The sequence below is a fragment of the Diprion similis genome, chromosome 3 (assembly GCF_021155765.1).
Source record: "Diprion similis isolate iyDipSimi1 chromosome 3, iyDipSimi1.1, whole genome shotgun sequence".
NCBI lineage: Eukaryota > Metazoa > Arthropoda > Insecta > Hymenoptera > Diprionidae > Diprion > Diprion similis.
In genome coordinates this window covers 14052817-14124051 of record NC_060107.1, presented here as the reverse complement: position 1 = coordinate 14124051, position 71235 = coordinate 14052817, and the positions used below count along the sequence as shown (strand labels likewise).

Genomic DNA, 71235 nt, shown 5'->3' with positions numbered 1-71235 from the left:
CTTCTCGTTTATCCTTAAGAATTTCAGTACATGCTTTATGAAAAGAAAATACGATGCGTGCGTCCAGAGAGCAAAGCCATCACAGTCTGGAGTTGAATTATTAAATTACGATTTGCGCTTTCTTTTAAGCCAAGAACAGCCGCGTGTGCCGCGGTTATTGAAGCGTCACCATATTTTTTAGTCCTCCAAATTTACGCCTATTAATATTCGGAGTCTATATTTCAGTATTCAGCAAATACCTTTGTATAAACGCGAGCATGTTTGCGGTGTTTTTTATGTGTGTTTCCCGTGCGCAAAGTACCCGTTTCTATCATGGTTGAATGAGTCTGCGAATACGCATGCGTGGAGTACGGAAAATACCACTTTCAACTACTGCGACTTAAGATGCTTATAAAGACCCGTCGTACCTACACCTCGAAAACGCGGGGATGCATAACTCCTATACCGCTCAAGCGATCAGAGTGAAACTTGGGCAGTTAATGCCTTATTTTGGCAAAAAGTGGAGCGACTTTTTACTTTTTTGAAATTTGGAAAAAAAATTTAAAGTTTGGTTACCATCCACAAAAATTGGCCAAATTTTCACAGTTGCACGGAATGGATCGAACTATCCGGTATGATGCCACTCGGCGGTGATAAAACACACATTTTGAGCGCAGTCCCATGAGATTCGATAGTAAAGTGACGAAATGGCAACTGATCTGGTTTTCGATTACGAAAAACACCAAAATCTCATTTCGGTGACATTTGTCGGTAATTTCTTACCGACATCACACGCATACATTACCGGCATGCGCGTAATGTCGGTAACAAATGTCGCCAAAATGAGATCAGCTGCCATTTCGTCATTGCACCATCATATCTCATGGGACTGGGCTCAAAATGTGTGTTTTATCACCGCCGAGTGGCGTCATACCGGATAGTTCGATCCATTCAGTGCAACTGCAAAAATTTGGCCAATTTCTGTGAGTGGTAACCAATCTGTAAAATTTTTTTTCAAAATTTTGAAAAAGTAAAAAAACGCTCCACTTTTTGCCAAAATAAGGCATTAACTGTCCAAGTTTCACTCTGATCGCTTGAGCGGTATAGGAATTTTGTATCCCCGCGTTTTCGAGGTGTGCAACGCGTCTTTATAAGCACCTTAAGAGTGGTCTTTTTTGTACTGCGCGCATGCGCTGTTGCAAACAAATCTGACGTTACGCGAGCATAACCTCAATTTCGTGCTTCGTGAACAAAACGCGTAACATACTCTTGTGTATCTAGTATCTAGTATTCTAGTATCTCGAAGACTCTAGCCAAGGGGTTTGAATCCTTGAGCTTCCCTCGAGAGAATTCGAGGCCCTGATAATAATCCCGAATAACAGAAATTGCTGGAAATTGAATAATATTATGCTTGGTGTACGAGAGACGGAGGCTTGGCTAAACTCTGTATAAACCCTCGAGTTCGGCTGAGCGCAGCTTACCACCAACCAACTGACAATATTGAGTAGAAGATTGCTCCAAACTCGGGCATAATGATGACCGTCCGGAATAATTTTTAGGCAGTGCGGCGTCTTTGACTGTCACGCTATCGGCCCAGCAGCATCACGATGCGCAAGAATATATATCCTGGACCATCTCGGCCGCGCAGGATCCACCGGGATGATCCTTGGAGAAATAAACCCCCTGGGCTTGTAGTCATCTCGCACTCTTTGAACGCTGTTGGGACGTAATTGAAGAGCCTAATGCCAAGTTCAACCGAGAAACATCTTCTGTTTTCGGGAAATAACGATTCTGTAATTTTCACTAGCCACGAGAAGAAGATAATATCAAAGAGAAGAGAAAAATAAGACAAACGCTGCAAGCGCTTCTTCTTTTCCATTCTCCACCGTAAAACCGATCACGATATCACTACACATCCGCTCCGAGGGGGTTCGACGCCTTCATAAAAGATGGCTAATTTTACTCGGGGAAAAGACAGTTTGTCGAAAATATGCCGTTCACACGTATCGCATCTTTACCACTGACTCTCGTCTTTCACGCTGCCGCGTACCTACTTAAACAGTATAATAACGGCTTTTCCTTGATTACACTTCAAAAGAGTGATAAACTTCAGTCATAAGTCGAGCCCCTCAAAGGTTCCACCATTTAAGTTGTGTGTATCCTGGCTTGATAATAAATAACCAGTCGTTGAGGAGCAGCCCGAAGCCAGAGGCCTGGTCGATCTGATAGCGAAACAGCGGCGGCGGGGCGATGTGCCACCCAGCCTAGAAGGTGACAGTGATAACTCGAAATTACTTCCGCTTTGTCGCATTAAACGACTCTGTTATCAGATCGTAGCAGGTGGTTGGCCGTTGTTTCGGGTAGGGCGATACAGGAGACAATTTCGACGATTAATTAACCACTTCTTTGTTGATTAGTCAAACGTGATACCGGGCTGCGGGGACAACGGACTTTCGAAAGAAATCACTGTTCGAATTCAAGTAGGCGAAAGTCTTGCAGTTTCTGACGGTTTCGATATACATATATATATATAAACTCGAACACCTCGAGTAGAGACTTGAAGTAGATCCTAATTCCTGACTTGATCCTACCTGCGCTATCTCGAACAACAACTTATTATTCTATGATATGTAAGTATCTGTGACGTCTCTTAGATATTCAACGATGATAAAGTGCTCAAGCACTTGATGAAACGGCGTCTGATTTTCAGTGCCCCAATGTAAAGATGAGTCAATACAGAACCTAATTGTCTTTGAAGGAATAATCACAGTTTCCATCTTCTCTGCTTGATGAGAAACGTTGTTACGCGTTCTGTAAAACCGAATGACTGTATGAAATGTGTATCAATAAGTAATCGTAACTAAATTAGATGTTCCACTTTTGGTCAACTTAGTGTTATTACTTGTCACCATAGTTTGATCTCGTAATTGCGACCATGGTGAACTACTGCCTTATAGATCATTTTGTTTTATAAAGTCTTCCAATTTCCTTTTTCTGATTTTTTTTTACTATTTCCTAGAGTTTTCAGTTTTAGAATTAATTCAGTGAAGACCTTAGAAGTAATTATTGTACTAGTTATTTGTGTAAAAGTTTTTTTATTTAACGACAAAGCTATTTTATTACATGTCTAACTAGTAGACGTTCCAAACTCATAACTTCAAACTGTACAATTATCAAAAAGTGTTTCTAAAACATAACATTGTTTATTTGTTAAAAGAAATGCAATGGTTTCTACCTTTCTGCTTACAATTTTCAATAACCTATCTTGATTTTTTTTACTACAGCACAGTGTGTTATCGTTATCAAACATCATATGTGAAAAAGTCAGTTTATAACAAATATCGGTTAAAAAATGATCCCGAAATAATTTCTCAGAGTGTACTTCCTGACTGTCGATGATGGGTGATCGGTAATTCTTACTTTCGCCGAGGCTGTGATCGAGTCACGTCGTATCGGAAGGTTATCTGAGTCCGATCGCCCCCACATGACGTCGTGCCGGAATCTCTATCGTGTGGAGACGCACAAACCCCGAGTAAATCCGGGCGTTTTCGGTTCGCGCGCCTTGTCCCAGCTCCTGTTTACTGTGTGCGGGTCGGTTGATACGACGGGACTTGTAAATTCATATGCATATACATATATATATATATATATATATATATATATATATATATACATGTTATGTAAGTTTGCGTCTCCACTTACCATCTGAATGACCGTTCTTGCTTCTCTGAATCCGAGCTGATAACCTTTATTGTAATTACAATGAGCCATTATACTCCTGCGGGACGAGAGGTCACGGGTCATCCGGCGGTGAGGTCTTACTCTGCTCGAAGTTATGTGTAGTATATACGCATCGTATATCTATATACAGTGTGTATCATCGCAGCATCCTCTATGCTCCTTCGTCGTCTCCGCGTTTCGTTCTCATCTTTTCACTCTTTCTCTGTCTCTCTACATCTCTCTCTCTCTCTCTGATTGTGAGTTAGTCGTGGACTGTTCTAGTCCGTCTGTTCTATATACTTGTTATACTGACGACGATGAACAATAAGCAATAACTATTGTCTTTTTAAAAACTTGAATATTAACGATTTGATTAGAAATAGTCACTTTAATCCTTCTTTGCCTGATCAATGATAATCCTAAATCGGGTTCGTAAGAAATTCGAATTTAACGATCTTTAAAGCAATTCTGGGACATTAGGATTGTTTATGCATGCTGTAATAATTTTTATTGTTATCTGAGGAATAAGGACCAGAATCTTTTTCTTTGCTTGTTTATTATACAAAAGTTGTATCAATTAGGTACATTTCAATGAGACATATTAACACAGTTTTTGGTCCAAGGGTCAAACGTAGCTAAATTAAAAGGGAAAAGGTATATTTCAATGAGATTCTGTGGAGGTGAAAATTTAATGGGTTCCTTTGGTTTCTCCTTGTTTTCGTGCGGTTGGTTTGCTTCGAATTGATGAGTAATTAACTTGGTAACTTCGTGCCGAGCCAAGTATGGCAATTTTTCAGAACTCCAGTCACGAACTTGCGTACGCAGAGGGTGGAGCAGCCGCTGCCCACTATAGCAATAAGAAAGCATTCGATTGTATTTCAAAGTGGTATAATCACGGAAAAATTTATAATTTTATAATTTATGATTAACAGGTGGTGCGCACGCGGCGTGGCTACGTTCGCGTGGGTTGGAGGCGGTTTGGTCCTCGACCACCCAAGGCGCCGCTAATAATTACGCCTCTGGACTCTGATGGGATCCGATAAGAAGCTGCGCGCGCATACACTGGTTCAAAAACAAAGAAGTAAGTAATACAGATGTACAAATTTGCGATAAACATTTCAGACCATATTTAAAAAAACTGATTGCAATTCGCTTGTCACGAGTTAGCGTTCTTCCGACAGCAACTCTTAGGTTAATAATCTAGGTTAACGGAAGTTATTCATTCATCAACGTTAATCGGTCAGCAAGTTAAGAATAAACTTACAGATAAAATGAACAAATGATTCCGTACGAAACATCGTGGAATAAATGATTCGAATTATAATTGGCATCCAAAGGGTGGGCGTGGCTAATCAATATGACGACGGAACTGGCGATCAGCTGATGGTATTTAATAAATCTTTTGTTTTCTTAGATCTAGAAACGACCTTTGTAGTTAAATACTGTTATTGGGGCGTAGTGCTTGCTGTGCATCCACGTGGCAAGAATGGAAATCACACCGAGAATGAGATTTACTTTCGCGTCGATGATTCGCTTGAATCAATCCTTCGTTCGACTGCCCCGTCATATTAATAATTTATAACCAATCATCACGTCTGCGAGGAACTCGAAGGGCTAAAAGACTTTTGTGACGCGCTGGAATAAATGAAGACATTCTGGTACAAATCGATTGCGCAAAGGCCACCCGTTAGCCTGCCCCTCGATGTATTGGCTGTGATTTACGTGTCCCCTGATTTACACTGATTACGGGCCCCGCTACGCCGCGGCCGCAAAGCAAACACACACCCTTTGGGCCCGAGGCTCCCCTTTGGGTCCGGGCGTTCCGTTTCCTCGGACGCTATTCCCCTCGGTGCTTTACGAGCTTGCAGCTAGGCAGCGTTAATTTCTAGTGATTGATTTTACTCAGGTATTAAATTAATCTACTGCCATGGCTTATGGAGATTGGCGTCAAAGGATCCGAAGCCTGCACAACTCCTCGCTTATTAACCCTCATTACGAATAATTGTAATTCGTGTTTCCTTGTTGCTTTCAGTATGGTCATGCTGTGCATACTCCACCTGTGCTTACGTTAAACGATTCTCCTGCACCATGTTTACCTAGTAAACTGTTCAGAAATATGAATTACATATTAGTTATACAGGTCATGAACGATCTGAAAATACTGAGAAGTTAAGAAAAAATGATTGAAGGTCTATTGAAACCGAACGATCGAGGGGTAGAGGAAATGAAATAAGTGCGAGATTATTAGAAACCAAACGAAAGTCCAGAAACTTATCTTTTATTTTCCTTCCAACATGGTGATCCTTGTGTGACTGATCTAACGATCCGTAAATCCTATCAAATTTCAAAATACCAACAGATCAGTTCCTAGACTCAATTCGTGGGTATGTCGACTTCACTTCTGACTAATTGAACACTCGAAGGACGTTGAAGAGGCTCTTCACAGCAATCCAGTGGCGATTGGCCAAGACATTAGACAGGGATAGCCAAGGACCATTTACGAGATATTTATCACCTAACGAAGGGAGCGTGGCAAATTGGCCCGCGTGCCGTTTTAGTAGGCCTGGATCGAGCCCCATCGTCTGCCGTGTTTCTACTCGTCAGAGAAGAACGGCCCTCGGGCGTGCAGACTGAGCCAAGGAACGTAACACAAATTCCAGGCATAAATTCAACGCCCGATGCGGACATTTAACGATACTTACATCGCACAACCTTACTCTGGAGAGAATCGATGCTTCAGTTTATTATTGGTTTCATCCAACGAATTCTTTCCCTGGAATTACTCTTATCGTTTAATCCAATTTGACACTAACATAATTATGATTTCGTGCAAAATGGTTGCAAAAAAAAACCTGCCTCTCGCAGGATTAAAGCAGAGAAAATCAAGAGTGTTTCTTGGTCCAAATTCGGTCTGTGTAAAATCTTTTCGCTGCTAATTACGCTGGGTTAGAGTAAATGGTAGCTTTGACAATGGATATGGTTTTGAATGTCGGGGCAGCAGCGCGATCTGCGGGACTTCTGACGCTGCCTGCAGGACCTCCTTTCGGTTCGTTGTTAGGAATAAGATGGTGGGGAACTGCTCAAATTCCGTAATAATTTACTAGCATTGAGAATAGAAAGAAGAAACTTAGGGGCGCCACCGCCAATGACGTCGCAACAGGCAACTTTCTCGCCAAGTAATGCAATAATTACTCATCCGGATGTAATGAAATTAATTTCTTCCTCCCCCCGGCGGTTTCTTCTTCCGTTCGAGCGAGACCCCTGCCGTCAGAGAGCGGCCAGGTTGGCGCTGCTCTCTTATATAAATCAAACACAGTTTAGCTTTTAATAATTTTCGGGCTTGCTTCGCGCAGTAATTTACGCCTCAACTTCATCTTTTATGTTCCAGGAGAACTGCCTAATAATGATAACAACTTCCAAGAGGATCCCCCCTCCATACCCAGATCTAAGGAGGTGCGCTGGGTCTCCTGCTGGATTTTCCCACTGCTTCCTTCCGCCTCTCATTTCCGCGATAATTCAACCGCCAACCGAGTAATTTCTGATTCGCAAGAGCCCCTTAGAGTCTCTGCGCTCCGGTATTATAATAATAACATAGGAAAGTCGCGCAAGTATTGAGAGAGAAAAAGAATTTACTCGGCACGATCGCGGTAAACTGTGCGTACACAATTAAATTAATGTGAAGGAGCCTCACGCGGGTGAGTATTTTTACATTTTTTTTTTCTTACTCCTCCTCCTCCTCCTCCTCCTCAAACTCGCAGGATCTTTTCACAATCAACGAGATCAGCTGCACTCGCGGAATGTTACAGGGCATGACAAGAGGGCGACCCATGATGAAAAGGTAAGGGATGTTACATGCACCACGTGGTGAAGAATCTCGACGCTGTAGGGCCCACCAGGGGGAGGAACGAGCGAAGACTCTCTTGCGATTAATGAGCGGTGTTTGTTGTTAATTGCTGGCACCATTAGGTTGGCATCTCTGCGACCGCGTGCAGAGGCACCCAGGTACCCCTGCACACATTTCCACTCTTCTCTCTTTCCACGAGTCCTCTCCAAAGCGGAGCGCGCATGTTAATGATCGCTCGGTATGGCCTTTATCTTTTCCACCTCATTTGCGCGCCGCGAGACGCGACGTCGTTGCATGGCTTTCCAGGGGGAAACTCAATCCCACCCATCCAGCTGTCGTGAGATATATATTATGACATCATAACCGGAAATCATTCCGACAATTCTCCTACACAACCTCCATCCTCAGGAAGGACTCGCCAGGACAGGACATCCCTGGATCGTGAATTCGACTGAAACTTCTATAAGGCTGTTTCCTTGCCCAAATTATGGGGCTTCTGATATGTACTTTCATACATTTGGGCCCGTTATTTACTACGGTTGAAAGTGATTGTACTAGCAGTTTATTCAATGGAATGGTACCTAATGAACTAAACTTCTTGAGTGTTTTTACCTGAAATATTAATTCTTATTGTTTTCTCTTAAAGTTTCGATTACAGGTGCTTATATATTCTAATGTTAAGATATCTGGTATTATTTCAGAGCAAAGGCAGATACAATGGCTGAAACTACATGTCAGAAGCGCCATATTTCTCTCCGTGTCAGAGAGACGCTGCAGATCAAGACGTTTCGGAGTGACGAGAGAGTCTCACTGATGTTCGTATACCTAATGGCGGATTCTTCGAATTAAGCAACCTTTGCGAGATCACCTCGTGTTGGGCCTCGTAAGTAACGATCTACAGGACTAGCTCGGAGACTGATTCGGAATGGATTTTTAATCAGCAATGACAGTCCGAAGATACAAGACTCATCGTTAAGCGGAAAGGCGGAGTGCCTTTTGCTTCACCGCCAGTTTTATATTGCAAATCGTAAATTTTTTTCGCTGTATAACGTAGTTCGGTAACAGGGAAAAGGTTTCACTCGGTCGACCCTGATTGTGAGTGCCACAGAGAGGTCGCAGTGCTCTGCAACATCCTCCTCGACGAACTCATTAGAGAACGTTGCATCGTGACATCCTCAACGCAGTCAGCCGTCTTTCACGCTCGTGGCTTGGTGAATGTTCTAACTTTTCAATGTTTCAGAAGTTACAGCTCTGAAGCGAGAAAACGGTCCCAGGTTCCTTTACACACTTTCGCATAATTCAACCGCGAGTCCAACTGTCCTATACTCACTTCATTCGGACGTGCCATTAGGTCTAACCACATTTTATCACGGAAATTTGTTTCACGGAAATGCTGTACCACCTAGTGCTGGAATCTGTGGATGAACATTCACAGCTTTTAATCCAAGGGAGGTGTAGAGTAAGTTAAAACACATTTCTTGTTTTGAGGTGTAGTGCAACGAAAGGAACAAACATGGTAAGGTGTCACTGGATTATAGTTGTCGTGTATGATGAACTATGGACTTAGATTTAGTTCATTTACTCGTTGCAAATCAACGTTGATCTTAATCTTAAGGTTCAGCGTCCCGAAGTAATTGCTTTAGGATTTCGTTCTCAATTTTTCACCAACTAATGAACGATTTTTTTTTTTTGTCAATTTATTTATGGCATGAATAGATATAATGTACATACAAACTTAGTAAGTATATACCATAAAATTTATTTGAGATATCAACATAACGTCTTAATACGTACATCTTGATTTTGATAAATTATATCTACTCTCTTGTGCCTTTTTTTTTGTTTTTATTTGCTATAGATCATTACGCAAGGAAAAAGGAAAAAGAGAGCTGCTGTCGAATCAATAGATAATGAACCAGTACATCGCATTTGAAATCATATTCAGCATACTTATGCACGTATAATCTACATATTTTCAGAGAGCCAACTCTTCGAAACACAAAATTCATATTGCAATTCTAAAAAATTGTATTTACATTACAGTCTATATACTTGAAACAAGTTATAGACTAACATTATAACGAATCACTGAATACTCAAATAAACAATCTGTTGTAAATCTTAGTTTGGTACTTTCGTTCAAATCGTAAGGGAATTTTAAAATTTTACTCAAGATTGGAAATTATCTCTGAAAATATGTAATCATTCACGCAGGGCTGCGTAAGTTCTGTTTTACGGTATGGGCATTGAAAAGTCCACTTTTTGTGGCAGTTTTCGTTCCGTAAAGTGACGCTTTATACGGCAGCGAAAAAAGTTGCGGAATAAAGTCTTTATTCCGCAGTTTTGACGCGCAGTTCGAAGTGCGCATCCCAAACTGCCGAATAAAGTAGCTTCGTCGAACAGATCGCGACATAACCTCACTCTTCGTTTTGCTTTTCAATGCCCATACCGTAAAAAACATTGTATGTGGCATGCCCGTAAACCGTTTTTTGGCTCGGATAATTTCAGTACTCGGTTCCGGCTCGCCTTCAGTTCGTCCTGAAATCTTTATCCTTGCCAAAAAAACAGGCGGTTTACGGGCATGCCACATAAAGAGCTATTGAAGGCTGCTTTTGAAAATCATACCAATTTCACTTTAAAATAATGAAAAAGCATCCCGAGGTATAAGAATCTCGCCTAATTCCTCCACCTCGACCGATGATCCTCAATTACAGTTCCCAAATTCGACCATCCCGAGTTTCCATTTTCCGCGCATCGTCTGCATCCTGACACATTTCTCAGCTCCTTCGCTAAGGCCGACGCCAATCCTGACCGATGTCCCTCGCGTGTTTGAATATTCTCTCGATTACCTTAGGTGCGATGTGGCTCGCCTTGCGTGCCGGATCGACTTGCGTGTTTCGTCCGAGGGCCCCTGCATCCCCCCAGGAGTCCATTGGACCCCCTGGCCGTCGTTTTCGCCGTCATTCGGGTTGCACGGGCCCCGGGCAGCCGGTAGCCGACACCTTGTAAGACGCCGACCCAGGAGGACCTCGAACTCGGCGCAGGACTGTTGGCTCCCTGATTTCCGTGCGAAATTACACGCCCGGCTTTCCCCCAACCCTCTTTATATTAGGACGCGCAAGGAGATGTTTGATCAGCCAAGTAATAGAGACGTATGGTGGTGTTATTTATATCAAATAGAGAGATGAAATTACCTACAGATGGGGACGATGCTGAATCAGGTGTTGGAATCCTTGAGGAGGTATGTAGGATACACTTTAAAAAAGGCGGTTTTAAAGGTTTTTTATGTCTTAAGTTGCTTATAAAGAAGCGTCATACACCTCGATCCATTCGGTGTAACTGTGAAAATTTGGCCCATTTCTGTGGGTGGTAACCAATCTGTAAATTTTTTTTCCAAATTTTGAAAAAGTAAAAAGACGCTCCACTTTCTTCAAAAATAAGGCATCAACTGCCCAAGTTTCACTCTGATCGCTTGAGCGGTATAGAAATTTTGCATCCCCGCGTTTTCGAGGTGTACAACGGGTCTTTATAAGCACCTTAAGGGGCGTGCAATTTCATGGTACAGAGTTCTGCTGAACCAATTTGCAGATCTGTTTGAATACCTATTTGCCAGTTTAAAATCACCTGCAGCTGCACCTTCGAGACATAGCCTCTTGGAGTTAAAAGGCTGTCGGACCTTTCTCTATCGCAGACAATTTGATATCCGGTCAAACTAAACGCAGTGGATATAAGAAATTTGTAAACTTCATTTCTGTGTATGTAGTACAGGTCATAAAGTCATGCTGACCAAATCAGGTACTCCAAACCAAAACCTTCTACACTACCATGCAAGACAATTTGAAGAGGTATTCCGAACGGTGATCAAGGTGTCCAGATAATTTAGTCCACCATTATCAATTCCCCACGAAGTGCTAGTGATCCTGGCACCTTCGTGCACTTATCGAATTCCCCGATCAAATTGTAACCGAGTACCTACCTACTGTAACCTATCTACCTACCCGCGACAAAACGAGCCGGCGAGATGTCGAACTTCTGAAATAAGACAGAGGAGAGGAAGAGAGTGGTAGGCCTAGCCGAAACCTGGCGCAGGCTGGATCCGCGGGTGCGAGATATCGTGCGTCGTTCGCGCGTAAATGAACGGTTATATATACGCGAGAACGCGCGCGCGTAGGGGTTGCGCACAATGCGTGTCTCCTGGGAGACGCTTATCTGAAATTACAATGTTACCCTCGGTGGCAGGCGGCGGGTTGAGAAGGCGGCCCAGCTGGTTCAAATCCCCGTTTCCATTCCCATCCCGCCTGCCGTTGTCGCCAGCCATACTTACGTGCATCGAGACACGTAAAAGACACGTGTGTGCATCGTCACCATAGGGAGGAAGACTGCGGGGGTGTCGGTTAAAACTGTGCCGATTCAACGCCAAACAGACAACCAGAAAGTGTAATGTGTGAGGTACCTACTCATGAAGATGGCGCATAATTATCACGTCGCAGAGACTCTGATGTTTGGGGGAGGCTTTGGAAGGGCGTTGATGTACGACGAGCCACGACTCAGTCAGGATTTTCCACCCTGCTTATGCAAATTTTTCATGCGTAGACTACTCGTCCTGCATCGGGGACACATCTGCACTATATTATTTGGGGATTATTTCAGAATTGTAACTTAATTTTCTTAAAGGGACACGTTAGTGATATTTCAAACTTTTTCTTCGGAAATGAAATTTCAATTGTTGGACTTAAGTTTTGTAAAACAAGTATTTTCCTGTGTGACTAATATCATTGCATTGCGAAATGGATACCAACTTTTATTCTCCAAGATAGCAAGATAGCTGTGAAATTGTTTCAAGTTTTCATAAGTTAAGGTGTGAGGTATAGATCTTTTTGAAGACGATCAATTTACGACGTCATCTAAACCAAGATCTAGGAACGTACTGAATGCAATCAACTCGAACAGTGAGCAAAATCTTTGATTCCTGGAAATTTATTGATGAGATGAAATTTCATATTAATCGAAAAATTTCAAAGTTTCACTGACGTGTCCCCTTAAGGTCGGAACGAATTACGTACTGCCGATACCGTATAACAATCGGAAAAAGAATATATTTTACGCATCAAATCACGGAAGACATTCAAATGTGGTAATTGGTCTTTGTCAAAACTGACCTCCGTAGACTGGATATCACGAAACGGCGACGATACCTGCAAAAAACAATTAAGAAGCAATCGAAAATAAGTTTAGGGAACAGAGTATGGACATACCCATAATTAATTCCATCAATATTGTCAGCTTAGCAGGAGCACCCTTGTGGCAGCAGGGACCGGGACGTTTGGGGACGCCCTAGGTTGGGCAAGGGATGATCGGTTTAAACGTTCCCCCGCATTCTCATTATCGCTCGAGCAGTGGGTGCATCGGGTGTAGGAGGATCATCGGTGACCGCGGGATAGTGGCACCAACGTAAATAGTATATGATACACACAGAAGCTGTGCACAGAAGTAATAGTGAACGCTTTGCTTGTGGTGGTAGGTGTCAGCTTTACGTTGGCAAGCCTGACTCCCTCGGGGCACGTCGCTGACGCGTGTGAAGCAAGCTGTGGGGTTCGCGCGTAAATAGGACACTTAATTAATCTTTGGATTTCTATTAGGATTTGCGATATTGGTTTTGAGACTCTGTGACGCTCGAGTTTGTCGCTTCTATTCAAGTCGGGTCACTCGTTGTTGGAAATGAGGAAGAAAATGGTTTAGAAATACAGTTTACGAGCTTTCGTGTGATATGAAAATTGGACGGATGTTTAGAGAAATGATAATACGTATCTATTTTCTTGCTTTTCAGACTGTCAAATTTTAGCTTTTCAAATATTTAAGAATGTCTGACGTAAATGTAGAAAGTCTATCTAAGAGATCTTGACGTTACACAAAAAACCTTGCACCTCTCAAAATTTTTGAAACGGTGGTTAATTCTTTTCCAGTTACGTCAACTAATGTTCAGTTGCAGGTTTTCAGCGACTAAATTGTCGCCCATTTAGTCGATTTAACCGATTCTTTCTGTCCGCGCATTCAAAAATACGATATTGATTAACATTTGGTCCAATTTTCGATGGATTTTGTCCACTGGCGGAGTGTCGGGTATTGACTGTAAAAAGATTCAAGGTTCAAGGTTCACAAGTTTTTATTGTTTACAATTTTTGCTTGTTTTACAACGACTTCTACATAATTTTTATGCCTGTCCTTTGGACTTGACTCAATTTTTGTAAATATAGTAGTACTTGAGTATTTTTTGAAGTAAGTATTGCTCCTCATGCTTATAATATTCGACTAAAAGTAATTAACGATATGAATATGGGTAATCTCTCCGACAACATTGGCTACGAGAGAGGCTCGCGATGCAGAATGCAGATCCCTACGTTACCTCTGCTCCATCTATCGAAGCAGCATTGCACCCACTAGCGGTTAGTTCTTTGTTGTAAACGACAGTTAGGTACGCCATCCGATTCCTGGCGCGTTAGGAGTGTTCAGAAATATCCTTTGCTCAGCACAGCAGCTTAGTCAAGCAATGGCACGTTCGAGAATAGTTCCAACTTGAATGATATCGTGCTACAATTCCCAGCTGAAGTAGCTGTAACTCTTACAAATCCCAGAAGCTTACCCTGGACATAGAAAACGGCCGTAGATCAGATATGGGTCACAGTGGACGACGTCGATTTGCCTCAAACCGTAGTGGGTGTATGTTTATGGATAAGCTACGATTCACAACAAACCGATATACACCCCGGACGTTAAAAGGAACGCAGATCTAATTAGCCATAAGTTAGTGTTATTCTAATCGTAAGCCTTATCCTTATCCCGGCACTAGCAGCAGGGCATTATATAACGTGTACTTGGGCTGTGATATCGAGTCGATGGGGCCCCAATAACGAGCCATTATATTGAAATAAATTTTATTCGATAAGAAAAGTATTAAATAAGTAAATTACATCCCTAGTTGATATTTCTGAATAAATTTCATGTTACCGCATGTAGTTATACGTACGTGCGCATCGAAAATAAGAACCCTTTGGGCGACTAGCTCCGGCACCGAACACGTCCTATCACGTGGATCAAAAGACTGTCTGCTTTGCATACGCGTCGCGCGTTCCCTGCAGGTACACGCATACATTCACACCTACACGTAAATCATCGAGACGTAGGTACGTACGTACAGTCAGTTGCTTAGGACACGTTTTTACGTGAAGAGGCGAGAGGACCGCTCGTCTTCCTCGAGAAGCGAACGACGTTCCTGCAGCAGCACATTAGGACGGAAATACGTACATACGTACACAAAATGCGCTGAAAATATTATGCATTTTATGGAAAGATTGAAACCTGTTTCCATATCGTTATCATAGTATGGAAACTGCGGTTAAAGGTACGTTTTAAAAAGACAGAAATGTTTGTTTATATGATAATTAATTATGCCTCTTTGCCTCGATGATCACGATCTTAACTCGTATAAGGGGTATATTTTTTTGAATTGCCTTTTCATCTTTATAGCAGCGAGATGTCCTAATTCTTTTTTTTTTTATCCGATAGCCGTGGTTTCTAACAATATTATAACATCGTGGCAATATACATGCTGGATTTCCTTGTACGGTCTCCGGATGGTAACTGATATATTTCTTCGCTCCGTTCTAGCAGTATGGAACCTACTTTTAAACTCCAAAAATTTCAACGTGCAATGCAATCAAATTTTCCTGACGTACTCAAGGGGCCATTCGCTTGGAAATCAAATCAATTGTTTCAATTCATTAACAGTAATGTTGCCTGATTTCTATTCATCTCTTATTCACAATGATTTCCAACGATTTCTGTCGTCTTATACCTCGTGATTTCAAAGAATATATATATTTAACTCAGTATGTAGGTTTCTTCTCATTTACATATGGATTCTTAACTGTTGAATTTATGACTAACTTGAAAGAATGGTCCCTTGGCATACATAAACTAGATTACCAGTACTATTGGAAGTACAATTGATAAAAAAGATCTACTAAGGCATTCGCATTAGGATTAGTTTCACATATACCTGGATAAATGGAATATCAGCAAAGCACTAAAACATACATCCTAAGTCGATCTCGTAATTGCAGTGTGACGCAAAGCCGTTCATGAATTACGTAAGGGTTTCGAGGGGGAGTGAGGAGGGGGGGGGGGGGGGGGGTTAAAAATCTCAAAGTGACCTTACCTCGGGAGGGATGGGGGGGTAAAGCCATTCTTACATGATATTTTACTACGAGTCGAAATTTGCCTGGGAGCCGACAATTGATGATCTGAACTGAACTGGGTTTCACTCTTTAACTGATTTCCTTAAAAATTGTTTAAAATTTAGTCGTTCATTATGTTACGCAAGGTATTCCCCGTTTGTAGTTTTTTGACTGATTAGTTTCCTTACTTCAAGATTGTTTCAAATCTTATCTTCAATCATCACACGCATTTTTCACAGACTAAATGATTATATTGTAAAAAATAAAAATCTCTGATTAATGTGGAATAATAACGTGTATTGGTGTAACTGAACCTTTTCTAACGATACATAACTATTTAATGCTTTCTAGAGAAGATCTAGGTAAAATATTTCGTAAGAAGGGGGGGGCGAGAAATATTATGTGTCCTTGCATGGGGGTGGGGGTCAAGAATGACTAAATCGTCCCTACGTAATTAATGAACAATCTCTAAGGCGATGAAGAATTACGAATGTCACAGGTATTATACCCGGATATTATTATGTAGGGCGCCGACAAGCATCGTGAGGTTGTTCCGTAGGGCTCGTAAATCGGTGACTCTGGTGCAGATACATTCTATGGAGGGGCGAGGTGGGGGTAGGATGAGGTAGGGGTGGTAAGGGTAGGAAACAACCACCCTTCCGACGATCCGCCGATCCCACAATCCGAGGACCCAACGACCCGACCCATCCAACCGCTCTTTCGTGGCTCCCCGCGCTTTACCCTCAAGAGGAATTTGGCCTCAAATTAAAAGATCTCGGTCCAACCCCAAAGCCCTTCAGTCCCTCCCCCAACGGCTCGCCCTGCAGCCGGGGGAGTCCAACCTCAAGCTGAACCGTTAACAACTACCATACGAACACGAATTCCCCGCAAGGTGCCGTCCGGGTGCTGCAAGAGTTCCGCGGACCAAAGTAGCTACACCCGCCCCTCTCTGTCAGAGTTACGAGCCCTTCCCCAACGGTAATGTTGCCAATATCCCAAAATTAAAACTCACCAGGGTCGACAACGGGTCACAAATCATCGCCGAGTGCCTTCCAGGACAATGCCAGTTCTCTGCGGGATATGTGCGTAAACTCGATGCCGCATGGCTCCTGGCGTAAAAACAAGTTATAATACCGCCGTTTTATGATCCACGTCACGAGTGTTTTTCTCTATACGCATTCTCGAATCTTTCCTACACGACAGTCTGCGTCTATTTGGCCAGGTACTCGGTGAAGGACCCATGGGGATATCACAGGGTTATAATTTGCAAGATTATACAGAATTGAATTCGCAATGAAAGATGTTAAAACAGTGTCAAATCCGGCCCCCCAAGTGTGAAGTGAATTGAGCTTGAAAAACACCGGTCAACAAATAAATAAAATTTTGTTTCGTCAAGGGGTTATGGTTTACGAATGGGTTGATTTCTGAATATTTAACGTTTGTGTGTAAAAATGGAGAATAGTTAATCATATTTTGCTTGAGATCTGTTATTACGATTATAACACGAATATTATGTTAATACAGAAAAGTGTATTTCCTGTCATCTGCAGAGGACGTTAACAATGATTATTCAAGGTTCGTTCACTTTACACTTGGGAGTCAGAATCAACACTTATTTAACATCGTCTTTTGATGCTGATTAATTTTTTCATGCTGTTTTTCAAGTCCTTAGTGCTTGCAAGAAGTCGCAAAAGAAGGAAACATTCGCCAAGAGTCAAAACGCATTCCAGTGTCACCACAGGGTGATTGACGAGGTGGATGCAGTTCCGATTAAAATAATGAAATCGGGGGTGGGACCGACCCCTGTGCGGTATAACTATGAATTTCAATCCGCGGTCAGGGGTGCCACTCGATAGAGGGGTCGTCGAAGAATTACAGCTCTCAAGCCCGGAGAGTTGGGGTGTGCGTGGCATGATTGCCGTAATCCCCGCAGATGAACCTAAAAAATGATCCTGACTCTGTGGCGAGGGGGCCAGGAATTCAATCTGTTTCTGTTTCTGCTCCACTCGGGCGCTTCTGTCACCCCGTCGTCATGGAAAATGTTGTTTTCCGTTTCCTTTCTCTTCGCTCAAATTTGATTCGACGATACCTTCTGATCGTAAAATTTTTCCGACAATCTTATAGATACTTATTTAGATATCTGCGTGAATTTGGTGCAATGAATCGATTAAAAATTCAGCCTTTTACTATCACTTCCGTGCAGTCTTTGCACCATCGCGCATACAAATAGCAGGTCAATAAATTGCAAATAAAGGATTTATCGTGTATTAGTTCTTCAGCGATTCCATATTCTGATTACCAGGTTGCCATTATTTGAATATATGCTAAGGGTGGCCTGGGGGATAAACTTTATACCCTTTTACACAGGGTGCATGTCATTCGGAATGTCAAGGCTCACGGGTACCTTTTCCAGAGGCACTTAATTTGTACGTTACAAAAAGCCTCGACTGAAGTATTCATATTGGTTTTGTAACATCGTTGATGATGGACTTGGCAACACTTGTGCCAATTCTGCGTTATACTTGGACATAATAAAGTAAAAGAGTCACGGCAAGTGACCGAACTTTCTGTAATGAGGGAAAATTTTTGGACCTACAGTAGAGTGTAAATTGAAATACACACCCTTCTTTTCATGTGTATAGTAACATGAATAACAAAAACGCGGTAGGTTGTTTGACTATGATAAAAACTATTCATTTTATAACCAAAAAACATGGAAAACTAACATAGTCCTAGGAGATGTTTATCTGCAGGTGTGCCTGCATTACTGTGGACCAAAAGTCTTTATCGGAATACGGAAAAACATGGCTGCAACATCCTCCATTTTCTAACGTTCCTACGAAGGCAGAGGCAGAAGCGAAGCGACAGCAAATGCCGGGTGGAAACCCTCACTCATCGTGATATACGCGGCCGCAGGGTATACGATCTGCCTTAATTAATGAGTTTATCGGGGACTAGAGGCGCTCCGCGGAGTTTAGTGTTAGTTCTCCGTAGTCGGGATTCGGCAGGAAGTACGAAGGGGCCACGGGAGGACCGCGGGAAGTTCCACAGAGTTGAGCTCGTCACTCACTCACTCGCCCGCCATTTTAATTTTCACCCAAGAAACTTTCTAATTACGAACTTTTCTGATTAATCACAGTAATTAATTAGTACCCCCGTTGGGGGAAGAAGGAGAGGGGGGGGGGGGGGGGGGGGAATACGCGAACCGCGAGAAGAGCGCGTGCAAGACTCAAAAGCCAGGCCCAACTCACCCTGTGCACCCCCACCTCCTTTCCTCTTGCGGACCCCGAGGCCTTCAGCCTCGGGCTACGGCTACCCAATCGCTAACAAGTTTCCTTCGGGCTTTTCGAGTACTCTGAACAGCACCGTAGCTTAGGGCAGGGGAACGAGATGCCTACCCAGAGCACCCTTCTGTTGGGGGCGCCATTTCACGGAAAACAAAAGAAAAAAAAATCTACGATAACAACTACGTTGCCATGGGTAGATACAAATGTATCTTCCGTATGTACAGAATATGGATATAGGTATGAGGGCGACGTAGGTAAGGTACAGGGTGTTTCCGAGTGAACGCCGCAGTATGTTGGGTTGCCTACCGCTTAGGGGGAGAAATATTGGTACGAGTTATTTATTGATGGGTAGCGCGCTTAAAGTCCTCACGATGAGCTGGAACTGCCCGTGTTGCCAAGTTATATGGATTTGGCCGAGGAGTCGTTTCGTTGTGATAACCTACGCTGAAGCGTTTAATGATCGCGGTCCAGACTCATGTTAAAGGGGGGCATGTGAATTGACTTGACTGAAGTTATTGTGACTTGGTACGTCTGTTACTTGAATTTTTTAAGTGGCTGTTCTAATTCGAAGTTAAAAAGAGTATATTGTGTCATAAATGCGGAAAGTAGATGATTTCCGATGGGTGTGAAGATAGCAGAGTGAACCGCAAAGATGAGTGCTGTGATCAATTCGAGAAGCAACGAACTTGCTACTGACAGCGCGTAAAATTGAGTTCTTCAGAAATGCGCATGCGCCAGAGTCGTTTTACCGCACCTTCGAAAATAGGGCACTTTATGCAAGCTCCACAATCTTCGAAAACTGAACTAACAAAATAAGAGTAAATTGGTGATGGGTTAGAAATTTCAAATTTCTGTCAATAATTATTCACATTAAATCTCCTAACAAATGTTCGAGTAATTGTGCGATTTTTTCATATATTTTATCCACCATCAAGTGTGCGCGTTTAAATACATACCTATACAAAATAGGATCATTTCGATAGTTTGTTTTCTTGTATTACGATATGTGTAATCTGAATCTAAAAAAGTTCCAAAACGAATAATTTTTATCTTTTGATTTTTGATAAAAATTGTCTCATACTCTTGTCTCTAAACTTCATTATATTTACCGATATAAATAATTATAATACATTCATCAACAGTATGATAAGCACAGTGGAGAACTAAAAAGACATAGAGTTATAAATTTCGATATAAAATATATCGGTTACTATTGAGATAAGAAAAAACATGTACAACAAGTTTCACGGAAAGTTAAAAGTCAAACATTTTTTGTCTCAAACTTTTTTCGACAGCACTTGTATGTTCGCTGCTATAGTAATGAAAACCATGTAATTGCCCCGGATAAAAACGCGCGTCATTTTAGGTCAAACATATTATAAATACAGCTTTTTCGTAAAAAAAAAAACGTTCTAAAAAACGCAAATTACCGATTAAACCTCATTCTGTATACTCAAGTGTAGTTGGGGTGTGGAAAATTTTTTATCGTCATTTTTAGAGTTTGGGCTTTGGTCTTCTAACCAGCCCAGGGCACCATAATCCGTAACTACGGCGCTGACTCTGCGGAATATTGATGATTAATTTTTATAATTTTTAGTCAACTCAGCGCCGGCCTTCATATCGCTGACACGACTTGAGAAACTTGGAAACATCCTTGGCTTCTCCTTCAACACCGATTCCCCTCCTGCCAATGTACTTACAGGTTCATTATACAGTTTTCTAATTATAAATTATTATACGTTAATACACATTGTGAGTATAACTGTTATTGCCTCGTTTAAAAATGCTATTTAGCGTATACTTCATTTCTTCCCAATTCCAGCTCCTGATGAGTCGCGAAATATTTGGCATCGGGAATATTACTGGTACACGGTAACAGATACTTCTGGCTTGGTAACTATAATACAATTCTCAACTATATTTTCATTTTTTAACCATAAGCGAAAAATTTGTAGTTCCGAAATATTCGGTTAGTTGACAACTATAATCACACTGAATAGTTACTTGAACCATCATATTGTCTTGTCATACCTCAATTTTACTAGAATTTCTTAGTGACTATAAAAAAATGAAACCTTTCTCAGAGCAGTCTTGAGAAAAGATTCGCGAAACAGTAAAAATTGTTTTTCGAGTTCCGCCTACAGTACAAGCTGCAGCTTTAGGGTCGGCGACCTGATCCTGTTAAAAAATCAGAGTTTACAAGACAAATTTTTCTAAGTTGTGGAGTTATAGCTATTATAGCTATAGTACATGTATAGAGATGTGTACCGATGGGGATAAATAAGATCACAAAAGTAGTTAGCTGGATCATTTTTGTATATAATACACATATAGCATTCGAGTATAATAAAAAGATAATGAAATAATGAAGCAGGAATAGATATTAACAACACTCAGAGGGTGAGTCGGCCGCTTTGGTATATGGAGGAAGGGCGTCGATCAGGATCCCCACTGATTCTCGCACCCCGCGATTGTAGGTGTGAGCAGGTTCACAGGTAGCCGATGACTCCACACTATCACTACGTCCGTTTCTTCCATTAGAACTTGATCGCGCGTTGCTGCTTATGCGGGGAAAAGAGAAAGAGAAAGAGAGCAGAGAGAGAAAGAGAGAAAGAATTAAAGAAAAAAGAAGTAGAAAAAGTAAAACCACACCTGACACCCGTGCCTTATATACCCTTCGCACGCACATCCAACCGAGCGAGTTCCAACTATTTTTAATTGGGAAATTGCCGGTTCACTAACAACCTTTCCAACGGATAGACCTGCCGATTTTATCTTCTGCTCGGATCAACGTTTTTTTTACAATATCATTTTTGCTCTTCTTTTCATCAGCCCAGCGCGTTAAGCAGATCGGTTTTCACGGACTTCGCCGAATCCAGTAGGTTGTAAGGACCTGACTCGACGAGTGTTTTAACGTTACAATTAAGGACTTGCTAATTCGAGATACCGAACAAATTGAGTCGGATAATTTGAGCCTTTGAATAATTCGATTTTTTTTTTTTTTTTTTTTTTTGGTAGCCAAATCCGAGTTTGCATGATTGAAATTTCGTGAATAATTCGGTCGGAATCTCATGAAAGCTTTTGTCTGAGTTGACACTTGTTTTGAACTTTCTCTCATTTCAGAAATTTGGCATTGTTCAAATTTATTAATTTTTCGACTTAAAATTTACTTATTATAATTTTGAGAAATTACATTTGATTTATTTAGATTTTTTCGTAAAGCCAAAAATACTCCATTCATATTTTTTCTTTTCCGATTGAAGAAAAATGTACTTGAATTATACAGCAAATTGAAAACTATAACGATATCACGTCACACGTGCCAAAGTATAGCACATATTGTGAGATCAGGTAGTTGCTTATATCATCCACAATAACCATTTGCCACGAACAAGAAAAGAGATCACATGATTTCTGTTTCGTCTGTTTTCTGTTTCTCTAGTTTACACATTATAACAAACGTGTTTTCTTTTAAATAGGAACGTCTAACTTTGACGATGAAACTTTCAGTTTCACTATCTAGTTTCAAAACAGAAAAAAATTGACATTTTGACATTGAAACAATTCGGACTATTTAAACAAACAGAGAATGTGTTATATTTACCAAATATGATGAAAGAAATGTTCTTTCTATTTAGAAAAAAGTTTATTCGATTAAAAAAGAAAGTGATGAAAACAATAATTTGTGTTATCAAGAGACAATACATTTATTCGAACAAACAAAATTTTTCAAACCCCATGTTTGATAAGCATATTTAGTAAATTCAAAAATTTTTTTTCGGTGTGTGCGTGTGTGAAATACTAAAATAGATCGAGTATTCGCATTATTCAAATTATTAAAATTATTCGAAAACCTGAATTACTCGAAGACTCAAATTGTTCGTATATTCGAAAATTCGATTCGATCAGACCAACTATTGGCACAACCCTAATTACGTAGTCGATCGGAAGAGTAACCACTATACTCATGGCAGTAATTTTAATTTTGAAAAACATAAAAATTATTTTTTTCTCAAAATTCCAGCAAACGTGGCATCACAAAATTCTTGGCACTTTTAAAACTTTCACCGCATCACCTTGATGAGATATTCTTTCCCGTACGATTGACGATCAACGGGATATCCGCATCCGCGTCGTCGCGACTCATTAATACGACGTGGTAAACGTTTATGATAATATTTAAATATATGCAAGCGTTTCTCTGACTCCGGCTCAGAGAGCTTGCGGCTCGGCGAAGGCGTCCTTCGGCTCGTAACATACCGTAAAAATATTAGCCTGCAGGAGTACGAGCCTCGTCCAGGTGGTAAAGAACCCCTAATGAGAAGGTTATAGCGCGTTAATTTCGAGCAAATTATTGCCCAGTAAATATCGGGTGTTTGAGCCAGGATGCAGGTTTACCACCCACTCGTATTATATACGCACAGTTTTCATCGTCGGAGGTGTTGTCGCAGCGCGGCAGGTGTCTTGACCACGAGGCCCGAATTGGTATAACCCACCTGAACGTATCCCGTAAAATCGTTATTCGATCATCGGTTATCGAATGTTGCTTAAGGCCTCTTTAAAAATCAATTTACGTCTGTAGATATTGCGTCAGACTTTCTGCCACTCTCGACCAAACTGGCCTTTTATGCGTTACTAGTACCAAAATCATGTTCAAACCAAGTGGTTGAATGGCTATCATGGAATTGGTAAACTATGGAAAACCAGAGATGAAGTATCGAAATCCAACATATCGGAAGACTCGGTCCATAGGCAATAGATCTACTACTTAAAAACAGTTGGATATAAATTTGTATTGTTGCTTCTTCTTTTCACATATTATTATTTGTCTCTAGTGCTAGTATGATGTTTAATTCTATTGTTACGGTTCACCGACCACTTTACGTTATATTATATATATATTTTTGCTGTCTTTTTCATATTTCTATGGTCGCTAAAGGGTATTACCCCGCGAGCAAATAAATATCCTTCTATCTATCTATCTATCTATCTATCTTCGATCAACTTATAACAGTTTATGCAAAGTCTTCTATGCCATTGGTATTTGTAACGTTGACGTAAAACGGTCGGCTGAACTCTAAAACGATTGAATATAAATCATTTGAAATCGCATAAATGACTGTCAGTTAAACTCAGTGATGATCACTGTTCACGAATAATAGTGCATTGTGCATCAAGGAAGCGTAAATTTACGCAGGGCGAGCGAGGTCGGGAGCTGAAAACAAACATTGCAAACACGCGAGGAATACAAATACGGTTTCTCCATGGCGCACACGATCTTTTATGCAACAACAGTATGCTACGCGTTTTTTCATGAAATTGAGGTTAAGTTGAAGCGTTGAACAATGTCAGATCTGTCTGCGAGTGCGTATGCGCGCAGTACGCAAAATACCACTTCTACCTACACCGCGCATGCGCATTCGCAGACTCATTCTATCTACCGTCGTCGAGACGGGTACTTCGTGTACGGAAAATACCTACACATGAAAAACGCGTAAGACAAGCTTGCGTTATATAAATCTACTTATGCAAACATTGTAGCATAAATTTTTCTGCGAGTCGAGTACGAAGGTGTAGATACCTATAGATATAGTTATCAGCTTAGCGCATCTTCTCACGTTTAGATACTCACACCGATATCCTTGATCCGTGGTTACGGAGCGAGACGGGGAAGGAGAGTCTGAGAAGTGTTCGCGTCGGGCCCGTCGTTCTCTCGCCTCGGCCGAATAGCCATCCGCGGGCCCATCGGCCCGCCGGCCCTTGCCGAGTCACCGTGTAATGACGGGCGGCCTGTCAGTCCTCCAGAGGGCCCGTCCGGGCCCGGAGTTCGGGACGGCCGAGGCGGCAAGGAGCAGACACGGACACCGAAGGCGGCAATATCTCGAGCGTCATCTCGATGAGGCCCATAGTGCGGCATCAGAGTCGCGCTGCAGACTCGAGGATATCAGCTCGACAGCCGCCTCGCCGGTAACTTCCTCGCCCTGCTCGTCCTCCCCGTCTCGGCAATGCCGTCGCGGTTTTCTCGGAATTGACAGGACGCTAAGCACTTTAAACTAGACCACAGACTAATTCAGTACGAAGTTTATAGAGGGGAATTGGTCGGCCAAAATCGATACCTTTTGTTCATTTTATTACGAGATAGTCCGATGTTGAGTATTTATCGAATAATTGCGTTCGTAAGCTGCGAGGATCTCTTTCAAAATACAATAATTTTGAAACGCTTCGAAATTGTTAAAAATATTTGAATATAACCATTTAAAAAAAATTGTTTTATAACTGATTAGGTTTTCCAGAATATGGTATTCATCTGTTCCCTTAGTAAAACTTCTACTACCTATTGAAGTTAAGGGATTGTGTGATTGGGAACTGGGTTCGGCTGCTAACCAACTTTTGATACCCGGATCGAACCAAACAAGCCCAAACATTATACCCCAGGCCCCAAGTTAACTCTATACGCCGGTCATCTGTAGTGATATCGTGAAGTATGACTTTTGGGTTTCTCGGTATCTCCGGAATTTTGCAATGTTTAGAAGTTTCTATTTATTAAACAATTAGAAATATTCTAATGCAAACTATTGGGTCGTCAAGTAGAAATGTTAAACTGTTCCCCTGAATTTTTTTAGAATTTTTGGACACTCCGAAGTTGGTTAAAAATGGTCAAGAACGATATCGTTATAGATTGTCGGCGGCGTAGTCAAAAAAACATATCGCCGATGCAGGGTTAAGTAAAAAAATTACATCGGATTGAGAGATCGACCGAAAAGTTCTAGATATCTAAAAAAATTCTCCGTGAATTCCTCGAGTTCTCAAGAAAATAAAAATGTCATTAAATTCCTTGTTTCCAGAAATTCTCTGCGCGCTCGACACTCTGCTATTCAGAAGACTATTTTTTTTTGTATAATATTGATTAAAATGAATAAATAACAATATTCAATTGACTACTGAAGAAGAAACCCTGTGTCGGTGGCTTTGTAGGAAATGGTCTACTGAACAAAATAAACCATCATATAGTGAAATCGAATGAATCTGCTGGATCTTCTAACCATTTTGAAGCGATTTGAAGTGATGCATTGATATGTATGAGCGTTTGTCTTTAATCCTAAAGTATTTTCGATTTTAATATTTTCAAAAAGATTTACGTAGATAACAAATGCATATAATTTCGCCCAACCAACCTTGTTAAAACAGAAGTTACAACTCAACAAAAAACATCCTAGAACCTATGTTCTGATTAATTAAATAATAGTTTCCCAACAACTGTAACACTGAATATGAGGCGCTATTTAGTAATAATAAAATCATGCGGTGTACAAGATAAGTTTGTCATTCGCGGTCCATACGATTCCCAAGATCACAAACACCAGTCTACGTTGTTCTCCAGTCTTGAAATTCAATTAATTGGCATGATCCATTCATACGCAATTTCCCATCCAAGTTGTTACCTACATACAAGTACATAAAGTCTTTCCATTACACTTTAGACTCTGCTGAAGTTCGTTCAAAGTGTGAAATTCAAAAAAAATTGTTGTGCCGGCAGTGAGGCGAGAGACACCGCCGCAGAAATTACCAGGATTGTTCACTGCTCAGTTTTCGATGCAGGAATCAGAAAATCGGACGAATAGCTATCGGCATTATCGTGTTCTAACAGTCAAACCAACAAACAGCCGTTTTTTTTCACATGTAAGTTTGTGCAGGGAAAAATAGAGATGATTTGATACATCTCCCGAATTAGGTTCCATTTTCCATGCTTCAACGATTTACCTTGGACTTTATTTTTTGGTCTGTGAATTTAAAAAAATTATACGTGACGAAAGGAAAGGTGGAAAAACAAAAATTCAAGTTCGTGTTTCTACAAAACTATTAAATTGATAAAATATTTCTACTACATAGAATTGTAAAATGGCAAATAAAAGTAAAATATGCCACTTTTTTATTAACATGACTAAGCTACGGTAACACATGACCTCCTGGAGTCTAGACTTTTGAATTTGTTTAATTTTTGTGTACACGAGCGGGGAGAAGGATAAAATAACAAGTAAACAAAACTGAAATTTCGTTGAAATTCGAAGCATTTTGTACAATGACATGCATCATCGGGATTTACATTTCAAATTGAGATGCACAATTTTTTGTTTTCGTTCGCTCAGTAGTTCCTACAGTTGATTACAGTACAATTTCGTATCATTTTAAATTGTAACATTCGGCTAGAATCATCACAATCAATTATAATTTTGAACTCTTTTGTTTAAATGCAAACAGGTGTGTCTTGTAACAACGAATAATATCACATGTACAACGCATAAATTGCATCTGGAGTTATAAATAAACTCAGTATGTTAGTAAAAAAAAAAAACAATTTGACCATTCGAAATACTTTTCAAGGGTTACGGTGCTGTGAATTTTTTACTTGGCGAGAGAAGGCAGCTAGACTATTTCGGTCAATTTATTATATATTGTATTCGTAACTCACGTAGGGTAGTCAGCCTGAATTATATCTCAGGTTGCCTCAAATTATTGAAAAAGAGAAATATTTTCTCGCTACGGGTTTGATAAGTAATTTTAAACAAATATTGCTTGCTAAAATTTCTTCGGAATTATCACTCTTCGGTGACCCATTGAAACAATTCCAAGATTCTTCCGATTGCGTACTTTTACAGTGATTCTGTGTGCGAATGGAAGAGAATCGGTTTACACCGCAGTGAGGGAAATTATAGTTGCAGCAGAACATCTCAATTTAATCAAAGGCTTGCCGAGATCCAAGGAAAATGCTCTTCCCATTACGTGAAATCACCAAAATACTATACGAAATCGCTAAATAGCTTAGCTAGGATCGCTACCTCGTATATTAAAACACAAATTATGGAAACACTTATAGCAAAATTAATCGGTTATGCTCAGTGTGCAGTAGCTGCGCGATATCCGGACCAATAAACGAAAGAATAGCACTGAACAGTGTATTACGTGTAGGTACTCGATACAATTAAAGTCGTCGTTATCCCTTGTATTCGCAATGGTTAGTGTTGTACGATAAATGATTTATGTACGTGTGATATTCTCTATTGTGATGATGTCAGTTTGTCGTGAGAATGTGTTAGAAGAGAACGATTTTCTCAAGTCTATGTACAGTTTTATTTATTGCATTACTGGGGGAGGTTGAGGAGGATATTTTGACCAGCGGGAAGGTATGAGACTTGACGAGAACGTGACAGCTGGTACGCAATGTCTTCGGCAGCTTCGATTCTCCTAAGCTCAACCAGACCATCTCCAGCTTCGGCAAACGCTTTGGCGAGCAGAATTGCGGCCTGAGCGTCACCTTCCGCACTTATGACCGCTGCCTTCTTCTGTTGTTCGGCTTTTTCTACGACGAAACGCGCCTTCTCCGCGTCCTGCTGGGCGACCTGCTTCAACTCAACAGCTTGCGTGAACTCTTTGCCGAATGTCAAGTGTGTCTGAAAATGAAATCATTCGAATGGACCTTCATGATTGACGAAATCGGGTGAATTATACATGCGCCATGTAGAACGATACTTACAATTGAAATGTCGTCCAGAATTACTCCGAACTGACCGGCACGTTCTGTTAAATCTTCGTTAACTTTCTGAGATACCATTTCACGTTGAGTGATTAATTCTCCGGCGTCAAATTGTGCTACCACGGCCTTCAACACTTCAGTGGTAATTGACGGCAGTACTCGTTCGGCATAATCAACTCCAAGAACAGTATAAATTTTCGGCAGAGATTCTGGTATCGGTCTGAACAATATACGCAACGTGATATTCACATTTTGCAAATCTTTACTTCCTGTAATGACTGGGACGTTTCTCGGGCATGATCTAATGTCGTACATGATAGGCCTCTGAACCCAAGGAATGTAAAAATGCGTCCCTTCACCCACTACTGTGTTCTTTACACCAGAAAATCTATCGAATATCACCGCTCTGTACCCTCCGTCAACTAAAACATACATTAAATCATTAAAACTCTATTTTCCTTGCAATTTTATTCTTCAACTTGGGTGAAACCATCTTCCATCTCAGTGTAAAAGTATCCATGAATTAATCACCAAATGAGGGAACTTTTACGTTGGATTGAATGGTGATCAAATCAAAGAATCAAATCACAAGCAATAACAGCATACATCATATTTCATGAACAATATTTTTGCTCGATTTGACAGTATCACAGAAAATAGCGTATTTTGGACAGACAAAAAAAATGTAACAAACCATTATAAAGGGCAGAATTAACTACACCGCCAGCAAGAGCCACTGCAAGGCCGGCCTGGCCAAGCCTGGTGAATAAATTTGCTGCCATATTTTCGTAGTGGACCTGGTGGTGAAAAAATTTTATTCATTTTTAAATATTTGGGCTGAAAGTTATGAGAAATTAATAATTCATTATCAGCGAGAATAAAATCTGATGTAATAGTAGATATAATTTATGTGTACCAAGTCTAACCTAAAAAAAATTACATCTCACAGCTCAAGTATGATTCAAGGGATGGTTTCAGTACAATTTTATACGCCTGTAAGAAATTGAAGTGAACTACGATATGTGTGAATACTGAGAATCACCAAAAGTATTATAAAATATGTGTGTAAACATTGGGAAAAAAGCTCGCCGAAATTGAGCCGACCGGGCTCTTTTTAAGCCGACAATTCTGAAAAATACTCGCGTGTCCATTTTACGTAATGCAACAATAAGAATATTGTGGAAAACAATGATAGAAAGTTGCCTGAATAATAATGAAATACTTACGTAATTGACGGCGTTTTCCGAGCCTGTTTATCAGTTTTTCTCCTCGTGCCGCGGTGCTGGTCGATAGAGGAAAATGGATTCCGGCAATACGGCCTGTGGAAAGAACGACGAGCCGGCACAGGCGTAGGCTGCAGGCGCAGAGGGATACCCGGTTACTGCACAGCTCATTTTCTTCTCTATTGGCTCCTTCCACTGAATTGATGTCGTGATTGGTCAGTTCCCCTGTTTCAAAATGGCTGCGCAGTGGGGGTAGACATCGTGTGTATTTCTTTTACGGGTACGACGTTCTGCTGTGTTCAGTTCAGATCACGAACTGATTTTCACGCATGCGTACTGCCATGTGCACGTGCAGTTGGTTGCTGGCAAATATGTGGATATTTGGACGCCTGCACGTAGGCAGCATGCGACTCGTTACATGAAAATTATGTGCCTATAATAGGGCGTGACTTTTTCACGCCTGCGGATAAGCAACACGTGACTCATTACATTAAAACTAGTTGCCTAAAATACGGCGCCAAAAAATTGCTCAATATGTGGCAAGGTTAAGTAAACAAACCTTAACACAGGTGTAGAAGGAATAGACGAAAGAATAGGATAATGAGGAGCGCTACTTGCACTAAGTTGTAGACGAAAACCAACAGCACTCGAAGCCAGTTCCCTATCTCTTCAGCTGCAGAGGCAACCAACCTAACCTAGTAATTGAGTTTATCTATTTTTTCACCAGGATTTATGAAAAATATGTCCAGAAATTTTTCCAACAGTCTAATAAGAATTGTTCCATTGATTAGTTTCATGCGAAACTTGTTATAAGCAGAATCGTGAAAATAGTAATGTAAAAGTAATGGATTACCCATTACCTTGAACAATGTGTATGGGATAACTTCTCCATTACAAATATTAAAAGTAATGTGTAATTTATGAGTGCTCCACTACAAATACAAAAAGTAATGTGTAATGGATGAATGCTCCATTACAAATTGAAAAAACGTAATTTGTAATGAGGAATATTCCATTACAAATAAAATAATTGATCTATCATAATCTTATTTCATTTACTAAAAGTTTCTTCTGGGCAAATTTGTTTTTCTTCTGTTTGAAGATCAATACCTCACGCAGAAGAAAAACGTGCAAATTAGAAACTCGCACATTGCATTTTCATTGTTTTATTGCGCTAAAAAATTTTCTATATGAGAAAGCTATCACTTGAAAACCAACTTCTTTACTCCACTTTACAATTAATAAAACACGTATGTCACCATTTCCCAAAGTTCAACTCTTAACAGGTTGTAAGAGGGTGGAAAAGTTTATAATGAACAACAAATTTAAAAAGAAGTGTAGGTACATATTGCATACTCTCCATTACAAATTACTTTTCAGTTGTAACAGACCACTCATCCATTTCACATTACTCAGTGTAATGTGTAATGAATACAGTGATTATCAAAGTAATGCATTATGATTAACTCTGGTTATAAGTTAACTCCGATGTAAAATTTTCAGATAAATCAAAATTGATAGAGTTAACGTGTAGATGTTAAGATACCTCCATGTAACGAGTTCGTTGCTAACTTGTAGTAAGCGCAGCCGCTCCTAGTTTATAGAGCTTCTACATCCCCAAATGATTATTTATAAAACTAATTGCAAATTATACTCGTACTTCGTAACATCATAACTAAAAGTGGTTTTCATTATCAGGCTATTTATTATAGTACTGACGTCTCAACCCGAACAGCTTCTGTATTTTGTTGCTCGAAATTCGGCAAAAATGCATGTAAACCAGAGTCACTGCAAACTGAAAAATATTCCAAAAACAAACGCGCCCCCGGGTGGGCTCGAACCACCAACCTTTCGGTTAACAGCCGAACGCGCTAGCCGATTGCGCCACGGAGGCGGTAGGGGTGGTTAAAAAATGTATTTAAATCTAATACAGTTGTATTTGCCAGTATCGTTAGTGATAGTTTATATGAGAAAAAAATTGACGAAATAGAAGAAAATTGATTCACTCCAAAGTTTACAGGTTTTTTTTTTTTGTATTGTATTGTATTGAAATTTCTAATCTTTTTTAAATCAAATCTGATTACACTGCGCCGTTACCAATATCATTAGGATTTAAGAATTTCATAGTGAAGGAATGAAAAATTAACCGAGAATAGAATGTGGAGTGCTACGCGACGTACACATACTAAAATCAGATGTAATAGTTATCCCAAATCGATTAAAAACAATCGAAAATTGCACATGGTGCTCATATTATTACATTTACATTGGAATATAAACATTTTTCTGTTTATACACGTACTTTCAGTTCAATATATTCAAACAAACTGATGTATAAATTGAATCGCTTCATTAGCCTAGATATATATGTATAAAGCAGCTATAATATTGTATCAACTTATCTACGCTTTATATCCAATGTAGTAACAAAAATCCACTGATCATAAATTGAACAATCCCTATTCTGAGGTATGAGTGAATAAGATATTTCTTTCGCCAGATTAGATAACCGTGGGCAAAATGATTACTCCGAATAATCATTTATAATTTGTAAGCAGACAGTCGTCACCTGCACGTACACAGCATACACAGACCATAATATATTCCGCGTTTAAGAAAAAGGATAACGATATTTTTTTTCACTTCCACTTTATACTTTTCTAAATCGTACTTATTAATTGCCTATTATACCGTCCAGCACGTCAATTTGATACTTAAGTCTCTACTTCCAAAATTAATTTGGATCGTCGTATCTGATCTTGGTGAGGAATTCACAGCTGTCAGCATTAGTAACTGTGTAACTCCAACGATCAAAGCTAGCCGCTGACTAACCCGACTACACGTAGCTATTATAGATCGTACTGATTAGAGCAAAAACAGAGCCGTTGATAACACGCCACGGTAGTGATAAAGGGTGCACAGGCTGGTATCAATATCGCGGCTATTCATCCAGCAGTAAAATCACCGTTCACATTTCACAGACAATAACAATTGTAGTCTTCGCACAAGTGTCAAAGTGACTATTGGTAAAATAAAAAAAATGGAATAACACGACTTTAAAATGGGTACACCAGAAAATAGTCAGAGTCAAAATTTTCCCTACACTTTGGTGAGTCATCTGCTTTTGACAAATCATCGCAATTTTACATTTAACCCGACGTAACTTGAATTTTTATACAAAGATTCCGACGAATTTGTTCAATCTCTGCAATTTATAATCACTATCTCGGTTATTCACTTTCAACAATAGGGCGACCACGTGTGGTTTTCAACGGAAAAAACAGGTGAATTTGAAATACCATGGGGGGGCAAGATCGTCGCCATCAACAAGCACCAGGTCATGGTGGAGCACGATGCCGGAAAGGTAAGATTACAGATGTAACTGAAGACCTCATTTTTCAAGAATGCGTATAGGAATAACCTTAAATTAATTTTCCTCAGACACGTAACCTAAAGTATATAATATATACTTATACATTAGATCATCATATTCGACGTTATTGCTGATCAGATAAGTCTCGCCTGATTACACATTCTTCAAGGATCAACTATATTTCACCCATATATTGCCATGTTCTTGTTACATTGCTGCTGCTGTTTGTAATAACAATTTCCGCGTACAGTTGAAAACTAATTTTTATCCAGTACGATACGATTATCTAATCGTAGTTCAAATCATCAAATCACACTGAGTGTACAGTGAGGCGTTAATGTGATTTATGGCAAAGCTATATTTTAGGAATGCACATTTAAATTTGAATCTTTCCCATCTCCTGCCAAAAAAAAAAAAAATCCGTACTGATTTCTTAGACGTTCTCCAAAGTGTGCAGACAAAGTAGTGTCGTAATTGAACTGTATCATCAAAAATGTCTGAGCTTCATTTTCGGCATTCTGATGCACGTTCTCTTAACGAATGTTATGGCCCTTTAGGTTCCCATGAAAATAACGACGAGTCAGATCATCAAGCCAATGCATGCGTCCTCCGTGTCTGGGGTCGAGGACATGATTGAATTGGGAGATCTTCAAGAGTATGCTATCCTCAAAAATTTACACGCTCGTTACAATAAGAACCTTATCTACGTAAGTTGAATATCAAATATATGAGTAATTGAGTAAATTTCCGTATGCCCGTTGAATGAATGCATAATTGCATGTACATAAAAAAAAATATATTTTTGTATGTATCCAGACGTATACTGGGAACCTGTTGGTAGCAGTGAACCCCTACCAAGTCTTGAATATTTATACGAATCAAGAAATTGAAATGTTCAGAGGTAAAAAGTTGGGTGAAATGCCACCTCATATTTTTTCCATCGGCGACAACTCTTTCTCGCAGATGAAAGAATCTGGAGATGATCAGTGCATCGTTATCAGGTACTATCTTCAAGTTGTGTACATTCGATGTCCTCAAGCATTGATTGCATGATAACAAATGTACTTGAGAAATATCAAATTCATGTTTATTCCATCAGCGGAGAAAGTGGTGCTGGAAAAACAGAAAGTACCAAATTGATTCTTCAATATTTAGCGGCCATAAGTGGAAGGCACTCTTGGATAGAGCAGCAAATTCTTCAAGCCAATCCAATTCTTGAGGGTAAAATTTTCATGTCCAAATAATTATATATTGTAGTAGCAACAAGCATGATGGTGAAACGGTCAAATCAAAGTGTTTACTAAATTGTTTCAGCATTTGGAAACGCGAAGACCGTTCGCAACGACAATTCCTCTCGTTTCGGGAAATACATCGACATCAATTTTAACAAGAAGGGTGTCATCGAGGGCGCGCGTATCGAACAATACTTGTTAGAAAAATGCCGAATTGTATCACAGGCAAAAGGCGAGCGTAATTACCACATTTTCTACTCGATTTTGGCCGGCCTATCGAAAGAGGAAAAACAGAAATTAGATCTCTTTGACGGAGCAAAATACCAATACTTGGTTGAGGTACGAACACAACACCCAAACACCTACTTCTCTACTAGGAAATTGTTTACTGACGCGTACAAATGATATCAATTCCCTTTTCAAGGGAACGAAAATTACTTGTGAGGGTCGAGTGGATGCCGAAGACTTTTTGGAGGTACGGGCTGCTATGAAAGTCTTGACTTTCGACGATGATGAACTCTGGAACATCATGACAGTACTTGCTGGCATATTGCACATTGGAAACATTACTTACAAGCCCGTTACAGTTGGTCAGTGTTGATATTACGTTTCAATTCAATTCAAATATAATAGTAGGTAATGGCATTGTAAGGTCAAAGATTCAACAATGATTGTTTTTTTTTTTTTTAATTTCTCAGCAAATATGGATGCCACAGAGATTACGGATATGAAAAATTTAAAAAGAGTCGCAAAAATTCTTGGCGTATCTGAACAGGGTGTTATCGATGCTTTTACAAAGAAAACCATATTTGCTCATGGTGAACGAGTGGTAAGAAGATATGCGCTATTTTTAACTCTTTCTTTGAATACTCGCTGATACTATTTTTATCTAATATAGGTAAGCAACTTATCGAAAGATCAAGCCATTGAAATGCGAGATTCGTTCGTAAAGGCGATCTACGGCCGGTTGTTTATCATGATCGTTGACAAAATTAATGACACGATATTCAAACCAAAAGTATACACTAAAAACTCTATCGGTGTTTTGGATATATTTGGATTCGAGAATTTTGACAACAACAGTTTCGAGCAGCTTTGCATAAACTACACGAACGAACATCTCCAACAATTCTTCGTTCAGCACATATTCAAAATGGAACAGCAGGACTACAGCAACGAGGGTATTTCTTGGCAGCATATCGAATTCGTCGATAATCAAGTTGTGTTGGATTTGATTGGCACAAAAGCGGTCAACATTATGGCACTCATAGACGAAGAAAGCAAATTCCCGAAGGTCAGTAATCGTATAATGACTGAACTCTACTGGTCACACTTAAGTAAAACTAACGATAAATTAGCAATGTTCGAAATCTCCTTCGAAGTGATGAACACTATGCTAATCATAATTTCGACTATACGCGATTTAATAGGGAACGGACAAGACAATGCTGGCCAAAGTGCATCAAGTGCACGGAAAGAATGCTTACTACGTCAAACCGAAATCGGACACCATAGAATCATTTGGTATAAAACACTACGCAGGCACAGTTCTTTACCAGGTTGCCGGTTTCCTCGAAAAGAATCGAGACACTTTCTCCACCGATATGATTCAGCTGGTCTCCATATCGCAGAACACGTTCCTCAAGTCTCTCTTCGCTGACGAGTTGTTGGGGACAGAACGAGACGGAAAGAAAAGATGGCCAACCCTCTCCTCCGAGTTTAGAAGCTCGTTAGAGCTGCTGATGAGAACTCTGGGGAGCTGCCATCCATACTTTGTCAGATGCATAAAACCGAATGAAGAGAAAAAGCCTCTGGTAAGTCAGCAAAGGAAAACAGATTATCTTTATGGAGTATACTGTACGCTTCTTGCAGTAGGAAACGAACAATCGGTCCCAAATAATTTTACAGTTGTTTGATCGCGCGCTGTGCTGCCGTCAACTAAGATATTCGGGAATGATGGAAACTGCGAAGATTCGTCGTGCAGGATACCCCATCCGGTACAACTTCGTGGAATTTGTGGATCGATTCCGACACTTGGCCCCCGGAATCCCACCATCGCATAAGGTGGATGTGAGAGAAGCTGCTAAGCAAATTTGTATGAACACCCTTGGCAAATATGACATGGAGTACCAGATCGGACACACAAAGGTTTTCCTCAAGGATCAACAGGATGTCTTTTTGGAACAGGAAAGGAGTCGAATACTGGCTAAATACATTTTAATCATTCAAAGGAACATCAGAAAATGGATATGCAGAAGAAGGTAAGCAGTTCTTGACAACAGTGGGCATCAAAAACACAAAAGAATGTCCAAATGGTTCTCATCTTTTATTGAAATGTATAGCACTGGTATCTCGTAATAACAAAACTTCAATCCGCTCCTGCAGATATTTGAAATTGAAGAACGGGGCGATTTTGATGCAGAGAGTACATCGTGGCAACGTTGTCCGGAAGCGGTACACCATCATACGTAATGGTTATCTGCGCCTGCAGGCTCAAATTCGATCTCGACAGTTAACGTACGCCTTCAAACTCAAGAGGAAATACATCATACGTATACAGGTAATCATTTATACAAAACAAAACATGTGTAGTATTTCAATGGAACCGTTTTGCACTGTTAATAACGAACATCAGCTACCACTGATATCACTTAAACTGTTTCTCGTTCTCACTGAATATCGCAAGTGTTTCGGTCATTGTAAGTCACATTCTTCTGTTTGTTTAAGGCAACGTGCCGTGGTTATCTGGCTCGAAAACTGTGCCACGAAAAGTTACAGGTACGTATTAAAGCCATCTTAACTTTTACCGAGAGCCCAAAGCATTCAGTTTGTTATACCTTCTCCCACCCGCGAGTACATTTGTTTCATACAATGTGCGATTGAGCTGATAAATTAGCGGGACTCAGACGCTAAGATCTGATTTTCTAAGTTTATTCTTTTTCCAATCTATGCTATAACCAGGACCGATGTACATCGCGGAAGGCCGCACGAAGCACAAAGTCGTTTGGCATGGACTGTATCTGTAGTATTTTCAGATGCTTTTCGAACATCTTTAGTAAATGTTCAAAAATATTGTAGTAAATACGCGTACGTATAAACAATGCATGCACTGACGTAGACAAATTCTTTCCCTCTCTAATTACCCCAGAAAAAGACTGATTTTGAGTCAGCAAAGTTATGTATCTGTCAGGTTCAACATCTTTCAATACTTGTTTGAAGGTAGAGCAAACCGGTGTTCATAAAATTAATCCATGTAAGAGTACAAATCATACAGCTCGAGACTACTGGCAGATTCTATTAAAAGAGTACCAACTACCCGTGTTGAAATATTTAAAAAATAGTGGAGAAAGAAACGTGTTCTGGAACTGGAAGGCGTCCGTAAGGAGGAAGAGTCGCAGCTAAAGGCATCAGGAAACAAGCAGTACAAGGAAATAGCGGACGTCAATCATCAGCAACGTCTTGTAGAACTCCAGAAAGAATTAGCCACTTTCGAAAAGATGGATACCGAATCGACAAAAGAGCCTGATCCGGTTGGAGAAAACAACATCGACAACATCTTCGAATTTCTTGAAAAAGAACCAAGACATTCCGTTTCTAAGAACCCTACTGGTGAAATATTCGCTGTATGTATTAAAACAGTAAATCAGAATTGGAGATACGCTAATGGATAGTGTGGATATGGCTTTCATATGTTTTTCGTATTCATACAGGACCTCGTAAAAACGGAAACAGAGAACAACGAGGCTAGTGATGTTATCGAAATTCCCGAAGACGAAGAGGAAGAGCAAGAGGATCTCACTGAGTACCAATTCCGAAAATTTGCAGCCACTTACTTCACAGCCAGTATCCTTCCACAGTACTCTAAGAGGCCCTTAAAGCATTCTCTGTTGGACCTTCCGTTCCCGCACGACCAATTAGTATGTTCAAAATTAACAAAACCTAGACATGAAGCATTCTAATGTTTACAAATGTTCTTCAGGCTGCCCAAGCACTATGGATAACTATTTTGCGGTTCATGGGAGACCTGCCAGAGCCAAGAAACGCTGCGGAGATCGTCGATAACAAACCGGTCATGAATACCGTCTCGGAGACGTTGAGGAAGGGTTGGAGCAAGAGCAAAGAATATCAAGATCTCTACAGAAATGGAGAAAGAAAGCTAATTCACATGACCTTGAAGAAACAGAACAAACTGAACGAAGATATTCGAAAAGGCAAGTATTTAACGTGTGCATTCGTAAAACTTGGTACTAAGAAGATGTGATTATCACGTAATATAAATTCCTCTTCCAACTTCGGCAGGTATCGTCAACGATGAAGATGGTAACCAAGAGTACCAATTGTGGCTGCAACGCAGAAGCACAAACCTTGAGAAGCTGCACTTCATCATAGGCCACGGAATACTGCGTCCTGAACTACGAGACGAAATCTACTGTCAAATTGTTAAGCAACTAATCAACAATCCGACCAAAGCCTCTCATGCCAGAGGTTGGATCTTGCTTTCGCTCTGCATCGGATGTTTCTCACCATCTGACAAATTCATCAACTACTTGCGAGCATTCATCCACATCGGTCCTCCGGGATACGCACCTTACTGTAACAAGCGTTTGATAAGGACATACCGAAACGGGACCAGAACTCAGCCTCCAAGCTGGATTGAACTCCAGACAACGAAACTCAGGAAACCGATTCTGCTGACGGTCACCTTCATGGACGGAAACTCTAAGGTTATTGAAGCTGACTCTGCAAGCACTGCAGAAGAAGTCATAAACACCATAGCAAAGAGTGTTACTCTCAAGGATACCTTCGGATTTTCACTATTCGTCACTCTCTATGACAAAGTGTTGTCCCTTGGGGCTGGAAAGTAAGTATAAGCGTAATCACTTGTACGTGAAACGTGATCGAGTATATTCATATATTCCTGCTTTTACTTCAGAGATCATGTAATGGACGCAATATCGCAATGTGAACAATACGCCAAAGAACAGGGACAACCGGAACGTAACGCACCTTGGAGGCTGTTCTTCAGAAAAGAGATATTTGCACCTTGGCACGATCCAGGTCTAGACAAAGTTGCCACTAACCTCATTTACCATCAAATTGTCCGGGGTGTTAAATACGGAGAGTACAGATGCAGCAGTGTAAGTAACTATTAGTGAATAGTTACAACGATAGACGTAAACTACAGCTTTATCTCTTTAGGAAGGTGACATCGCGATGTTGGTCGCCCAACAGCTTTACATTGACCATCAGAAGAATTTCACTACTGAAAACGTAAAGACAGCTTTACCTGTATATATACCAAATCACCTACTTCAAGGAGAGCACGTCTTACTAAAATGGGAAGAACTGGTCATCGATGCTTTCAATAAGGTGATGTACCAATACGTGATTTCTTTCACTTCAGCACATTGCTATCTTTTTTGAATCAGTTCAAATGAACCTAATCATTCTTTATGTTATTCTCAGAATCTCAACGTCATTGAAGCGGTACCAATAATTCATGCAAAGGAAGACGTCGTCATGTTTGCTAAATTGACTTGGCCTATTCTCTTCTCACGATTCTACGAAGCAAAACGTGTTTCTGGGCCAGAACTACCCCAGGACAACATCATTATCGCAGTCAACTGGACTGGCATATATTTTGTGGATAATCAAGAACAGATGCTTCTAGAATTATCTTATCCCGAAATCTCTGAGATCACATTTCAGAAGTAATGAAATCGTCATAGTCATGGATCATAATGTAATGCAAACGAAGGTAAACAATCTTGGAAATCTGTTACAGAATAAACGGAAGTTCCATCCAAAACTTGGTATTGGCTACCATTCAAAGAGAAGAGTTCATCTTCCAAAGTGCTGATGCTGAAGATCTTGCCAACTTAGTCAACTTCCTGATTGACGGGCTCAAGGAAAAATCACAATATGTCGTTGCCACACAAGATTACACTAGTACAAGTAAGTATTTAAAATGATCTACTATTAAAGATGGACTAAAAATAATTATCTAATCTCTCCGATAGACGAAACGCAATCCTTCTTACCCCTGAAAAAAGGAGATCTGATAAAGTTGACTGGTGGTTGTAACGGTTATACTATTATGACTTCACCTTGGGGCTACGGCGAATGCCGCGGATCACAGGGAGACTTCCCGTCAGAATACGTCTACGTTTTGCCAACGCTTAACAAACCTACGGGATCTATAATTGTGAGTTGATCCGTGCTAATAGGTTTGGCAATTGTTTATTTTGTTTATAGTTTAGCCCGGTCCCATGAGATTTGATGGTGAAATGACGAAATGGCAGCTGATCTAGTTTTCGATTACGAAGTACACCGAAATCTCATTTTTGCGACATTTGTTACCGACCTTTCATGCATGCCGGTACTTTTTTACCGACATTACACGCATACATTACCGGCATGCGCGTAATGTCGGTAACAAATGTTAAGATTCCTTAAGGCACGGATGTACCTATCCGACATCTCATGCGGTTTTTGTTACCGGTTTACATAGCGACTTATTCTGATCCTGTAAATTATGGATAAGTTTGCCAATGTATAATACAGAATAGGATTCGAATGGGTCTCCATAAAAACCGTACCGATTCACATATTCGGCATTTTTACCAGGATGTTTTTTTTTTTACTAAATTCGTATGATCTTTTTCCAGGATATCTTCAAGACAGATTTTACCGGAGATGAATACAGCCACAGGCATCACACGTACGCTTCGCTGCCACGTACAAAGAAACATACCCTGATGAAATTCGCTAGTGAGCATTTCAGAGAAAGCTACAATGTCCCCATCCCGCGTAGTGAGACTGGGGCTATATCTACTGCTCGTCGAAGCGCGCCAGAAGTTCTCTGGAAGCACACGAGAGAACCAATGAAAGCACCGCTGTTGGCCAAACTTGGAGAAAGAACTAACGTCGCGCAGGAGGCCATTGGAATATTTACAAACATCTTGAAGTACATGGGAGATCTTCCCAGTCACAGACAACGCATCGGAACAGAATATACAAACCAGATATTCCGTGCGCCACTAGAACACGTGAGCACTTATTTTCCAGGAATACCTACATAGTTTAATCTGAACTTTCGGTATTATGCTCATTTCCGTGTCAAATAAGCTTTAAATTTTTCTCTGTATTTGACCATATAATCTGTACGATTCTCAGGAACCTCTACGCGACGAAGTCTATTGCCAATTGATGAGGCAGGTGACTGAAAACCGTATACCGCTTAGTGAAGTACGTGGCTGGGAACTAATGTGGCTAGCTACTGGAGTCATGACTTGCAGTGGCCCAGTTCATAGAGAACTTACTCAATTCTTATCCTCTCAAAAGAATCCAATGGCCGCCGAATGTCTTAACAGGATAAACAGAACAATGAAGAGTGGGAATAGAAAGTACCCTCCATACCTTTTGGAAGTGGAAGCAATCCGATTTAAGAGTATGCACATATTCCACAAGGTGTACTTCCCTGATGATAGCGACGAGGCCTTCGAGGTTTGATCATTTTTTCTTCTTTTCGTACGGAAACTACTCTCGTTTTGTAATACTTGAATATAAAATTATAGCCATACACAATATTATGATGCTGATGAAGAAATTTATCTTCAGGTTCACTCCTCTACAAGGGCAATAGACATCTGCAATGATATTGCTGACAGATTGAAATTGAAGAGTAGCGACGGTTTCAGTCTGATCGTCAAGATTACGGACAAGGTCTTTTCTGTTCCGGAAAATTACTTCTTCTTTGATTTTGTTCATGAGTTAACTGAATGGATGAAACAGTCAAGACCCTCGCGATCTACGGCGCCGATGCAAGTTCAGTATCAAATATTCTTCATGAAGAAGCTTTGGACAAGCGCTGTACCAGGTCGAGATAGAAACGCAGATACCATTTTCTATTATCACCAGGAAATGCCGAAGCTATTAAGAGGCTACCACAAGTGCGACAAACTTGATGCTATCAGACTTGCCGCGCTCATCTACAGAAGCAAGTATGGCGATAGTCGAGTAGAGCTTCAGGAAATCCCGTAAGTATTATTTCCGGTGAGAAAATTTCAACACTACTAGATGTGGTTTGATTGATTACTACCTCAATATGATGTTTCAGGCAAAAACTTCGAGAGTACATTCCTTGTGACCTTCTGAAGCTGCTCAGTCCAAGTGATTGGAAGAAGCACATTGTCACAAGCTACAGTCAACAGTCAGGTACGATAATGCGTATATTTATTTGACATAAAATGTGATCAGATGTAGATATGCTGTATGCGAATCTGGTGGTGCTGACTTTATGGACATTGTTGCAGCGGTTGTTATAATCAAATGGATTTGAAATTGCAGGAATGAGTGCAGACGATGCCAAGATACAATTCCTGCAAATCATTTACGAGTGGCCGACTTTTGGATCGGCGTTTTTTGAAGTCAAGCAAACAACAGAACCAAATTTCCCCCAGTTCGTTATTATTGCTATAAACAAATCGGGTGTGAACGTAATACATCCTCAGTCGAAGGATATCTTGGCTGTATATCCTTTCACAGAACTGTCTAATTGGTCGTCGGGAAATACTTACTTCCACATGGCTATCGGCAACTTTATGAAAGGCTCAAAACTGCTCTGTGAAACGGCGTTAGGATATAAAATGGACGATCTAATCTCATCCTACATAAATTATATGCGCAGAAATCAAGAAAAACAGCAAGATAAACTGTTAGACTTTGACACCATATTGTGATACCTTTGCGGATTTCGAACCTAATATGAATTTTCATTGTAAAGAATGCTGGCACTGAATTGTGGGGCTTCTTATCTTTTAGTACGGAAAGGTATTATCGGTACATGAAACTAATAAAGTGGAGCTTGTACATTGAAAACCATCAAATCTATTCCTTTGTCATAAATAATGTCGTAAAATACGACTTAAAACTATTGTTATACAAACCTAATTTGTATTAGTTATAAATAAGATATAATTGAAATCATAAATTATTGAAAACGTTTAAAAAATCCATTTATCTAGTTGAAATACGTGATATTCCGGTTGTGGGACTCAGCTTTCGTGAGAATTTGACACCGACTCTTCGATTTAGCTTTACCCATCGAGGGTGTAAACTTTTGCCATGTGATACTTATGCTTCCCATTCAAATGTCCACAGAGACCCATTACTTTTCCCTGAAGGGGTTCTTCCATTATCAACATTACTGATATTCCTGTCCACTCGACGGTGAATTCAGCATAAGTTGTCTCAATCACCAAACGGTTGTGGTGCCAAGCGGCCCTATAATTTCGGTAACGAATATATTGGTGAGAATACTCGTATAACCAAATCAGCTATGGTGATTTTCATGGAATCTTGTTCACCAGATTTCATTTTACCGCTTGGTAACTTACCGCAGCACATAGTCCTCGTCTTCAGGAACGATTACGCCGTTTTTGTGATCAATCACCAGACCATCGACAATCACTCTAGGGCCAGAGGATGAAGGGATGGCTTCAATCGTGTGGTTGGCAATGCTCATCATCAGACCAAGCTTCTTAGGTTCGATAGACTTTACGAATACAGCAAACAAACGATCTACGTGATCGCCGGTTAGCAGAGTCCATTTGCCAGGAACGACGATTCGGTGAACACCGTTATCAAGATCCAGCAAAATATCAGGATAAATAGTACAGAATTCTATTGAAAAAAAAGAAGAAAAATTTTGGACATCAGTTGTTAATGCACAAATTTGTTGTTGTTGTCAAATCACGTGCGATTCCCTAATCATTTAATTAACTTACTCAAGGATTTCTCTGTTACATCATCAAGAAATGACCAAGAAAACAATGTATTCTCCATCAGAGCGGTCCAACCGTCATCGTCGTCTCCCTCAACACCTGTGTACATCTGTCCGTATGATGGATTAAGTATAGTTAAATTAAGGAATTTGTCGTTCATAGAATATTCCATTGAAACCTCTACATGTCCTGGTAGTGATTTACGGGAGATGTCGTATGTAAGATATTGTAATGAATCAAGCCGCGCGTAGTCAACGAACCAATATATCCGAGACAAAAATTCATCCGAAATCTGAAAGGAAAACATTATAGATAACTTAAGGGTGATGACAATTTACCACTAATTTAAATATAAAAATTCTCTCCCAACTTACATTCGCGTAGGAGATAGAATAAGTGTATTTTCGCAGTGTTGTACGTTGGATCGTTTCACTCAGACAATTTGGTGTTCTTGGAATTATCGAACTCTCAGCGTAAAGATATAAAGGGTTATCAACATCTTTTTGGCACTGTCCATAATCCTTGATATTTTTGTACGCTTCCCTTTGTTCATCTGACAGCTGAGCTTTTCCGGTAATCATAACTACTATCCCATCATCGACACAGGCACCATCCTCGGCTTCTCTAACGAACAACGTCAAGTTTCTATACGACTTTTGCATCCTCAACTGAATCTGATCGAAGGGATCGATTTCTGTTGTCGGATAGCTGTGGTAATTGTCCATACAAATCTGAAATTATTAATTTCTTGTCACGACAATTTAAAAAAAAAAATTCACGCGATCGTACCGCGCATACCTTGAGGTCCTTTTGCCCTGGTATAATTCTCGTTACGTGGAGTTGCAGATGATCATTGGAATGCCCTTCGGGCGAACTGAATTGGGCTTTTACAATCCACGTTCGAATAGATGTTTTCGTTACAGCTTCTATGGTTTCAAACCTTGCGTCGAAACGATACTTTTCAGCAGGAAACAAACTCAACTTTTTCGAGATTGGCTTGTCATGGGAAAAGTGCATGCTCACTGTGAACTAAAAGAAGTACTCCATTAATATGTTTCAGAGAAAAATAATTACTTTACTCTCGATCGTGTCAATATTCTGAGAAGGATTTCAATTTAAGTGATCAAATAATTTACTTACCTCGGAGGTAGGATAAACGGTACTGGGTTCCACTTTCATAATGTATCCACACATCCCCCGTTCAGGATAGTTGAGTGTGTAAGCATAGTATTCGCGGAGTGTGACAAAGACAAATATCCCATCATCGTACCTGCAGCAATATATTGCGGTAGTAACGATATTCGTAATATCAAAAACTAAGATTGTGTGGAAGACAAGTTAAACTTACCCGAAATTTTCTCGGGAATCATCCAACATGTCTGTCAATAGTTTAAACTGATAGCCTGGTGCGACGTCCCTCTCGCAATCATATTCTTGGACGCTAAAACTTAGCCCCGTGTCAATCGAGTCGTAATTGATTAGTGTTGTATTTTTTCTGTAGGTTGGACCCTTAGAAACGAGTTCGGTAGCATGACAAGTTGGACAATGCTGGTGGAGTATGCCTTCTTCGGCACCCATGACAAGTACGTAATTTCTTACGTCTAATCGCACACCAGTAACGGAATACTGGGTTAAGGGCAGTCTGGGAAAAATCAGTTTCAGACTTCCAGTTTCCAAGATCAACCCAATGCTCATCGCGAATGGTACACTGATCTCAAAGGCCGTTACTCGTCGAACAGCATGCCAAGTGTCAACAATTGGATTATAGACTTCCATCGAGTAATAGCCATCGCGCCAGTCCCGTAGCACAGCTTCTACTTTCACGGCAATTAGAGAAGAATCATCGAATGGTTCGACTTTTCCTTGTAATGCCATTACGTGTGGAATTTTGTTATAAAAAAGAGTTGGCAGACCAAGATCATTCGGTAAATGCATGGCATAAAGCTCATCAAAGGTGATATCTTGCAAACCAAGTTTCATGTCTTGTGCCATACTGAGCAAACGCATTAACTCTGGTTTTCCTGAAAACGTATCTTCATCGTAGTATCGGACTAATACTGTGCGTCCCTGAACCATCACCATTACTTCGATATGGATCGGTTTATTGTGAGGCATGTCCTTGCTGGCTCTTCTTAAGAGGGCTTCTATTTTTTCCGCATGGAAATGCGGTTCTTTTGAATCATCAACCAGAATGTCATCTACAACATCAAATTCAAAACCCTCTGCACGAATCCAAATCTGTAAGTATAAGAATATTGTGTTACACGTAATTAACTCACAAGCATCCATAGTTTTGCGAAGCTGATTATTTGGTGGACTCTTACCGAAATGGCATTGATAGGCTTGCGTTTTTTTATTATATCATACTCAATGAAGGCGGCAGTAGGCGCGCCGTTCTCTTCACCGTAAGCAATGAAAAACTTGGCAGCCTCTCCAAATCCAAACTTCTTATTCTCATAATCGATTTCGTGGAAACCGGTTAGTGTGTCAGAATTTTCTCGTACAGTGATGACGCGCAAGATCTGTGCTGCCTTTTCCTTTACAAGTATCAGACAAGGATTGGTTGAATATGCTAAACTCTTTATGGTTGTGTAATAATGATTATATAAATGTTCATTCTTCTCTTCGGTCATGAACCAATACAGCTGTATCAAACGGTCTATTTGTGGCGATTGCTCAAGCAGAATGTTAAATGCCCAAATCCTGATGCTCAACATCAACTCTGTATCGACCATAATGGGCCAAAAGAGGTCATCGATGTATTCTGTCGCAAGAGAAGCCCTCCAAAAGGCCATAATTGCATGAAAACGTAGGTATTCGGGTTTTTTGGAGAGCTTCAAGTCACCGCGTACAATTGGCTCTAAAAGTTTGTGTACGTCGCCAATCTGAATATTCCTCATACCATAAATGTAGACCAACTTCATGTCGAACGACGTTTCGCCTGTTAAGAATTATTTATTCAATGTCATAATTTAATCAGGATCAACCTATCTCTGTGCTTCAGTGAACCAGAGGAACGTTAACATGAAGCAACACTCATTGTCAGCCTTACACGATACTCACTTATAACATGTTCGAAATAGTGATTCACATATTTGCTGACCAGTGCCGGATTTAGAATATGATGGTATTTTTGATGCTTGTGTGTTTTGTAAATCATGGTTGCGAAACTTAGTATTCCAGCTTTACGGACTTCAAGTGGTACCTCAGCTCCCAAACGCATTAGGTCTTCCATTTCGACCAACAATTCCTCCGTAGGGAAACGAATGTAGTTTGCTACTTTGCTCAGCATAGAAACAGCAATCATTTCTTCTATCTTGCCATTACGGATGTTGTTTCGAGTGAATAAAGTAGTAGCGTTGGTCCCAGCGTAGGGAACCATATGTAGAAAGAGCTTTCTAGATTTAAATTAATTATTGTAACGGTCATTCTTCGATTAAATACCAGCTGTATTGAACCACTTACGTAACAGTTGTGTTCCGTGGGAAATCTCCACCGGTGATATTGTTTAAAACTTGCTCAAGTGACGGGACATCCATGAAAGTTATAACATCTAAAATGTGGTTCATTGTTTGGCCGTGCTCCGCTTCGGGTGACACTATCTCAACATTATTTTTCAACATGTAATCAGCAGCTTCTTCAAGCAACTTTATCAACTTTGTCACCATAATATCAAGATTGACAACATGACGTCCGTAAGTATAATCTATTCCAGCACCAACGGCGTAAGTACTTCGTGACTTTTCGAATGCTATGTCACTCACAGTCACTGCTGTTTGTACATCGAATTTAGACGAGGAAACACTGTCCAGTGACTCTATTGATTCAAGTTCGATAGTTTGGCTGTGAAGAATAAAAGTATAATGAAAAAATGGCTTCACGTATTATGACATGAAGTGACCATATTCAAGAAAACGAAACCACTTACTTAGCAAGAATATAATGAGCTTCAGATTTAGCTTTCCATGGGAAATAGTTCAAGACTCCATGGGCTTGCACAGTATGAATGAGAATGTGATCACCATTATTTTCAATTTGGAAAACTCTCCGACTAACAGCGTTCACATCTTCCTACAAAGAACAAAAATAATCAAAATTAGACTTGCGATTCTGTAGCTTTACAAATCAATCTAGAATTTGTTCTCCGAGTACCGAGCTTGTCTTTCATTACCTCTACCGGAATAAGACAACTTTGAAATTCCTGAGAATCGAAGGTGTCTTGATCAAATTTGGTACAACTCATCGGGTCCATGTTTTTTGTTACAGTGAAATGCTTGTCTCCGAGCTTTCCCACTCCATTAAGATTGTAGGTAACGGAACACTCACCATACACAGTATTCTGGTAAAGACAATCCAAAGTGAGTATTAAATCGCAAAGAAGAGTTTCACGTAATAATTATGACCTACTTCTTTAGTAACAAAAACGTGCGGTTTGATGGGCGTCTCAAGCTTCATGACCGATAGATCCAACTGGAGTGTGGAAGCGATTGATTTTTTGATATTCACGGACCATCCGGTCTCATGCTCGTTCACCAAGAGGTTTTTCACCTACGATTACAAAGATTCAAGACTTTAGAAACTAATGACTCATATGCAAAATTTCAAGTCTTGATTTCATCGAAGGAAGAAACTTGAAAGTGCAAATTTGGGAGATCCAAGCTCTTGATTTATACGTACCTTACCATTATCGTCGAAGACAACGAGAAAGGGATCGTTCAGAACTTCAGCAACTTCGGGAAGAGGGAGTAAATTATTTTCAATTTTTTCAGAATGACTTATGGCACCATTTCGAATGCCATGAGTAACATTGAGATCCATATAAAAGGCATTCTTCAAGCTCTTATCGCCAACCTCCGGTATCACACGTAAAAGACCAGCGATTGCAAATTGTGAAGCAAAGGGCGTCGATTCAAAAGATCCCACTTTAACGTCCGCATAGTACTTGAAAGTCGTAACCTTGTCCTTTGGAAAAAGTGCTATTCAAAACGAAATATTGAAACAAATTAATTTAGTCACTGCAAGCAATGCGACGAGATACTTCTCGCAGATTTGATCGCTTACCTGGTATCGCGCTTGCGAAGCCAAGGCAGGCGAATAATCCTTAAACATAAAATACGTTATTCATGATAAAGTTTTGAGCAACCATTCCCCAACAGTGAAAAATATGCTTACCAGCTTACACCGCATTTAAATTCACATGTAATGAAGTTTTTCAAGAGTAATTCTATAATCCTGAGTAAGACCATTCTTGATAGAACTTATTCTCAAATTATTCTAACGAAGATTTCACGCAGGCTAAGAATTAAGAAGTATAATCTTTTTCTCACTTACCAATGACCAGTTGCAGCAAGTAGCCCATGATGAGCGACTGACATTTCTTACCCTCCAATTCGACTCTATATATAGTAACCAGTAAAGTTCGCCCCGAATCCACTCGTAATTAGCGAAATATATTTCTCGATAACCTTAATGACATCTCTACAAGTCATCAGCATTTGATACACCTTTATCTCCCGTCGATGGATGGAAGTGTGCAATGACACAGACCAAAATATGAAAAATCTTTGAGCGTTGTTTTCATTCTCATCGCTATTATTCGTTATTCCACGTGTCCTGAATTCAGAAGTGTCCGCATTTTCCTTCCATCACATTTGGTTTTTATACGAAATTAATTTAGTAGAATAAATTTAATTAAAAATATATTTATTACTGTGTGTTAGCAGTCCCAGCATGTGTAATTCTTAGCCTCCATAGACTATGTCGTATTTATTTATTCAAATAGTGACGCAACAGAATTTTTAGTTGATTAATCAGTGTTGCGACCGCTTGCTGATTACTCTTCAATTGATGTCAACTAGATTTTCAGCAAATTATTTGTAGGAGTTTATATCAGACAATTGTTGAATTTTGGCTGTCAAAAATTATACGTCCATTAAACATAGCTTCATTGAAACTTATCGAATCAGACTATAAATGATTTCTATTATTTTTATCAAAAACATGCAATACATCAGAATTTTCGACAAGTTTTAAAGAGGCCCGTCACTGCTGGTCGTCAACTGTTGACCGTTGGAGCATAAAAAGGGGGACATATACTACACACGAATGGTTTATCTTTCGCCAAGTGGTAATGGTAATCAAATCTTACAACCATGATAATGCTGTTTTTACACAATTATTTTCACTCGCATATAAATCATACCGTATCATACATGGACAAATTACGGATCCACGCACCCATGACGAATGTTGATTATTTTCTTTTGGTCGTTGATAAACACAACTATATAGATTGAAAATTAATGAAACTTGCGAAATAGCTGTTGATAGGAAAAGATCATCTCATTTGACCAATCCCCAAATAATGCAACTCAACCTCGCAATTATCATTTAATTTAATTGCATTAGTACCATGTGTAATCATTGCAATTAATTTGGGGTTTCATTGGTAAAATTGAGCATGATTCTATTCGAATTTTCTCCAGCGTATTAAAATACAGATATCTCTTGACAATTATTTACGTATTTTCTGTATTCGAACAATTAAATGAACCTAATTCAAGTAAAGTTTGATCGTAGTTATGCTCCAGGTTTTCTCAAAGAGATTACAACGTTGTAATCCTTGTCTCAGGTAGATATATCTCAAATCTAGAGAGAATAAAAACGAATGTACTTGTTCCCCCTTCCTTTATGTTCGGTGCAACTCATACATTTGATATAAATTTGTTAAAATTGCTGAAATGATATCGAGATAGGCAAAAGTATTTTCAAATATTTTTCAAATTAGGTGGATTGTAATCTCTTCGAACAAGGCTATTACGTAATTACGATCGGACTTCACTTCAGGTAAGTTTGTTTTCAAAATTTTACGTATCATGCAGACGTGGTATATTGCGTAAGGAGGTGATGCAAGTTAATCTAAAATACGCGACATATTTTAAGCTGGTAATTTTCACCAAAAAAGTACGTTAGCACGTTTTTTCTTTTCTGTTATTATCGTTCTTTGAAGTATCGCAACAGAAAACGTATCTACTCAAAAAACGAAATAAAGCTTCAGACTGCGTATACGTGTAATTTACCAGGAAATCACACGTAGAAATAACACCTCAGAAAAATTTATAGTTTTTTTATTATTGAATGGAAGTATGTTATATACTACGTTTACAATTAGGTGTGCAAATGAAAAATTCCATTAGTATCGTCAGATCAAATGTCGAAAAATAATTGACACGTATTTTTTCTTTTTTTTGATTTAACGTTCCGTAACAAAGATATAGCAGTTTGAAATTGACACGTGACGTCACAATGTTACTAGATATAGATATACTACAATGTAATAAGTGTATAACATTATGACGTCACGCGGAATTCTACTTGCTATATCTTTGTTAATAAGCATTGAATTGAAAAAAGAAAAATTACGTGTCAATCATTTTTCGACATTCTATCTGACGATAAGAATGGAATTTTTCGAAATTTTTTATTTGTACACCTAATTGTTGATATAATTCATCATGTTTGACATTTTATTTGACAATAGGTAGAAAGGTGATTAACGTAGATACACATGCAGAAATTATCTACTTTACTACGATATGTCTCTGAAGCAAATTGTGAAAGATTCACTTTCCAACCGTGTATATTTTCGTCTTACGGTCCACGTGTGTACCATCTAGATGACCACAAAGCCCCGCCACTCTTCCTTGCAATAAAGTGCTCATAGCCAAAGCAACAGATCTTTCAGTCCATTCGAGGTCGAATGCGGTATGTTTAGATTGAATGATCAAACGATCCTGACTCCAAACCACCCTAAAATTGTCAGAATAAGATAACGGAGCGTCACTCAAAAGTTGAAGTCAACTTCTTTAGATGTTTATATTCACCGTAAAATATAATGAGCTTCGCCTTTCGGAACAGAAATGCCATTTTCACAATCGATCACCTCGCCGTCGACGGTAACTGTAGGAATGGTGTTACTAGGAATAACTTCTATTGTATGATTGGCGACGCTCATCAAAAGACCCATTTTTTTTACAGGATCAATTCTCTTGACAAACACCGAAAACATGTGTCTTGCGGTATCGCTAGTGAGCAATGTCCATTCACTAGGAAGAATGAAAGGCATGATCCCACCATCCGTGTTTATCAAAACCTCAGGATAAATGGTACAGAATTCTACGAAAACAGTAAGGATTTCAATGTTACAACGAATCACTACCCACGATTCAGAGTGTTAACCAACAACTCAACTTACTGATATGATTGTGGTGCAGTCTGAGCAGGAAATCATGGGAGAAACGAGTGTTATCCAGAACCGCGCTTCTCTTGCTTGTGTCAACAATGGGAACAGCGGTGAACCTCTTTTCGTGTATCGGAGTGCGTACAGCCAAATTCATAATTTCTTCACCCAGAGGAACTTCCGTGGTTATCTTTATTATTCCAGTCTCTGTGTGGGCTGGGTGATACGTTACGTACGGTAATAGATTCACGTTGATGATATCGTCCATCCAGTAAACCATGCTCTTAAGACTTTCCGGTATCTGTTAAACAAACAATTAATTTGGACGTCATTTATGGATACACCCAAAATCATATTAAGTTCAACTCCCAGCTTACATTTTTGTATTGCACAGTGTACGTGACTTTGCGGATATAAGAGTTTAGAATTGATTCATCTAGACAAGCGCGTGTCCTTGGTATCATGAAACTTTCGGCATACAGGTAAACAGGATTTTCGATATCCTTCTGGCATTTTCCGTTAACTCTTGCATCCTTCAGCGTTTGGATTTCTTCGCTCGGTATCTCACCCTTCATAGTTATAATTATCGATGCGTCATCACGGACACACATTGTCGACGCAGAATCCTCAGTTTCTCCCATATTCAAGGTTAGTTTACCAATCGTTTCTTGTTTTATCGTCAGATTTCGATCCAAGAAGTCAACATTTGATCCTGAATAAATTTTGTGCCCATCGATGCAAATCTGTAACATTTTATATTGTAGTTATCTGTATAGGTTGGTAAATTGAGTGAATGGAAATAAATCTGGATGGATTTAGTTTAAAAAAGTATCGGAAACCCTTCAAATTGAATGTCCGACAATCCATGATTACGATGCAATATGGATAGTTAGTGTAAACTGTTTCAAGGTGTAAATAATATCTTGCGGTAACGATCAATAGAACTTTAATAACCTTGATAATATATAAATATAACATAATACAAAAATATGAATAATTGGTTTACGAATTTACCGGAATATCAAGCGAACTACTCTACTGTAGAATATTTGGCAAAATCCAAAAAGTACGAGGTAACGTCACTCGTTGTCACTTTAAACCAGAAACGTGTATCGGCACTGGCGAGTATCGATTTATAAAGAATGGGCAAAAAATTCTCACCGAACTTGAATATTATCGCGTATACCTTAAGATCCTTTTGTCCTGGTGTAGTCCTTGTCATCTGAATTTGTAACTGATTATTGATGTGCCCTTGCGTAGTAGCAGCGTTAGCGTTTATGGACCAAGAACGTAACGGAACGTTCGTCGACACAGTCTTAGCTTCTAGGGTTCCACGGAAATTCATCTTCACCCCAGGGAATAAGTTCAACGTTTTCTGTGCAGCTTGTTCAATGTTTACGCGCATATTTATATCAACCTGAAAGTAAATACTCGATAATTGCGTTCAAGATGATGAAATTTTGGATTTGTTTTCACAAGACAGTGACTTACCACAGAAGTTGGGTAGACGATACTCGGTTCCAGTTTAGCAAGATATCCGCAAGTTCCAAGCTCGGGATTGATAAGTCCATAAAGATAGAATTCTCGAAGAGCCATAACTCCCAGAAGCAGTGAATTATCCCTAAAAAGACATACATACAATACTTGTTGAAGCTTGGATTCGGAAATGCCATGGCAAATGTGAAGTTCGAATAAGTAACTAACATTGTGTTTCTGTTTTCGTTGCGGAAGATTTCCGAGACCGCATCAGATCGCGATCCTGGATGCATAATTCGTTCGCAGTCATACTGGTGCATGCTGAAATGTAGTCCTGTATCTTTAGAGTCAACGTTCACCAGGCTTATGTTTTTCTTATACTTTAGGCCCCTGGTGATCAGCTCTGCAGGGTGACACATTGGACAATGCTTCTCGAGCACGCCTTCTTCAGCTCCAATTACCATCACGTAGTTTTTGACATGCGACCGTATTCCGGAAACGGAATATTCTGTAAGAGGCAGTCTAGGCAAACTAATTTTAAAATTGTTGGCTTCTTTGTTATAAACGATATTCAATGCAATGGGTAGACTGACATCAAATGCCGATACTCGTCGAATTGCATGCCATGTATCTATTATCGGATTGTAGACTTCCATTGAGTAATATCCGTGCCGCCAATCTCTTATGGAAGATTCAACGCTCAAGTATGATTGTTTTATACTTTTACCGAGTTTGACCTTTCCATTCATCATCTTTACGCTGGGGATTTGAGTGTAAAAGATAGTTGGCAATCCAAGGTCGTTCGGTACTTGCTGAATGTATAGATCGTCAAATTCGTTGTGTATATGGGTAAATGATAACTCATTAGAGTTAGAGTCCAGTCTTCTTATGATATTCTGTATGTTCGGTAACGTTTTAGCATCAAAGTAATGGGCGAATACGGTACGGTCCTGAATCATTATAACTAGTTCGATGTGTATTGGCTTCTTCTGTGGCATGTCTTTATTTGCCATGTTCAATATATTTTGTATCTCTTCTACACGATTAAACGGCTTTTCCATAGCAGTGCCCCAGATCATGTTCGCAATCACATCATCAACACCTTCAACGCGGAGCCACAACTGGATCGTAACAAAAATTATTCATTACTATGTTGGCCACAAATGAAGAATCTTCAAAACTCAAAGATCGACAATACGTACCGTTCGAAGGCTCACAGGCCTGCGATGGTTAAGTGTTGAATATTCGATTGCAGCAGAAGATGGATTTCCAGTATGTTCGTCAGCAACCATCATCAGGTTCACAGATTCCCCGAAGCCGAACCTCTTGTTTTCAAAGTCAACGACCCAAGAACCGGTGAGAATGCCAGACACTGGTCTTACTCTGATAAATCGTAAAAGTTTGCGAGCCATTTCCTTCATGGGTGTCAAGCAAGGGTTCATTGTATTTGCCAAACTCTTCATAGTCGTGTAATGAAAGTTGTACAAATGCTCGTTCTTTTCATAGACCATTAACCAGTAAAGACTCATCAGGCTTTCCATACGGGGTGGTTGTTTAATCAAAATGGCGTACGCACAAATCCTCAACTCCACAGGTAATTTCGTATTCGCCAAAATTGGCCAATAGAGATTATGAATATACTCAACGTCATTTGATGACTCCAAATTGACTATCATCGCATGCAACCGAAGATGGTGAGGCCTGTCGGAAACCATCAAATCACCGCGAATGATAGGTTCTAAAACCTCCCGTACGCCTGCGATTCTAATATTTCTCAATGCGTGCAAATAGACCATTTTCATTTCGTAGGTAGGCTCACCTGTAATATTTTTCATTCAATCAATTATTATGGGGTCTCTTTGTACTGGAATTCGTTTGATTTTCCATACTCACTTATCACGTGATCGTAATAGTGCTTGACATAACGCTTAACAAGATCCGGATCCATGCTGCGATGGTAGTTCTCTGCGTGCTTGTAAGTCTTGTAAATCATAGTAGCGAAACAGAGAATACCAGCTTTGGGGATCCCCAGTGACATGTTCGAGGATTCTCCAGGCTCCTCCAGGGTCATCAGACTCTCCATTTCTACCAACAAAGTTTCCGTAGGCACACGAATATTGTACGGTAGTTTACTCAACATGACAAGAGCAATTTCAGGCGTGACCTTGTGTTTTCGTATCACATTTCGAGTAAATAAGCATGTCGCATCAGTTCCTGCGTGAGCGATCATATTCAGGAAGATTGTCCTGTTGAAAAAATTTAAATTCAACTTTATCTTATGACTACTATTTCGTCCAAAGAATACCTTAGATTCCATTTATTGCTATAGCAGTCAGTACTCTACTCTGGTAATATCCTATTAAAATTAGTGGTGAACTCAACTTGTAGAAATAAAGCCTTAATGCTGATTCATTGAGGGTACGTACCTAACTTTTTGTTCTTTTATAGAGGAATCCGCTGCAATATTATTGAAAACATGTTCGAGAGACGCAAGATCCATGTAAGTTATTGTGTTTAGAATGCGGTTTATTGTCTGCCCGTGTTTTATTTCCGGCGATGTCATATCCAGATTATTTTCTGTCATGTAGTCAGCAGCTTCCCCCAGCATCTTCATTAGTTGTATAGCCATATCATCAACATTAACGACGTGACGTCCGTGGGTAAGATCCAAACCGGCACGAGAAGCATAGCCATGGTGTGATTTTTCGAACGCAATATCATTCAGCAATACCATTTCTGTCATGTTCAATTTGGGTACCAAATTAGTTTCGAGTGGTACCAAGGACATCAATTCCATCGATTGGCTGTAAGTGATAATAAAAAATCATCTTCGTATATATAAATATCGTCGGAAAATAAAATCACGCCTGATTTCGTGACACCCTTAATTACTTTGCAAGAATATAGTGAGCTTCGGTTTGAGCTTTCCATGGGAAATAATTAAGGACTCCGTGGGCCACCAGCGTCTTAATCAGAAGATCTTTTCCGGTATGTTTTATGTGAAAGACCCTTCGACTAGCAGCAGACATTGGATCCTGAGAAATTAAAAATTATTTTGGGTACGTTTCACCAAATATTCACGGTATAAAATCCCAATTTTAATTTTTCGTTATCTGAAGTGTTTTTCCCGATCGGACTTGAGCGGTCTTCGTACTCTCTGTACTACTGATTTCGGTCTTACCTCTTCATCGATCAAACAGCTGTCTGTAGACTCCTTGGAATTGAAGGTATGTTGATCGAACTTCTGACAATCCGATGGATTCATCATTTTTGTCACAGTAAAGTGTCCCTCTTCAAGATCCAGTGTACGGTGAACATCGTAAGCAACGGCACACTCGCCGTATATGGAATTCTGGTAGTAACAACCAAAGAGAACATTATATTGAGAACGAATGTTCCCCTCAACTGTTACCTACCTCTCTGGTAAGAAAACCATGCGGCTTCACGGGCATTTCAAGATTCATCGAGGAAAGGTCCAACTGTAGCATGGAAGCCATCGATTTCTTCATATTTCGAGACCATCCAGCTTCATCCTTATGCACCATCAGGCCTTTCACCTTTAATTGAAACATATGTATTTTTAAATAATTTCAAGGACCGCATAGGCAGATGATGAAAATAAGTTTGAAAACTATTGCTTTGGATTCTCGGCCCACCTTGCCATTATCATCAAAAATGACGATGAAGGGATCCTTGATCACATTGGCGGCATCGGGAACAGGAAGCATATGGTCCGAAATTTTTTCGAAATGTTGTATCTCGCCATTTCGAATACCGTGTGTAACATTGAGAGTGATGTGAATGGCATTTTTCAGACTCGGATCACTGAGATAAGGTGTCACATGCATGACACCGGTAATTACAAATTGAGAAGCATACGGGACGGGTTCGATATTTCCTGCTTTTACATCCGCATAGTACTTGTACGTTGTGATTTGGTCTCGAGGAAAAAGGCCTGTGAATAGAAAATAATATCGGTATGTCTGTTACACCGTTGCGTTCGCGAGACTCACAGGTATCTGCATCATGTACTCACCTGGTAGCGCCCTCGCCAATGCGAAGCAGGCAAGCAGACCTACAGAAACCCAAAGTATGTTTAATTTCACTGAGTTCAGTAGTCGGAAATAGTGTAAGTACCATCATGAGTGTATGTCAATATTAAGGGTGGATTCCAGTGAAATTTCGATAATATCGAGTCTTTCGTTTTTGAAATGACTAAAAAAGATGTGATACAAAATTCTTTCCAAGAAAATTTATATTATGGTAGTATGTGTCCTGAAAAAAAATGTCAACCATCTGCGATAAAAGTATATGCGCAAGAAACTTGTGGCAGAAAATTTTTGATCACATCTTTTTCAGTCATTTCAAACATGAAAAACTTGATATTATCGAAATTTTACCGAAGCCCCCCCTTAATAAGGCAACATTCAATCGACATCGTGACAAAAGGACTTCGTGAGTTCTTTTTTCGCTTGTTAAAGAAACGAGTGACAACTATAAACCAACAGATGAAGAAAACGGGTCTGTGTGTGCTTTTTTTACTTACCTGCAACGAGCAGCAACGGTTGTCCCATGGTGAAAGACTAATTCGCAATAGGAGTGCGTTTCCTTTTTATATTACAAGATACCAGCCTGATAACCTTGCGAACGCTCCGAGTCATCTGCATCGCCAGATGCACTCTTGCAATCACATGTAGGAGATGCAAAAGTGACCGCTAGTTAAAAGAAGAGACTGGTGAGCTAATACTCTGTTTTTTTCAAAGTCAGCCGTAATTTTAATACGCAGTGGCCATGACGATCGTACAAAAGCAATATATTTTTCGTGATTGCATTATTTAGCAATTTCAGCATAGATAACTAATTTTAAGTATAAAGACGCATTATTCCTAGAGTTTTACTATTATAACCGGTAGAGGAACATACAATAATTGGAGCTGCGGTCATACGTCTAAAATTCATCTATTTATTTATTCAAACAGTTCAAATTCAGGATTGACAAAGCTTTTGAAAAAAAATCAAAAACACGTTTAAAGTCTGCATTGATAGTATGGCTGCAATTGGTCGATAACAAGGTATTGCAAACAATTAGTTGAACAAAGACAATTATGTACCCACCAGATAGGACGACTATCCTTCGAACCTATTCTATCTGCAGATATATTTTACAAGGCTAAATGAACTTGGTTCATTTTTAAACCCACATGCTGCTACTCATTAATAGAGTAATCAAATGACCATATCTTCAGTTTTTTTGCCCTGCTGTTATTGCAGTCTCATGTAGATAATTTTACGAATAAACTCTTTTCTCGGTTGGTCAAAACCATAGTTATAACCTTCACGAGACTAGATAGCCGGGAATTGCATTATAAAATTATTTAGAGCAAAACTAACGCATAATCAATCGAAATCTAATTTATTAAGTCGTACATAGGTATAAAAAAAATTCTATTTAATAACAACAATACTTCTGGTTAATGTTACTGACTTTTAATACTTGAATAATACAATTCAAATAATGAAGACGACACAATAATATGATAGCCTGATGTTTAATTGCCTGTTTTCCTGGCGTTAAATTTATGACTACAGTATCACCATTCAACTTGACCCCTGATAGACAGATACACAATACTTACTTCCCATAAACATGTACTTTTTCAGCATAAACATATTTTATCACCAACGACATTTGTATTGATTTATAAATATTAATCACATAGTTCCATTCTATAGCTATTTCTGAACTTGCTTTCGCAAGTTACTCTGTGATAATGCCACTCCACAACTAACTTACACGTACTTTACTTATGCATTGGATGCATTCCATTGTAATCTTATCATATGACTAAGGATCATTGAATGTTACTGAATATTCAAATTTTGAAGGTGTCATATAAACTGTCCCAAACTCCATTAATCCTCATTTACTGAAAGACAGTTGATGAGACTCCAGGAGACACCAATACAGGTTGCTGTTTCCGGATCCGGCTGTACTTTAAGAGTTAAACTTAAATTAATCCTCTTAAGTACCAGTAGTTCATAGGTTTCCTTAGAAAATAAAGCGTGAACCGCAGTGCACATATACGCATATGCCAAAACAAAACAGACAAACACATCATTATATAACAAAAATTTTATTACGCTGGATTGTTACAAAAATAATTTTTCATTTCGGTTAAAGCTTTGCTACGGTGTGAAATTTGGTTCTTAACGTCCTTGTGCAATTCCGCATAAGTCTTGTCGTATCCGACTGGCTGGAAGCATGCGTCCCACCCAAACTCCCTCGTTCCTCGTGGATTGACTATAATTCCATTAGTCGAACCTCTAAAAATATTAACATCGCCATCGGGATCACCGTTACAGTATCCAAAAGTACACACTGCTTGAGCTGATTTGTCTTCCCAAGCAGCTAGCATTTTGGGGAGACCATCAACGCCCAACTTTTCCATAAACCACTTAATATATGGCCCAGGAAGTCCATTCATTGCATTGAAACATAAAGAAGTATCTTCCACCACAACTGGGCCATTAACTATTCGTGCTGCAGCTCTGCACTTATCCTTGCATATATCATCGATTTCTCCTTGATATTCAGGTAGATCAATCTTCCTGCTTGTGATATCTCTCGGAAAATTCTTCCCTAAAATAGCTATCACTTCTTCGAGCTTCTTCGCATTTCCAGTTACGAAAACTATCGGCTTCGACATTTTCAATCCTCCCGGCTTGCGCCCTGAAACAAATCAAGTATTTCTCCTAGAATCTGATCAAAAATTTCACTTGTACAATGTCTAATATTTTACGCATCAGACGATAGAAAGGACAAAATATATGCAAGTTGGCTAGCTTGGATAAGCATTTGACTTGTGGTTCTCTTTCGTTGGCAACACTGTTAGCCGCTGAATGACGTAATAATAATAAAGAACCTGGTTCCCACGTGTGATAAATTGGTTAATAACAGCATGTTAATAATCCATGTATCTCATAGCTCACACACATTTCGTTTCATTTTCTCTTACCAAAGTATGGACTACTCGACAGCTACTTTGCTTAAAAAAATCAAATACTCTCGTGACCTTTCAACCACGGTCTTATACACAGGTCTGGAAACGAAGCTTCACTTCTATGAGGCCGTGTGTCCCCGTTACGACTTCCGCTCTTCCTTTCACTCGCCGCCACATGCAGCGCTGTGATCTCTTAGTAAATACAACCCACACATGGTTTTCTGTGATTTTCCCTTCGCCCATTGCCGTACTACTAAGCAGCAATGCTGCGTACTGGCGATAAATGTAAAAAAATTTGGATCCGCTAACGGATACCTGCATTTCGTGGTCGTTTCCAGACCTGCATATAAGACCGTGGTCTCAACCATAGTCTCAACCAAAAAGTATGGAGTAAGTTGGTAAGACGAGTAAAGCAAAAGACTAAGTCCGTGCGGAAGACCAATGAAATATGACTATACTGGTAGCCGTGGTGTAAGGAGTATCTTCATGCGTATTTGATTGGCTGCCCGCAGTATGACGTTAGAACGGCACTGCATGAGAATTGGCGAATGTTAGATACTAGAAACAATCGCGAAAATACAGTTAGACGCACAACTTTTATTGAAAATGAAAGATGTATTTTCAAATATTTATACCTTCAATAGAAAAATGTTTACAAATCTGGATACTGAATAATATTAAAAAGTTAGGATGGAAAGATCGCTGGCTGTTCGGCCAGAGCTGAGTTCTGGAAAAATTGAAGGGTTTTAGTCGGGAGACGAAGAAAATACTCGGTCAGACTTTCTGAGATGGCTTTGAACTAGTATATATTTTACGTACTTATTACTATTGATTATGTCATATATTTGAAAGGTTATATAAACCGTTATTAAATACTAAGTGGTTATGATAAAGTTTCCGGTTTAGTATTCTCAAGTTTCTAGTCCGTTCTAAGTATTGTTCTTTGATTTATTCTAAGTGGTGATGGTTATAGGTTTGGGAATTCTACAATTGTTATTTGATATGCGTAAATTATAGTCTCTTTATAATATAATCTATGCGGTTGGCTAAATAACACTCGAGGTGTTTACATTTCGGTTTTATTCTTGGAGGTTGCATAGTGCGGTATCGGGTTCGTAATAAATGTATATATATTGTCATGTATAGTAGCATATACTATTATGTGTAATAGTATATAATGTATGTATAGTAATATGTAATATTATATGTAGTAGCATATAATGAATGTATTGTAGTAGATAATATTATATGTAATGGTATATGATATATGTAGGGTAATCGATAATATTATGTGTAATAGTATATACGGCTCTAATACTCCGTGTTTTCAAATGGTGTTAATAAGCCTTATGTAATGATGAAGATGATATGCATGATTGATACGGCTTCCTGTAGGCCCGAGAGTCTTGCAGTAAGTTTTCAGTGCTGTGAATAATAGTCTTTGTCATTATTTCCATCTAGTGATATACGAAGGTCCATATACTTAGCCCCTCATCTATCCCGATTGGAAAAATTCTTTCAGAAATCGTTTGTCAATCGTTAGTAGGCGTGTGATAACGTATTCGCGACATTTGTTAGTCAATATTTTATTTATAAAAATTAAGATAAATTTGTCTCAGGAATTTAAATGACGGTAAAGGTATTTTGCTATCACATATACTCTTTTCACGTTCTCAGGCATTTATATTTGTGGATTAAATCCATGTCTTTTCGGAGTAATAATTGCAGGCGCTTCATAGTCGATTGTGCTCAACTATACATTCGATACTTATGGGAAGAAAATATTTTGCTAAACAATAATTTGTTATTCACAGTATCTTAATGTGACAAGTTTCAAATGAACGATCGAACTATTTTCACGACGATTCGAAATTGCGGTTGACAGGAAACTGTTATGTAGAGTGCCAAATAATACTTTTACTTGAACTCTTACATCGCTACTTGTCCGAAATACGTAGTTATAATCCGTGATAACTCCGTTATTTATTTTAGAAGTAAACCTCAGGATCGACTTTCGACGGATAAAAATTTCACACTCAGAAGTGTCTCCTTGAACGTTAAATATAAATCATTGTTATGAATTTGAACTATTTTTTCCATTTGATACTGATTCTTTTTCTGTCCGTCTATTTCCTGTGTATAGATTTGGAGTTTAAGAATATTTTACTCCCCGATCTAAATCTAACCGCTTTGGATTTGTGGTGTAATTTGGAACGATATTGAAAGCCGCTGGAATGGATTATCTAATGCACTATATCGATACACTTTTGGGAGAGGAATCGATTGCGCAGTCTGGACTCGCTGCGGACTGCATATTGAAGAAAGCGGCCAAGAAACGTGAAATTTGCACCATGCTGTTAGTGAAATGGAGAGAGAAATAACAGGTTCCCAGCTAGGAAGTTTGGTTTCAGTTAAAATTCAGTATACGGAAAATGAAGTATAAAGTAAATAGAATGAATAATTACATCTTAATCCTAGTACAAGTGTTCGGGTGTCCGTATATATTATATGAATAAATTAATATATAATGTAGAAAGTACTGATATATAATAACAAACTACATAAGACAATATGAAAAGAGATCGAACACTACATAATAGAGATGACTATTATCTTCGGATATAAGACTACAAGGCATATTACCTTAAGCACAATGTGGAGAGTAGTATATTATATGACGATTAATGAAGTCTTTAACTGTGATATATAACAGGTTTCACACTGCACGCAGGTGTAATGCACCTCGCAGGATACGATATGTGAATCATTGTATTTTTACGTGTGATCCAAATTGGGATGAATAAATTAACAACTTTACGTTTTTTGTTGGTATTTCCTCAGCGGTTCGTTCGTCGCTATTTTGATGTCGTTTCTGCAATGCTCCGAATCCGATTCGACACAAAAACGTCGTAGAGAATGGACACTGGCACCAGAGTTTGAAGTGAGGATAGCCCCTCTGAATTTTCTGCGACGACGACTTTGAACAAGGCTGCAATCAATTCTTTGGGGCACTATTCCGACGTTATTTTGAGAGAGAAATCGATTAAGCGCAGTCCCAATACACTGCGAGCAACTGATCAAAAGTTACAGCCAAAAAACTGCAGAATTTCATCGTCATTTCTCTGCTGTTGGTCCTACGCTTTTTTTTATGTGTTTTTTAAGTTCCTGAGGTTCGGATTAGCCAAGAAACGGTCATACAACTCAATTCGGAGACCAGAAATTTTCGGCTCCAAAAATCGCAAAAAAGTAAGGCTAACCCCTTTGGAGTTTTGCTGAAAATTTCGACAACTTTGAAAAGTGCTGAAATGAATTCTTTGGGGCACTATACCGACGTAATTTTGCGAGAGAAATCGATTGAGCGCAGTCCCAATACGCTGCGAGCAACTGATCAAAAGTTACAGCCAAAATACTGCAGAATTTCATCGTCATTTCTCTGCTGTTGGTCCTACGCTTTTTTTTATGTGTTTTTTGAGTTCCTGAGGTTCCAATTAGCCAAGAAACGGTCATACAGATCAATTCAGAGACCAGAAATTTTCGGCTCCAAAAATCGCAAAAAAGTAAGGCTAACCCCTTTGGATTTTTGCTGAAAATTTCGACGACTTTGAGAAGTGCCGCAATCAATTCTTTGGGGCACTATTCTAATGTGATTTTGCGAGAGAAATCGATTGAGCGCAGTCCCAACACGCTGCGAGCAACTGATCAAAAGTTACAGCCAAAAAACTGCAGAATTTCATCGTCATTTCTCTGCTGTTGGTCCTACGCTTTTTTTTATGTGTTTTTTAAGTTCCTGGGGTTCCGATTAGCCAAGAAACGGTCATAAAAATCAATTCGGAGACCAGAAATTTTCGACTCCAAAAATCGCAAAAAAGTAAGGCTAACCCCTTTGGATTTTTGCTGAAAATTTCGACAACTTTGAAAAGTGCTGCAATAAATTCTTTAGGGCACTATACCGACGTAATTTTGGGAGAGAAATCGATTGAGCGCAGTCCCAATACGCTGCGAGCAACTGATCAAAAGTGACAGCCAAAGAACTGCAGAATTTCATCGTCATTTCTCTGCTGTTGGTCCTACGCTTTTTTTTATGTGTTTTTTGAGTTCCTGGGGTTCCAATTAGCCAAGAAACGGTCATACAGATCAATTCGGAGACCAGAAATTTTCGGCTCCAAAAATCGCAAAAAAGTAAGGCTAACCCCTTTGGATTTTTGCTGAAAATTTCGACGACTTTGAGAAGTGCCGCAATCAATTCTTTGGGGCACTATTCTAATGTAATTTTGCGAGAGGAATCGATTGAGCGCAGTCCCAACACGCTGCGAGCAACTGATCAAAAATGACAGCCAAAAAACTGCAGAATTTCATCGTCATTTCTCTGCTGTTGGTCCTACGCTTTTTTGAATGTGTTTTTCGAGTTCCTGGGGTTCCAATTAGCCAAGAAACGGTCATACAAATCAATTCGTAAACCAGAAATTTTCGGCTCCAAAAATCGCAAAAAAGTAAGGCTAACCCCTTTGGATTTTTGCTGAAAATTTCGACAACTTTGAAAAGTGCTGCAATGAATTCTTTGGGGCACTATACCGACGTAATTTTGCGAGAGAATTCGATTGAGCGCAGTCCCAATACGCTGCGAGCAACTGATCCAAAGTTACAGCCAAAAAACTGCAGAATTTCATCGTCATTTCTCTGCTGTTGGTCCTATGCTTTTTTTTATGTGTTTTTCTGGGGTTCCAATGAGCCAAGAAACGGTCATACAAATCAATTCGGAGACCAGAAATTTTCGGCCCCAAAAATCAGAAAAAAGTGAGGTTAACCCCTTTGGATTGTTGGCGAAAATTTCGACAACTTTGAAAGGTGCTGCAATCAATTCTTTGGGGCACTATTCCGACGTTATTTTGAGAGTAAAATCGATTGAGCGCAGTCCCAATACGCTGCGAGCAACTGATCAAAAGTTACAGCCAAAAAACTGCAGAATCTCGTCGTCATTTCTCTGTTGATGGTCCTACGCTTTTTTTTATGTGATTTTCGAGTTCCTGGGGTTCCAATTGGCTAAGAAACGGTCATACAAATCAATTCGGAGACCAGAAATTTTCGGCTCCAAAAATAGCAAAAAAAGTAAGGCTAACCCCTTTGAATTTTTGGCGAAAATTTCGACGACTTTGAAAAGTGCTGCAATCAATTCGTTGGGGCACTATTCCGACGTAATTTTGCGGGAGAAATCGATTTAGCGCAGTCCCAATACGCTGCGAGCAACAGATCAAAAGTTACAGCCAAAAAACTGCAGAATCTCGTCGTCATTTCTCTGTTGATGGTCCTACGCTTTTTTTTATGTGATTTTCGAGTTCCTGGGGTTCCAATTGGCCTAGAAACGGTCATACAAATCAATTCGGAGACCAGAAATTTTCGACTCCAAAAATCGCAAAAAAAGTAAGGCTAACCCCTTTGAATTTTTGGCAAAAATTTCGACGACTTTGAAGAGTGCTGCAATTAATTCGTTGGGGCACTATTCCGACGTAATTTTGCGAGAGAAATCGATTAAGCGCAGTCCCAATACGCTGCGAGCAACACATCAAGAGTTACAGCCAAAAAACTGCAGAATCTCGTCGTCATTTCTCTGTTGATGATCCTACGCTTTTTTTTATGTGATTTTCGAGTTCCTGGGGTTCCAATTAGCCAAGAAACGGTCATACAAATCAATTCGGACACCAGAAATTTTCGGCTCTAAAAATGGCAAAAAAAGTAAGGCTAACCCCTTTGAATTTTTGGCAAAAATTTCGACGACTTTGAAAAGTGCTGCAATTAATTCGTTGGGGCACTATTCCGACGTAATTTTGCGAGAGAAATCGATTAGGCGCAGTCCTAATACGCTGCGAGCAACACATCAAAAGTTACAGCCAAAAAACTGTGGAATCTCGTCGTCATTTCTCTGTTGATGATCCTACCCTTTTTTTTATGTGATTTTCGAGTTCCTGGGGTTCCAATCAGCCAAGAAACGGTCATACAAATCGATTCGGAGACCAGAAATTTTTGGCTCAAAAAATAGCAAAAAAAAGTAAGGCTAACCCCTTTGAATTTTTGGCGAAAATTTCGACGACTTTGAAAAGTGCTGCAATTAATTCGTTAGGGCACTATTCCGACGTAATTTTGCGAGAGAAATCGATTAAGCGCAGTCTCAATACGCTGCGAGCAACAGATCAAAAGTTACAGCCAAAAAACTGCAGAATCTCGTCGTCATTTCTCTGTTGATGATCCTACCCTTTTTTTTATGTGATTTTCGAGTTCCTGGGGATCCAATCAGCCAAGAAACGGTCATACAAATCAATTCGGAGACCAGAAATTTTTGGCTCAAAAAATAGCAAAAAAAAGTAAGGCTAACCCCTTTGAATTTTTGGCGAAAATTTCGACGACTTTGAAAAGTGCTGCAATTAATTCGTTAGGGCACTATTCCGACGTAATTTTGCGAGAGAAATCGATTAAGCGCAGTCTCAATACGCTGCGAGCAACAGATCAAAAGTTACAGCCAAAAAACTGCAGAATCTCGTCGTCATTTCTCTGTTGATGATCCTACCCTTTTTTTTATGTGATTTTCGAGTTCCTGGGGTTCCAATTAGCCAAGAAGCGGTCATACAAATCAATTCGGAGACCAGAAATTTTTGGCTCAAAAAATAGCAAAAAAAAGTGAGGCTAACCCCTTTGAATTTTTGGCGAAAATTTCGACGACTTTGAAATGTGCTGCAATTAATTCGTTAGGGCACTATTCCGACGTAATTTTGCGAGAGAAATCGATTAAGCGCAGTCCCAATACGCTGCGAGCAACAGATCAAAAGTTACAGCCAAAAAACTGCAGAATCTCGTCGTCATTTCTCTGTTGATGGTCCTACGCTTTTTTTTATGTGATTTTCGAGTTCCTGGGGTTCCAATTGGCCAAGAAACGGTCATACAAATCAATTCGGAGACCAGAAATTTTCGGCTCCAAAAATACGAAAAAAAGGAAGGCTAACCCCTTTGAATTTTTGGCGAAAATTTCGACGACTTTGAAAAGTGCTGCAATTAATTCGTTGGGGCACTATTCCGACGTAATTTTGCGAGAGAAATCGATTAAGCGCAGTCCCAATACGCTGCGAGCAACACATCAAAAGTTACAGCCAAAAAACTGCAGAATCTCGTCGTCATTTCTCTGTTGATGATCCTACGCTTTTTTTTATGTGATTTTCGAGTTCCTGGGGTTCCAATTGGCCAAGAAACGGTCATACAAATCAATTCGGAGACCAGAAATTTTCGGCTCCAAAAATCGCAAAAAAAGTAAGGCTAACCCATTTAAATTTTTGGCGAAAATTTCGACGACTTTGAAAAGTGCTGCAATTAATTCGTTAGGGCACTATTCCGACGTAATTTTGCGAGAGAAATCGATTAAGCGCAGTCTCAATACGCTGCGAGCAACAGATCAAAAGTTACAGCCAAAAAACTGCAGAATCTCGTCGTCATTTCTCTGTTGATGATCCTACCCTTTTTTTTATGTGATTTTCGAGTTCCTGGGGTTCCAATCAGCCAAGAAACGGTCATACAAATCAATTCGGAGACCAGAAATTTTTGGCTCAAAAAATAGCAAAAAAAAGTAAGGCTAACCCCTTTGAATTTTTGGCGAAAATTTCGACGACTTTGAAAAGTGCTGCAATTAATTCGTTAGGGCACTATTCCGACGTAATTTTGCGAGAGAAATCGATTAAGCGCAGTCTCAATACGCTGCGAGCAACAGATCAGAAGTTACAGCCAAAAAACTGCAGAATCTCGTCGTCATTTCTCTGTTGATGATCCTACCCTTTTTTTTATGTGATTTTCGAGTTCCTGGGGTTCCAATCAGCCAAGAAACGGTCATACAAATCAATTCGGAGACCAGAAATTCTTGGCTCAAAAAATAGCAAAAAAAAGTAAGGCTAACCCCTTTGAATTTTTGGCGAAAATTTCGACGACTTTGAAAAGTGCTGCAATTAATTCGTTAGGGCACTATTCCGACGTAATTTTGCGAGAGAAATCGATTAAGCGCAGTCTCAATACGCTGCGAGCAACAGATCAAAAGTTACAGCCAAAAAACTGCAGAATCTCGTCGTCATTTCTCTGTTGATGATCCTACCCTTTTTTTTATGTGATTTTCGAGTTCCTGGGGTTTCAATCAGCCAAGAAACGGTCATACAAATCAATTCGGAGACCAGAAATTTTCGGCTCCAAAAATCGCAAAAAAAGTAAGGCTAACCCCTTTGAATTTTTGGCGAAAATTTCGACGACTTTGAAAAGTGCTGCAATTAATTCGTTAGGGCACTATTCCGACGTAATTTTGCGAGAGAAATCGATTAAGCGCAGTCTCAATACGCTGCGAGCAACAGATCAAAAGTTACAGCCAAAAAACTGCAGAATCTCCTCGTCATTTCTCTGTTGATGATCCTACCCTTTTTTTTATGTGATTTTCGAGTTCCTGGGGTTCCAATCAGCCAAGAAACGGTCATACAAATCAATTCGGAGACCAGAAATTTTCGGCTCCAAAAATCGCAAAAAAAGTGAGGCTAACCCCTTTGAATTTTTGGCGAAAATTTCGACGACTTTGAAAAGTGCTGCAATTAATTCGTTGGGGCACTATTCCGACGTAATTTTGCGAGAGAAATCGATTAAGCGCAGTCTCAATACGCTGCGAGCAACAGATCAAAAGTTACAGCCAAAAAACTGCAGAATCTCGTCGTCATTTCTCTGTTGATGATCCTACCCTTTTTTTTATGTGATTTTCGAGTTCCTGGGGTTCCAATCAGCCAAGAAACGGTCATACAAATCAATTCGGAGACCAGAAATTTTTGGCTCAAAAAATAGCAAAAAAAAGTAAGGATAACCCCTTTGAATTTTTGGCGAAAATTTCGACGACTTTGAAAAGTGCTGCAATTAATTCGTTCGGGCACTATTCCGACGTAATTTTGCGAAAGAAATCGATTAAGCGCAGTCTCAATACGCTGCGAGCAACAGATCAAAAGTTACAGCCAAAAAACTGCAGAATCTCGTCGTCATTTCTCTGTTGATGATCCTACCCTTTTTTTTATGTGATTTTCGAGTTCCTGGGGATCCAATCAGCCAAGAAACGGTCATACAAATCAATTCGGAGACCAGAAATTTTTGGCTCAAAAAATAGCAAAAAAAAGTAAGGCTAACCCCTTTGAATTTTTGGCGAAAATTTCGACGACTTTGAAAAGTGCTGCAATTAATTCGTTAGGGCACTATTCCGACGTAATTTTGCGAGAGAAATCGATTAAGCGCAGTCTCAATACGCTGCGAGCAACAGATCAAAAGTTACAGCCAAAAAACTGCAGAATCTCGTCGTCATTTCTCTGTTGATGATCCTACCCTTTTTTTTATGTGATTTTCGAGTTCCTGGGGTTCCAATCAGCCAAGAAACGGTCATACAAATCAATTCGGAGACCAGAAATTTTTGGCTCAAAAAATAGCAAAAAAAAGTAAGGCTAACCCCTTTGAATTTTTGGCGAAAATTTCGACGACTTTGAAAAGTGCTGCAATTAATTCGTTAGGGCACTATTCCGACGTAATTTTGCGAGAGAAATCGATTAAGCGCAGTCTCAATACGCTGCGAGCAACAGATCAGAAGTTACAGCCAAAAAACTGCAGAATCTCGTCGTCATTTCTCTGTTGATGATCCTACCCTTTTTTTTATGTGATTTTCGAGTTCCTGGGGTTCCAATCAGCCAAGAAACGGTCATACAAATCAATTCGGAGACCAGAAATTCTTGGCTCAAAAAATAGCAAAAAAAAGTAAGGCTAACCCCTTTGAATTTTTGGCGAAAATTTCGACGACTTTGAAAAGTGCTGCAATTAATTCGTTAGGGCACTATTCCGACGTAATTTTGCGAGAGAAATCGATTAAGCGCAGTCTCAATACGCTGCGAGCAACAGATCAAAAGTTACAGCCAAAAAACTGCAGAATCTCGTCGTCATTTCTCTGTTGATGATCCTACCCTTTTTTTTATGTGATTTTCGAGTTCCTGGGGTTTCAATCAGCCAAGAAACGGTCATACAAATCAATTCGGAGACCAGAAATTTTCGGCTCCAAAAATCGCAAAAAAAGTAAGGCTAACCCCTTTGAATTTGTGGCGAAAATTTCGACGACTTTGAAAAGTGCTGCAATTAATTCGTTAGAGCACTATTCCGACGTAATTTTGCGAGAGAAATCGATTAAGCGCAGTCTCAATACGCTGCGAGCAACAGATCAAAAGTTACAGCCAAAAAACTGCAGAATCTCCTCGTCATTTCTCTGTTGATGATCCTAC

General features: G+C 39.6%; 5 protein-coding genes and 1 non-coding gene across 7 annotated transcripts; 1 reads left to right on the top strand and 5 right to left on the bottom strand.

Annotated features, from left to right (window-relative positions):
* Positions 1–26904: 26904 nt before the first annotated feature.
* Positions 26905–29976, bottom strand: LOC124404803 (protein l(2)37Cc). The gene is made up of 4 exons (XM_046879199.1): positions 29823–29976; positions 29291–29393; positions 28597–29018; positions 26905–28513 (listed from the first exon to the last, which is right to left on the bottom strand). Exons 2-4 carry the CDS (start codon positions 29376–29378, stop codon positions 28205–28207), a joined length of 819 nt encoding a protein of 272 aa, XP_046735155.1. The 5' UTR covers positions 29379–29393; positions 29823–29976; the 3' UTR covers positions 26905–28204.
* Positions 29977–31639: 1663 nt separating this feature from the next.
* Positions 31640–31713, bottom strand: Trnan-guu. The gene has a single exon. It is a non-coding gene; the product is annotated as a tRNA-Asn (tRNA).
* A 663-nt stretch (positions 31714–32376) lies between these two features.
* Positions 32377–43296, top strand: LOC124404800 (myosin-VIIa-like). Its single transcript, XM_046879196.1, has 27 exons — positions 32377–32928; positions 33070–33183; positions 33750–33899; positions 34009–34193; positions 34292–34413; positions 34507–34763; positions 34849–35014; positions 35123–35253; positions 35323–35718; positions 35855–36238; positions 36333–36685; positions 36810–36984; positions 37152–37202; positions 37766–38047; positions 38135–38341; positions 38404–38635; positions 38724–39285; positions 39358–39562; positions 39624–39794; positions 39891–40135; positions 40210–40379; positions 40445–40629; positions 41093–41473; positions 41601–41930; positions 42045–42463; positions 42544–42641; positions 42774–43296. Exons 1-27 carry the CDS (start codon positions 32881–32883, stop codon positions 43163–43165), a joined length of 6411 nt encoding a protein of 2136 aa, XP_046735152.1. The 5' UTR covers positions 32377–32880; the 3' UTR covers positions 43166–43296.
* Positions 43297–43468: 172 nt separating this feature from the next.
* LOC124404802 lies at positions 43469–49568 on the bottom strand. Its single transcript, XM_046879198.1, has 16 exons — positions 49541–49568; positions 49271–49309; positions 48887–49185; positions 48617–48757; positions 48381–48548; positions 48138–48280; positions 47675–48052; positions 47273–47607; positions 46534–47150; positions 45558–46447; positions 45350–45479; positions 45008–45238; positions 44584–44940; positions 44213–44501; positions 43823–44108; positions 43469–43709 (listed from the first exon to the last, which is right to left on the bottom strand). The coding sequence occupies exons 1-16, from the start codon at positions 49566–49568 to the stop codon at positions 43523–43525; spliced, it is 4518 nt and encodes a 1505-aa protein (XP_046735154.1). The 3' UTR covers positions 43469–43522.
* A 2213-nt stretch (positions 49569–51781) lies between these two features.
* Positions 51782–58540, bottom strand: LOC124404801. The gene is made up of 16 exons (XM_046879197.1): positions 58471–58540; positions 57961–57999; positions 57581–57879; positions 57341–57481; positions 57106–57276; positions 56817–56959; positions 56351–56728; positions 55818–56170; positions 55127–55743; positions 54153–55045; positions 53940–54069; positions 53635–53865; positions 52826–53191; positions 52464–52749; positions 52093–52384; positions 51782–52018 (listed from the first exon to the last, which is right to left on the bottom strand). The coding sequence occupies exons 1-16, from the start codon at positions 58496–58498 to the stop codon at positions 51832–51834; spliced, it is 4554 nt and encodes a 1517-aa protein (XP_046735153.1). The 5' UTR covers positions 58499–58540; the 3' UTR covers positions 51782–51831.
* Positions 58541–60039: 1499 nt separating this feature from the next.
* Positions 60040–60965, bottom strand: LOC124404804 (inosine triphosphate pyrophosphatase). Of its 2 annotated transcripts, none has more exons than XM_046879200.1 (2): positions 60915–60965; positions 60040–60654 (listed from the first exon to the last, which is right to left on the bottom strand). In XM_046879200.1, the coding sequence occupies exons 1-2, from the start codon at positions 60928–60930 to the stop codon at positions 60062–60064; spliced, it is 609 nt and encodes a 202-aa protein (XP_046735156.1). In that variant the 5' UTR covers positions 60931–60965; the 3' UTR covers positions 60040–60061. The 2 variants fall into 2 exon arrangements, with proteins under 2 accessions (XP_046735156.1, XP_046735157.1); XM_046879201.1 differs by having other exon boundaries at positions 60941–60958.
* Between the last annotated feature and the right edge of the window lie 10270 nt (positions 60966–71235).

Excerpts from the sequence above, each read along its gene's own strand:
- LOC124404802 (XM_046879198.1), bottom strand. The coding sequence starts at position 49,568 with ATGGGCTACTTGCTGCAACTGGTCATTG. Across the intron at positions 46,448-46,533 it reads AGCCTATCAATGCCATTTCG|ATTTGGATTCGTGCAGAGGG; the intron begins GTAAGAGTCCAC and ends TTATACTTACAG. Across the intron at positions 45,480-45,557 it reads GATTCCCGAGAAAATTTCGG|GTACGATGATGGGATATTTG; the intron begins GTAAGTTTAACT and ends ATATTGCTGCAG.
- LOC124404803 (XM_046879199.1), bottom strand. The coding sequence starts at position 29,378 with ATGGCAGCAAATTTATTCACCAGGCTTGGCCAGGCCGGCCTTGCAGTG. Across the intron at positions 29,019-29,290 it reads TAATTCTGCCCTTTATAATG|TTGACGGAGGGTACAGAGCG; the intron begins GTTTGTTACATT and ends TGTATGTTTTAG. Across the intron at positions 28,514-28,596 it reads TTCTGGACGACATTTCAATT|ACACACTTGACATTCGGCAA; the intron begins GTAAGTATCGTT and ends TTTCATTTTCAG.
- LOC124404801 (XM_046879197.1), bottom strand. The coding sequence starts at position 58,498 with ATGGGACAACCGTTGCTGCTCGTTGCAG. Across the intron at positions 57,277-57,340 it reads ATGGTTTTCTTACCAGAGAG|AATTCCATATACGGCGAGTG; the intron begins GTAGGTAACAGT and ends TGTTACTACCAG. Across the intron at positions 54,070-54,152 it reads AACGAAAACAGAAACACAAT|GGATAATTCACTGCTTCTGG; the intron begins GTTAGTTACTTA and ends ATGTCTTTTTAG.
- LOC124404800 (XM_046879196.1), top strand. The coding sequence starts at position 32,881 with ATGGGTACACCAGAAAATAGTCAGAGTCAAAATTTTCCCTACACTTTG. Across the intron at positions 32,929-33,069 it reads AAAATTTTCCCTACACTTTG|GGCGACCACGTGTGGTTTTC; the intron begins GTGAGTCATCTG and ends TTTCAACAATAG. Across the intron at positions 40,380-40,444 it reads ACAAGATTACACTAGTACAA|ACGAAACGCAATCCTTCTTA; the intron begins GTAAGTATTTAA and ends TCTCTCCGATAG.